At 40.5% G+C, this 60948-nt stretch overlaps 2 protein-coding genes across 4 annotated transcripts in view; one reads left to right on the top strand and one right to left on the bottom strand.

Annotated features, from left to right (window-relative positions):
* The window catches only part of HDDC2 (HD domain containing 2), a 9545-nt gene extending 5311 nt beyond the window's left edge, over positions 1-4234 (top strand). Inside the window, exons 5-6 of the mRNA XM_068410709.1 lie at positions 2733-2871; positions 4096-4234. Of these exons, the coding sequence (XP_068266810.1) occupies positions 2733-2871; positions 4096-4190 (234 nt within the window). The 3' untranslated portion in view covers positions 4191-4234. The remainder of the gene's footprint in view (positions 1-2732; positions 2872-4095) is intronic.
* Positions 4235-8163: 3929 nt separating this feature from the next.
* Positions 8164-46720, bottom strand: TPD52L1 (TPD52 like 1). Of its 3 annotated transcripts, XM_068409959.1 has the most exons (7): positions 46607-46720; positions 39043-39191; positions 24912-25013; positions 17880-17894; positions 15124-15162; positions 12459-12519; positions 8164-8295 (listed from the first exon to the last, which is right to left on the bottom strand). In XM_068409959.1, the coding sequence occupies exons 1-7, from the start codon at positions 46652-46654 to the stop codon at positions 8164-8166; spliced, it is 546 nt and encodes a 181-aa protein (XP_068266060.1). In that variant the 5' UTR covers positions 46655-46720. The 3 variants fall into 3 exon arrangements, with proteins under 3 accessions (XP_068266060.1, XP_068266068.1, XP_068266078.1); XM_068409967.1 differs by lacking the exon at positions 17880-17894; XM_068409977.1 differs by lacking the exons at positions 15124-15162; positions 17880-17894.
* Positions 46721-60948: the final 14228 nt, after the last annotated feature.

Raw genomic sequence — 60948 nt, forward strand, 5'->3', positions numbered from 1 at the left:
TTTTCACTTGGACTGTATTTAAATTCTTCATATTTGGAGCCAATTTCTGGCTTTTGTTACAGCACCCTGTTTGTCTGGGGCTTTTTTCCTGCTGTAGTTGTGTGGTGAAACTGGCAATGGGGATGGGTTTTTAGTGGTATAATTCAAGGTAAAGGGGGTAAACCAGCATAACTAGATCTGGGAAATACTGTGTGTGCATTTGTTTAGTGAGGACTGGTTCCTTCTCCCTTGGGATGCTGTTATAATTGAGGAAAAGGAGTTTTTGATAGGTAAGATTAGTTCTGTAGGACTTTTTTTTTGCATATATTTTTTTCTTTGCCTCAGTCTACTCTTATGATTGTGTAAGAGCTGGTTCAGTATGCAGTTAGTTCTTCAGCATGTTAGCCTTTTATCATTCTCATTAACCATGATTTAACATATGCACACTTTTGATCATTTGTTCTTTGTTTCTACCTTCAGGATAATTTGCTGGCATTGAGTCTCCAATGCAGCAGTATGAGTGTAACCCACATAGCAGCAAGTGTAACCTAAAAATCTAATATTTGCATGTAGTCCCTCTAGTCTTGTTTTAAGTGGAACAACTAGATGCTTCTTAAAAAGAAAAAAAAAGGGAAGAAAAAAAAAAAGGCAGAAAATAAGAAGCCTCTAATCACTTGGTATCACTCTGGATCACTCTGCTCTCAGCTAGCCAGAGGCATTTCTCTCTGATTTCTTTTTGTTAGTGAAGGAAGTTATGGCCCAGAGCTGAACAGTGGCTGGGACAAGATCTGTTGACACTCTTAGCAAGTCCTTCCTGTGCTGCTCTGCCCTCTACTCTGCCCCTCTTTCACTTTCAGGCTTATTGCTTTGGACTGTATTGGTGGGCACTCTGCAAGTGTAGTGTAAGGGAGAAAGGTAGCAGAAAGATGCCTCCGATATGTTTTCACTTTATAACTTAATCCAGAATATGTTTGGAGAAACATTAAAGTAGATTAGTTTCTTCACTTCAGCTCTGTCCTGCTTTTTTATTTTCAAGAGCAAAAGCATGAGAGTAATTTTTAAAAGCCAGACTGTGGTGTTTGAGAGACCAGTTACTGTTTTTCCAAAGTATACTGTTATTTCTCACTCTTAAACACCTGCGGGGGTGAAACAGTAAGTGTTTATTTCAGCACTGTGCACAGATGCACATAAAATAGCTGATGTTTCTTGAAGTTAATGTGAGCTGAGGTATGAATAAGATCTGGTGGGCTGTATGGCACAAAGATGTTGGTAACAGATTGATACTCCCAGTTAATTGCTGGAGGTGGGACAGACCTTTACAAGCAAGCAGCCATAGTTCTCCTTCTCCTGAAGTTCTCCTTTGTAGTGCTGCCAAGAGGTTCTCTTTGGTGGCCAAAGAAAAAGTAGAAATAAATAGATTTAAGAAAATAAGAAGTAGTATTTAAACAACATAAAGATGAGGCAAAGCTCAGACTGAAAGGAAGGTAAAAATGTTGAAATAAAATTGATTACTAAAATAATGATCAAAACGTAATTGAAAATGCAAAGCATCGTTCAGATCCAAATAAAGTAGTATATGAATCAATCATGGCTATCAAAATCTGGATTTCTGACTTTCAAGGGTAAAGCAATAAGCGTAAGAACAAACAGGCTCCTGTTCAGACAAGGAAATGTATGTCAGACAAGGAAATGACCATGACACTTACCTGAGCATCACTGTGCTGGAATTACAGCCCAGGATCTTGCCACTATGAATGACACCCACACCCATGGTTGTCTTCTTAAGATGCAGAAAGAGTTGCCATGTTCTTTGGTCAGCAGGAAGAATTCCTTAAGCCTCTGGTCTGATTATTGGTGATGTTGATGATGAATGGGGTCAGACCTGCCGAGGGTATCAAGGTGATGGTAACCTGCACAGAAAGAAGCCTTTTTCCACAGTTGGTTTTGGAAGTCAGGAGAAGACCAGCTGATGAAACATGAAATACAGTGCAGTAGATTTGGAAAAGATAAAATTAAATGGCAGACTCGTCTGCAGCCATCACTGGAAGCATATGACAGCAAAATTGTTCAAGTTGACTAGAAATGTGAATGACTCACAAGTATATACTGACAATGACTGGAGAGAGAGAAAAGATAGCTGAGAGATTAAAGGATTTAAAGTCTGAAGGGGAGGAAACCCCTTAACAACTCCCTCCTTATCTCCTAGGAGAGACATAAAGACAGAAGGAGCTCAGACAGATTAGACCAAAAAGATTAAGAAGGAGTGACAGGCGAAATGTAAAGAACAACTCCTTATAGAAACAGCAAGTGGTGAAGACAAGTGCAAAATAGGTCTTAAAAATAGGTAATGGTAATGCATAGGCACACACTGTCGTAATTCATAGCCTTAGCCAGGCCTGAAAAGATCTTTATACATAAAATGTTGTTAAATGGAACCTATTATTTAACTTGTATGTCATGTAGGGTTGTCTCCATATCATCCCTGATTCAGCCAAAACATTTGATATGTTTTTAACTTAGAGTATGCAAAAGAATTGTGTTCTTAAGTCCTATTACATTTAATAGAAATTTAGCACGTACTTATTTCAAGTGTTTTGTTGAATAGCAGTCTTAAAAAGAGTGAAAGATGTAATTGTTTTGCATATTTATGGAGTGGCTTGTACTAATGAAGAAAAATGTAGATACATAAAAACCTTCTAATACTCTGTTTCAGACCAACAAAATTTTTTTCTTATAACTGCAAATCTGTTCAGGAATATGAAAACCAGTGTACTGCAGAAGCCAAGTTTGTAAAACAGTTGGATCAGTGTGAGATGATACTGCAAGCATTTGAGTACGAAGAGTTGGAAAACACACCTGGCAGACTGCAGGATTTTTATGATTCAACTGCTGGTAAGACATTTGGGCTTTTTTTTCTTTCATAAATGAAATAAAATACATAAATTGCCTTTTTTTTTTTCCTGATAGACATTCAGAGCAAGTGAGAACTAGTTATTTTACTCATTGCTCAAGTACCCTAAATATTTTTGGGGGAAACTTACTGCAGTGTGAAAATACCTTACATTTATCTGTATGTATTGAACCTGAATTTCACTTATGCCAAGTTCCTTTTACATCACTTTTTACCTAGAGAGAGGCCCAGCTTTCATTACACTTCCGGGTGTTTAAGGATCTCCCTATACCATCAGAGGGCTATAAAAGAGGCTTCAGTCTTCACTGATGCTCTGTCAGCAGCTTTTTTCTACTTTGTTAGTGTTTCGTGAACCAGTAACTAAAATTTGTTACCCCTACATGATCTGTGCTCTTGTATGACCTGCCCAAGGTACATGTGAGAACCAGCTCAGTGAAATGTTTTAGGTGCCATTGCATTACTTTTTATTCTATCCAATGCTTTTCATCCTTTCCAAAATAAACTGACAGTGGAAAGGGAAAATAGGTAAAATAATAGTCTTTATTATTTTAGCAAGAGAGTTGAACACCAGAAGAGGAAGGAATGTGACTCCAAGTCATCCTATCCTGGGAAAAAACTAGGGACAGACAAACTCAGGGAGAGGACCAGCTACCACCAGACACAGACCCTGACAAGACCCATTTATACTTCAGTGACTCCTCAGGGAAATAATAAGCTCTCTGAAAAATGCAATAATTTGATTAGGGAAGAAGGGGAAAAAAAGGACATCATCAGCATAGCTGGAATACTTGATATTCTAATTGACATCTTTGCCCTCCTGCTAGAAGTCAGTAACTTGAGCTAAGCTGATGTCTCAGTAGAGCCTACAGCATATACCCTGCGTGCACCTGTAATTGGGGTGGTTTCCTGTAGCAGAACACATAGCATGGGATTGTCCTGGTCAGGGTGCATCCTTTTTTCAGCTCTTAAGTGTCTTAATAGAGCATCAAATATTTTTATAAGTTTGGGGGGGGGGAATAGCTGTAACTACTCTTACAGTTATTCCATAGTTGGAGTAAAATGAGAGTACTCTCTTGCTTAAAAGAATAATCTGGCATTTATTTTGAGCCTAAAGCAACATCACTGCTAACCTTTCACTGCCAACCTTTCACACATAGGAAAATGAGAGCATTTTTAATTAACCTTCCCTTTCTTTTGTTTTGCAGGAAAGTTTGTTCACCCAGAAATACTCCAGCTTGTGTCACTGATTAACACAGAAAGGAATAAAAAAAAAGCTGCTACATCTCATCAACATTCCTGAGGTGTTCCTAAACACTGTAGCTATAATAAATATTTTGATTTACATTCTGTGCATTATTTTTCCTCCCATAACATCACTAATTCTGCCAGCAGATTTGTTTCTGTGCATTCAGTGCTGAGAATCCCAGGACCACTTAGGATCAGGTAGAATAGTGACCTCCCATATCAGAGGTTGTGTCAAGGACCAAATATTTAGAATGGGTTTTTTCTTTTTTTTAATCAGCCTCTGATTGATGCAGTCTCAGTTACAAGTAGATTCTCCACTGGGGAAATTCAGGTAAGTTTAAAAATTAGATGATTGCAATCTAATCTGTTCATGTAATGCACTGACTGGGACAGGTAGCCTTATTCTGTGACTTCTAAGTATGTATGGATTTAAGTACCTTCTATATCAAATGGGTTAGTATCTTTTCAATGAGCATATTTGTCTAGAAGCTCTTGAAAGAGCCAGACTTACTTAGAGATGGGATTTCTTTGGAGTGCATAAGCCTTAAGAAGTGATGGTGGATAAGATTGGTAATCTCATAAGTTACATTTTTTCAGTATGTTTATTGTTTCATACAATTTTTCCACTGGTCATGTGTTGTATCAGGGAATGGTGCTGCCGTTTCCATAAGGCCAGTATTCTGGACTCCCCCTCACCCCAGATTGGCAATTTTACAGACTCTTGCACAGGTAATTGATCATCACAGAATAGCTGAGGCTGGGAGGGACCTCTGGAACTTGCGCAGTCTAATGCAAAAGCCCATGTAAAGCTGGCCATCCCTTGTTCATGCTATTACACGCTGGTACTGATTCTGCTGTAAGTGACAGTTTTTAGTGGAAGTAATAATGTAAAAGTACAGTATGGGTGTCAAGTAAAGCTGTAGGGGTGGTAAATGCCATAATGAGGCCAGTGTCTGCACGATTAAGTGTTGCATCATGTGTGCAGCTGGAGATCAGGGCGATGTCACAATTACCAGATAATGAAAGTTTGCCCGTGGAAAAATGAGATGGTAGAGACCTGGAGCTAGCTTCTCTGTCTGCAGCCTCATGTCAAATGAGGCAGCATAAAACTAAATCCAATTGTCATCCCCTTTAAAGATAGGTGATTTAGCTGAGCACACATCTTCAGGCACCACGACTCCTGGAAATGTCTCCTTTACGCAGACCTCTGGGGCCTGACCGAAGCTCGTGCTGCAGCTGGTGCCATGGTCAGAGGCACAGAGCACAGGGCAGAGCTGCTGGGAGCTTGTCTTAGCAGCCAGCAAGCTTGTCTTAGCGGCCAGCACAGTGCACAAAATGTGCCGAGCATACTGGTCCAGGTGAGATGCGGGGTGCCTGCCCTGCTCAGGGAACCATGGAAGGCAGCAGTGGTGCCCTATGGAGGAGACCTTGGAAGAACAAGCTGCATTTTACTGAGCAACAGGAAACTGATTAGTGGTTATGGGCAGCTGACTGTGATAGTGCAAGGGTGATGGAGTGGGGCCTGCTGAGCTTGCTTCAGCATTTTTATTCCACTGAGATACATACAAATCATAGTCTCTATTAGTTTGTGTTGAACACCAAGCGTGAAGGAGCTACAGATGCGCTGGAAGACAGACTGGAGAACATTCTTGACAAGAAAAGTGGCCTTAAAAGGATGTTTGACAGAAACAGCACCAAGCGCTACCCCAGCAGGAACAGGCGGTTCCTCCAACGCAGCAGGAGGCTGTACTGGCTGGTGACAGGCTCTTCTGCAGGGGATCCAAGGGATGGAGTGCTGGACCCCAGTCAGCAGTGCAATAGTGCCAGAAAGGTAAATATTATCCTGGGAAAGAGTCATGGTTTGAGTGTGTGTTGTGGGGGGTTTGGTTTTGCTGAAAGAAATCTAGCAGGAACACTATGTAAAATTACATCCCCGTCTACTCACTGCACGTGCAATCGTGTGTCAGCTTTGGGCACTGCATTTTAATAGAAATAGGAGTTGGTTGGAAAGAAACTAGAGAAGACGGCGTGATCAGAAAGCATGAACCGTGATGACAGGTTGACAGCTTAGCAAACAGCCTGGGGGCCTTCAGGCTTCCTAACGAAGTACTGGAGTGCATTGTCCACGTGTAGGAAGAGCGTGCTATGCCCTTGATGTGCGACCTGTAAGAGGAAGTTGCCTCCTCCCGTGTCTTTCTCCTGATCTCCGTATCAGCATTGAGCCTACACATAGTGGCAGCTGCTGTGATGACAATAACATGTAAGGACTTACGTGGCCATCCTGCCTCTACTAATGAATGGAATGGCAGATTATGTTCTTGCAGTTTACCTTGATACTCTGCAGTGACGTAGCAAGGCTTAGAGATGCACAGTAATAATAGTAAATACACAGAATTATAACAATGTGTAAAAGAGTAAGAGAGAAATTTATTTTTAATAAGAATATCAATAATTTCATTTACACAAACTAAGTTGACCGTTAATGTCGTCTTTATTTAAATAAATTCACATTTATGCACAAACCCCATGTAAAATAAGCTAGCAAACTGTCACAAGAAAACTGTACTAAAAAAACCTAATTAGATTTGCTTCCATGCTAAAAATCACACTAGAGAGGCATTTGATATAAATGTCCAAAGTTAATTTATGTCCAGTAGAACATTATGAAAGGACTTCCAACTTTGTAAAAACTGTAACAACAGCCACACAGGAAAAGAATCACTTAAAGCCCAGATTCCTCACAAGATTTTAAGCAGTCTGTAATGTCAAACTCACTAACACTGATTTGAAGCTTTGGCTTACACTCAAAAAATGCATCCATTTTGAAAAGAGCCAGACTGTTTTCCATCTTGTTTATAGTTGTGCTCATCTCAGTCACGTGCTCACTAGACAGCAAGAGAGTGTCCCATGTGTGCTGCTCTTTTCTTTTAACAATTTTTTTCTAAGGATGCAAGAAAACATGCTGAAGCAAAGCTGACAGATGACTGGCTCTTGGTGATTAAGCAGATGTGTCCTGGAGTGAAGCACAACAAAATTTGACACCAAAAGTGAAGCACCTACTCATCCTGCATACTATAAGATACAGCTAGCAGCTCTGACATGCGGACTGAAGGCAGGGGCTCTCTAACCTACGGCACAGCTTTAGCCACTTGTTGGTTTTGTATTCTTTAACTTAAGGCTGTATCTTGACTGAGGCTCATAAATATACCTTCCCTTATTTTTGAGGGGAAGATATGGAGGCAAAATTATTAGAGATTCCCTCCGCTCCACTTCCCTCTGTAATTAACTTCTACTGCCAAGTCTTACCAAACCACAGCGAGCAAGCAATGGAACATATTTTTAAACTGATTCTTTTCCAGTTACAATGATCATCTTAAATGAGCAGCTGTGATCAGTTCAGTTTCTATATTAATAACTGGGTGTCTCTTCTTGTGCTCCTTAACTCTGCTGACTAATGCGTGGAGGGCAGTGCCAGACTGTACCAGTGAAGGAGAAAAAACTTTGTGACAATAAGTGATTTAATTCCATTGGGAAACAGATCATGTACAGACACTCCTGAGTGAAGGGCACCTGATATGGCTGGTAGACAGCTGGTATAGGGACTATTGCTGGCAGTAGAAATCTTTGCACAGCTCTAGGTCCATCTGTCTGATGTGGCACTGAGAAGGGAGTTGGAAACCAGCAGATAGAAAACAGTAAACTAAAAGAAATGAGAAACTGAGACTGGGAGATTGTTGGAGGGAAGTTACATGAAAATGAAAACTATTTTGGTCACTTAACATAGAATTTAGAGCATTATAAGTCAATGACACCTGTGTGGTTTCTATGCTGTACAAAGTACGTGATAAAACGGCCCATCCAAAATACAAATAGAGAGCGGAAACGTTTCTCCACCACAAGGCCAGGGAGGCAATTTTCCAAAGCTGACAAAACCTTGTTGCACAAGTTGGGTGGCGAGGGAGGTCTAAAAATCATTGGCTGGGCAAGTCTCTGAAGAGGGGCACGTGAGGGTCAGGAGGGCCCGCGGTCTAACACTGAAGCTCTTCTTCGCTCTCAGGGAGGCGGATGCCAGCAAGAGAGCTCTGAGCGCTGGCGTGGGCTGTAGAGCTGAGAACTTCTTCAAAACTGCCCCCTGTGTGGCTTGTCCCACCAACCTTGGTCTGAAACAAGGCAAACAGAGAACAGCAAGTTCCTCTGCTCCCACTGTAGCAAGTCCCATTTGTGTTCCACCCCAGGGCGGTAGAGGGCTGGGAACTGTTCAAAGCAGTCAGAGAAATGCGGGGTTGGGTTTTCCTTGGAACAAAAGCTATAGAAACAGTCAAATAAAGCAACCTCTTTCCTCCCCCAATTTTTAAACTTCTAGGCTGCAATCATAAAATCTGCCAGTGGCATTTAGCATCTGCTTAAAGGAACCAGTCCCTAAGTACATCCCGGGCAGGATCCTAGATCCTTCTAGTAAACTTAGGGCGGTTTTTCACATGAGTAGCTCATGCCGGTTTCACTGTTTTTTCCAGTTCTACACAAGCTGTATAAGAGATGGATATTAAAATAAACCAGTTCATTTGCTAAGTAAAGCGGCCCATCCGCCAGCAATGGTAACACAGCTGCTCTCAATACATACACTGTACTGGGATTTTGGACAGTAGAAGGAATATAGTAACCAAAGAACAAAACCAGCAGCTTGCCTCCCTTCAGGTACTCATAGCTACCTCGATACTGATATATAAACCTGCCACCGCATTTTCCTGTGGGGAGGGGGGAGGAAGAGATATCAAATTCCATTAATGAAACATATAACAATGTACTCAAGGTCACCTACTTTCAAATGCTTGTTTGCTGAATTTGTAAATATGAGTATTAAAATCAAAACCCAATATGACTAAATCTCTGAAACAGAGTATTCCTAACAAAGACAGAGCTTTATCTAAAGATTTGGAAATGGTCAAGACTAAGTAACGAAGAGACAAAGCTGTTTTGACTGGGTTGTCTTGGTAAGCGAACATTGGCTTGTGGTTTGGCTTGCTGATATACCCACTCAAAGTTGATTCAAGCCTGAAAACAGGGCAAAACTTTTTACTCCATCATAGAACTGCATCAGGACTTAAAAGAGAAGCTGGCATTTTCCCAGCCTGTCAGCCACTGAATGCTTAGGAAGATTATTTTAATTAAATGAACTTTGTGTCCTCAGTTTCCAAAGGGTTAACCCTATGTAATCTTTTGTTTCATCAGCTAGCATGGGAGCTTGCCTAGCTTGTAAGTTCAATAAAATAAGGTAGTAGTAGGCTTGAGATTTGCTCTGACAGTTTGAGTCACAGTTACTAAAAGCTACTATCTCAAGAGGTAAAAAACTCTCCAGTCTAATGGGCTGTGCTGACTTTCTGAAAGTATCTGTCCATCACTGACTTTTGCAAACAGCAATACAAAATACATATATTGTTAAATGTTGGTAGGCCCAGAACTTGCAGTGAAAAGGCAGTCACTCTCTAGTAAAGCTACTAATTAAGTTTTTATGGCAACACTAATGAATTTTATTCGCCAATTAAAATTCTCAAAAGAACATTGATTCATACTGATCAGAGTGGGAAAGTAGACTATTCCTGCACTTTTTCAAATTATTTGGATAAGGTGCATCTGAATTTGGACACCTGAAAATCAGAAACATTAATGCAGTTTCATTTTCTATTTGCTTTTCTGCCTACTCTTCCATCTGAAAACAAGAACGATGTAAGTCGCTTTACTGAATGCCTCTGGCCAATACCCCGCTGTTTACAGCAAACATTTAATTCATCAGTGTTCTGCTTTTCAGAAAGCTAAAGAGAGTCAGGCACCCAGGTCCTGTTGATTTCCAGGGGATGCTGAACTAATACACTCTCCTAAGAAAGCTGCAAGTCCAAACTGAAGAGCAAATAACATCTAATTTGAAATTTGACTTCTAAATGTATGAAATCTGAACATCAGTTTTGGCTGACTGCAGAACACTGTAGGACCACTGAAGATCTGTAACTAATATGGGAAGGGGGCAGGGGAAGATGATAATACTACTGCTGTTCTTTTGTCAGAAACCTCTCAGGGAAGTTCTCCACTTTTTCAGATCGCAACAGGATCCTAGAATTGAAGGGACAGCCTATGATCATCCCCTTGTCCCAGTCTTTCTAATCTTGAGACATTCCCAGTTGTCCACAGCCTATGTTGGTGACACCCTAGTCCATGACTGCAGCTTCCTTTCTCCATTTACACAAATAAATGAAAGAAAGAGAATACAGACAGAAAGTATTTCAGAAAATGTCAGTGGGTTTGTCAATAAAGCTGGACAATGAAGGTTTCCTGGGACATGGAAGATGACTTTAGACTCAAGACTTTTTGTTTTGTCCTGCTTAACTAAAGATTCCTTAAAGGTCAATCGAAGAGCACCCTGAACACATGATAGGCTAAGAGCCGGCATGACAAATAGTCTCCTCTAGAAGAGTGCCTTTGCTTAATCAGCAAAATAAGAAAGATCAGGTTGGCCTAAGTGTAGGAGGAATGGATTTGTGGAGCCTAGAGTAGTCTAGAAGCAAAATCGGGAGCTAGAAGTACTACTGAAAGCCCTCAGAGTAGGTTTAGTGACTAAAGGGGTACACAAAGTACTGCAGTTCTCCAATGTAGTTTCTTCTAACTTGTAACTGGTGAAAAAAGCAAAACCTCAGGTGTTCCAGTCAATTGCATCCCTTATCTGAATGGGCAGAAGTAGAAGGAACATAAAGAGATAAGGAAGTGGTACGCTTGACTGCAACAGACAAGAATTCAGACCTTCCAAGCTGATGCACCCCACTGCATGAACGATTTCTCATACAGTGAGGCTGAGTATAAAAAGTATTTGCATCTAAGGTGAAAAGAATGAATAGGAAGGTGTATAGAGGCACTGAGCTGGCGCTCTGGAGGTCTGTGTTCTGTTCTAGCTCCTTGGGATGCTCCTAGTCTTCCCTGGGATGCAGCCTCCCACCTGTGAAACTGCGATGACATTTCCTTCTCTGACACGGTGCAGTGGAGATGACATTACACTATCATGTCAGAACAACCTATCACTAAATAAATGTGATCATTCAAAAGGTGAAAATGATAGAGCAACTTTGCATTCTTTGACGGACATGCTTATTTAGAAACATAAAAATAAATCAAGCTCTCTGCTGCTTACTTTCCTCAGATGCTGACTGGAAAATTTTATCTGCTGTATGATTTCACAGTGGCATGGAAAAGACAGACCTTCCCTGTGCACCTGCTGCTTCAGTTCTAGCTGTAATTTTCATTTTCTGTAATAAGGAATGTCCTTCTACCCCAAATGGAAGGCCATTTTCTTGCCTTTTTAATGCTTTACAAGTTGTAACGCCTTTTGACATTAATCTAGTATTTTCATTTCCCTCTAAAATGAGGGGTGATCAGTTTGGCCCTTGTCCACTAGTAGACTGTATTTGGAATATGTTGGACTCTTTCTATCGCAGCAAGTAAAATACCATTTTATGAGCACACTTGACTTTATCTGATGAATAAAAACCATTAGGAGACAAACCCTCTTGTTCCCCCCTTGGATGTGCCTTACCACGCAGCAAAGGTTAGCTCACTGCCAATTTGCCAGGCTCTATGTAAGAGCCTTAACAAGTGCTATTAGTGATAACAGGTAACTTTGCCATCAGATCTTCCTGTCCCACAGTAAGTATGTCAATATAGTTTTGAAATTTTAAATCCAGACAAAACATTGAAATTTGAGAGGAAACACACCTGCATTAAAGAAAGACTAGTTCCGTGCTAAGAGCTACATAGGTAGTGTGAATCACAGCTAAGTGATACAACAGCTCCCACCAGCTGAGTAAGGGGCACTTGGTGAGTACATCTCTAGTATTGAAAGGAGTGTAGCTCAGGGGTGGAAGCTCACTCTGCAAGGCACACGGCTGCGTCTGTCTGGCAGGGCACATCACAAAACTCATGAGGCCACACTGCTTTCAAAATCTGACCTTGCATCAGTGCACGGCTCTGCCTTGCACAGCACAATCAACCATGGTCACACCTTACAAGATGTCTCTGCTTACCATTTTACTATGGCCATATTTTTTGACATTTTTGAGACCATTTGTTTACTTTGGCAGACAACAGAAGTAATTTCTTAGTAACAAAGCAAAGAAAGACTATTTGTCTGCATATTGCCTTCATCTTCCATTACTGCTCTTGCAGTTCTACAAAATTCTTGATGGAACAGCAAATTCAATTTGTCTCCTGTACAAATGATAGGGACAACTAAACTGTCACACTTTAACATGCACGGCCATGTAACTCTCCCTCTAACCTTTACCTTAAGGCTTGTGACAGTGGTCTCAACCTTCTCCTCAAACGATTTGAAAGTTGGAGAATTCCTAGGAGAAAAAGAAAGTTGAAGGAAAGAAGAAGAGTCAGTTGCAAACGTAATGGGGTAACTCCACAATTTAACCAGTTTTTACCAGGCAACAGTGCTAGGACAGAACGAAAGCTGGCTGGCAGCACAGGGCTATAGACTGATGGGATATGAACAGTCATTTGTGTTCTGTCAGTCAAATCCAATTATGGTAATCGGATGTGTAATTTTTAGCTACAAATTTGCAAAAGCAGAACCTGCCTAGTAATTGAAACCAAACAGTAACTGGCCTGCCTACCCTCTGACTCACTTACCATGTTCTCAGAAGAACAACCAGAGAACGCTGGCTGTAGTGCCATTTCTATGGTTTTATCCATTTGTGTTGTTGCTGTTATGGAATTAACATTTTTTTCAGCTGATGAGCAAGTTCATAATTACATAATTAAAAAGACAATAGTTTAATGTCCTGAGGCTTAGATGAAGATTAGAACTACACAGGAAGTGGATCCCAAATGCCTTTGAGGAATCCTGAGCCCACTCCATGATTTTGTGACTGCAGGTGTATCCTGCTGCTTTCAAAGACGACGACTTTAGGGACACTTTTTCCAAGGGTGCCCCTCTGACAAAGCTAAGCTTTTCTTTGCCTTTCATTCCCTGCAGAACAGGACACAACACTGTTTTTGGGAAAACTGTGGGTTGAACATGTCTTAAAAGAATTAAAAAAAAAGGCAACAGCTGTGATTTCCTTCTTAAAGCAAATCACATACTTGGTTTGCTGGCTTGCCTGACAACCTTGCTCTTTCTTTCTTCAAAACTTGAAACATAGCTTCTCTTTCATTTTAAATGCATTCAATTTTTTTTACACTGCTTCCTGCAAAAAAAACATACTGACCACAACGAGTATCTGCCACATAATATTATGAATATAATGCATATGCTGTTTTAAAGTAAGAGTATGGATCCCCATTGAGATCTGTACTCAAGTTGCCCCTCAGTTGCTTAGACAGATGTCTCTTCTCCCCTTTTTGCAGCAGCTTCCCCACTGCTGATAATCCCTGTCCCACGTAGGAAAATGTGGTAGGAACATGCACGCAGGAGTGAGGACAAAAGCTTGTCTCCCCCTCCGGCAGTTCAGCCAAAACAAAGGACTTGGGCAAATCTACAGAGGGTAAAGGAGACCCTCTAGTTCTCTGCTCCTTGCCTGACAACTGAGAGCTCAATTATAGCATACTCTATGCTTTGTTATTAGTGAAGACTGCAGCTCAGAAACTGTTGTCCAGCACGCTTCCTCTTGTACTTTCTTTACCATAAGAAACAAAGAGGTGACAGGATCTCTCTAAGCCTAGTGCAGTATAATGAAGCAGTTACTTAATCGAGTGTTTAGGTCTTTAGCTTTTTTTTTTTCACCTATCTATTGTGGTATATCCAGAAAGACATTACAGAAACTAGTACTACTGAAAGTGCAGGGTACCTCCTAACAACACGGTCAACAGGATGTACTAAAACCACTACATCCATTTGTTTCCTACATGAAATAAAACATAACAGTGATTTTTAAACATAACGGAGGGTACCCTCACAGTGGAACAATGAGGCAGAACCACTTTACCCTGGCAGGTGCCCGTGCCTCTATGTCATCCACGGGGAAAGGCAAACACATGCAGGAGCCCTGTGCTTCATTTCGCAAAGAGATGAAGCCAACAGCTGCTAATACTTTAGTGTTCCAGTTAATCCTCTTTGTACATTCTGGGAGCATGATGATGGCCTCTATTTCTGCAAATACATTTACATCATACTCCTCATCAGGCTAAGTTAAACTGACCCTAATTTAAGGAAAGGGCAAAAGGAAACCAATTGGAAAAATAATGCAGGTTTACCTTTGGTTTCTGTTAAATAGGTGACAAACTTTTCATAGGGCAAGAAGGGTCAAAATGAGAGAGAAACTGAGTTTTATGACTTGCATTTGACCCATAGGTCACACTGGTGAATGCCTGCCTTAAACTATCCACCTCCTGAAGTTGAATGAATTATCATCTGTCATATAGTTAGGAGATTTGTTTTCCCCACATGCTTGGCAGGGAGTGGGGATATTCATATATTTAGAGGCTGAGGAGGTAAAAAGAAAGCTGGATCCTAATTTATTGAAAACAGTCAGAGCTTTACTTGAACAGACATAAATATTTGGCTGCAGTCAAGTAAACCATGATTATATCCATTAAAATATGAAAGCACTCATAAAATCCCTCCATAGGAGCATGAGCCAAAGCCTGCTGGAGTGGAAAGCATCTCTGCCGTTAATGGGTTTTGGATGATGTTCTAGAGACAGCAAAACAACTGAATTTCAGATTCAGTAATACAAACCTGATAACAATCAGCTACCCAAATACATGTCAGAACTGCTTCATTTACTCAAAGGCTTGTACAAGAGATTAAACAGTTAATACAATTAAAAGGAAAAAAAAACCAGAGATGGCCTGTCCTGCAGCCCTTATCTACATTAATAACCTTAATGGATTGAACTGGGGCTATTCATCCAACTAAAAACTGCAGGATCAGGATCAAAGTATGCAAATCCCTCCTCAGGACACTGTTGAACACAGCAAACAGAATATGGGTAGCATATTACCTCATCGCTGGCATGCTTATGGAATGGCGAATAGAATAACTGTGGGATGAAAGCAAAAGATAAGGAAAAAAAGCTGTAAAATCCAGTTTGCGACATGATTATAACATACAATTTTTGTTTTTTTAAATTAACTTAAAAATATATATATTTTCAAGAGTGCTGTTACTCTTCCTCTCCTGATGGCAACAGCTTGTCAAACTCACCTGTGAATTCCAGCTCACTTTCAGCACTGAAGATCTTACCAGCACATTCTCATGTCAACTGATCAGCAATTTAATAGGGCTCAAAAGAATGATGCAGAACAGCTCCTGGCAATATCCATTTAAATGACGCAGGCCCCTGCTATCTACAGAGACACGCAACGTGAGACAGAGGAACAGAGAGCTACCTCCGTGTTCTGCAGTGACAGACGATAAGCTCTGTGTTGGGTGAGTACAGTACGCCTTGGGTTTGTGAACATAAACAGAGCTGCTTCAAGGCAGTAGGTAAGTAGGCAATTGCCTGCCTGTGTTGCATGTACAATGTATACAGTCCAAATAGCCAGTACCGACCCCCAATTTATACAGGCTCCTGCACAACAGGCTACCTAAACAATAGGTTTCTTCAACCAGAGAAGCAGCCCTCTCAGCTGCAGCAGTTGCTGTCCTCATCTCTCTAGGTCGTTTCACCTCCTCCCTCACACCTCAACATCACCAAGGGCAGAAAGCTGTTTCCCACAGCTCTTGTCCAGCTCTCCTTGCCACACTTCCCTCCTCAGACTTCCCAGCAGCAAGGGTGTCAGAAGGTTGGCAAGCGGAGGATGGAGCCTCCGCATCACTCAAAGATCCCCAAATTGTCTTGCACACCTTTAACCCTGCAGATGGACGCCCACTCTAACTGCTTGACTTACATTAGCCACATTCTCCCGCCTGAGCCACCAAAGCCAACCCTGCTATCACAGCATCACCTACTCCCTACTGCTGGGAAGCATCAGGCCTGTTCTGAATATGAATCTTTATTTGAAATGTAAAAACTGTCCGTAAGTACATTTAGAACTGAACATTATAAGTAAATTGTGCACCGCAAGAGTATGTATTGTTTCAAAAATTAATGCATGGCTACTTTCAGTGGTGACTGACAGCTGGAGCCTGATCTGATTGAGAACAGTGAGAGCTTTACTTAACGGACACCAACATTTGGCTGCAATCAAGCAAAGCACGATTACAGCATTAAAAAATGAAAGCTCTCACATAAACAGCACATGTGTTTGTTCTAAACTAGACAAATTCAGAGCAGCGCTGTGTCCATGTACACACAAAAGATTTTGACATGGGGATTGGGGTGGGGGGAGGAAAGAGCTATTTGGCAAGCAGGTGGGACAGAGAGATTTTATACAAACTATTTGGTGTTGTATATTTTAAGGCTTCTGCTAAGCTCAGATAGACAAGAACTGACAGCAGACAATGCAAATGTTTCATGTTCAATTTTTCACGTAATTTTTAAGACGAAAGATTAGCCCCAACATTTCACAAGTGCAGCAAATCTTCAACAATCCCAGTTAAATTAAGCAAGCATGCTTGCCATTTTAGTCTTGTAACACATGACAAATAGGCAAAAATAAGAATTTGGAAGTATTTCAGCATAGGCTGCTCCTCTTCTAATAGCAAAACATTCCAAATACGAAGGTCTAAGTAAGAAGATTACATTGTGCCAAATTAAATTCGCACAGCTGAGAGATGGCATGTGACAGACAATCTGAATACTAAGTGCACATTTCACTGAGTTCATCTTTTAATTTCTTTAAAGAGGTAAGGATGCAAGTTATAGGAACAGTGACAACATCTTCTTTTACTAGAAGCCTAAAACATTAAGCTTTTTTAAAGACGCACATGTGTGTGACGGCGATCAGTGCAGAGGCAGAGATCCTTCCTGACAAAGGCCACTAAACGTTACATGTTGGTTTCATGTCAGAGTCAGATGGGAAGGTCAATCTATGCCCATTTTGAAGTTTTCTCAGTGAAGTAGGAGTCCATGCTAGGATTACTTAGCTGAATAGAAAAACTGGTCCTGAGCTGTCCTGTGCACTGGTGATGCTACACGGACGGAGGGACTGGGGGAGATTGGGGGCTGTTCAGCCCCTCTACTGGGTGAACTAGCGTAAAGCCAGACCACTTATAGAATCTTTCAGCACATATAAAATTCTTTTATAATTCATCATGTACTGAAGTGCTTTACAGCATCAAGAAATTCAAGCTCTAAATATAAAGAACCCTTTTAATCATGTTAAGAACTTGGCCTACTATTGGAAATTTCCCCAGGACTGAAGACTTATAAAGAATCACCATGTACACTTCGTGACTAACATACTTTCGCTTTATTGAAGAGAAGGTAATTAAATTCTTTATACAATCTTTATAAAACTCTGCAGGCTGAACAGAATTTTTACTGAACGTTTGTTGTTTATGTTCCAACCTCTGACAGAAAAAGATGGTTGAGAGAATGGGATTAAGTATAAATAGGTTTTCCCAAGAGCAACAAGTTTTGAATGTGTTCATTATTTGAATTGGAGACTAAAGACTCAAGAGCAAGGCAAACACTTAGTCCAGTCTTTTCCTCGCTATACTCACCATGCTGTAAAAATGAGGCATTACAGTTTAAGTAGCATATATTTTTATCGTAGATAAGGATGCTAAAAGGAAAGAGGTTACTGCATTACATTCTATAAAACAATCTTGTCAAATATAGAGGTAGCATTCAAGGAGAGTACTGTGTCTTACCCAATTGAATGCGATCTGTGGTGGATGCATGAGGAAAGAAAAGCAAGAGTTAAAAGTATTATGAAAATGTAACAAAAATATACTTATATATCTGTAGCATGTCAAACTGCCCGAGGAGAAAACTACAATCATTTGCATTCAAATATTGATATTGGAATTCACACTAGAATGTGGATCAGTTGAGATTCCTTCAAAGCAAAAATTTTCACACACTCCTTCACTGCGCAGTCACCTACTGTGCATGCAAAGAAGAATGCAAGTTTTGTCTGCTAAACTTTGTGTTCTCTTCATTAGATCAGATTTAAACAATGCTAACTGGTTTCCCTCCCCAAATCCTACCTTAACCTCATTACAGAGAAAGTATAGGCGAACTGGAATTGTACATGTACATCAGCAGCAAATGTCTTTTTTTTCCCTCTGGATTTCTTAATCATCTCTCAGTTGAGACGGATATAGAAAAAATAAGGGGCTTTTAATTCCTAAAATGACATTTTCTAAAATACTTCTTCCTTGTTAAAAACAATACTTCAAACACTTTGACACTGTTTTCCAGCTTACAAGAAACTTAATTAAGGCAGCCGAACTGGGAGAGGCACACTGATATACAATATTCAAAGGATGTCATTAAGGTTCCAAAGCCGAGAAATGATGAGGCAGACAGCCTCTCCTTCATCTGTGTGTTATTGATGTAGTCTTTAATTACAGATCACTTCAAGGGAACACCTGTCTCATGTAGTGAGCCAGATAGACGGTGCACACTTAATGAAAATCTCTTCAGTACTTATTTTTCACCTCTTTTTTCAATGTGTGGTGTGATGCATTATTTACTGCACAATATGCATACCTTGCTCTGAAGAAAAGCACTGATTTCTTCTGGGTTCTTTACAGGGCTCATCATCATGTATATTGGTGCTTCTCAAACATTCATGGATTTATCTTCACAACACATTTCTGCTTAGACCAACTTGAGTAATACTGTTGCCATACGTAGCCTGCTTTTCCTACCTGCTGACTCCCAGTAACAGCCACCCCTTCTCCATGCAAATACAGATACTTGTACAGCCATACGATAAGGAAATCTGTGTTACCGCAGAGCTCTAAAACCAGCACAAAGGAAGGGGCGAGTGTCAGTAGAAATGAGAGAAAACAACTGCTTCACCCATCAGCAAAAGAAATGCTCATGAAATCGCATTCTGAAGCAAGACAATATGACTATTTCCTTTATAGGGGTTATCAGAGACACAGAGGTTTATGAATGGTAGTTTTGGGTATGACAGCTACAGTATTTCAAGGAATTCATCTCCCAAGGAGTTCAGCAACAGTTTTAAGCGCCCAGAACATCCCTAGATCACAAAAATCCTAGAAATGCACAGCAAAAGGCTGTGCAAAAACTCCACCACCACCACAAAAATCCCCAAAAGGCACAACAATAAAGGCAGAGCAAAAATCAACTCCCACAGCACTAAAGCAGATTAATTATACCTGAGCCATCTCTAACATGTATTGGCCTAACCTGCTTTTAAAAACCTCAAATGAGAGAGATTTCACAGCCTTCAGAAATAACCTGTGCCCCTGTTCAGCTTCATAGCTGAATGTTTTTCCTGATCTCTCACATTAACTTACTATATCCTCCCTCTCCTTTCATTATTCAGCCACATTTGTCTAGCCTAAAAGCCAACTCGTTCAAATGCTCTCACTGGCTGTATTTTCTAAGCTGATTTTTAATTTTCTTTTTTTATTTTTCTTCCCATTTCTTCTAGTTATGTGCACACCCTTCCAAGGGCAGCACCCTTACACTGGCCCGAATGCTCCAGCTGAGTCCTTATCGGAGCTGAGCAGAGCAATTCTATCCCGAATCTTATAGACAACACTCCTGTGACACTTGCTGGAATTAAGTTTGTATTAGTAATGACAGCATTGACTCCTGCTGCATTTGTGAGCCATTAGCCTAGCACTTGCTAGGCCCTTTTCTGCAAAGCTGGCCGGTCAGTCCTCCCCATCTCTGCTTTTGAATTTTTTCCATCTGTCAATAAAGCACCTTACACTTTCCTACACTGAATTTTATTTTATCGTTTAAAATAATTTTGAATTCTAATCCTGCTGTTTAAAGTGCTTGCATTTCCTCCCGCTGCAGTTATCTGGGGATTTTAAGTGTACACATGACGCCATCATCTAAACCTGTAATGAAAATGCTGAAGAGTAACAGACTCAGGACAGATGCTTGCAAAATCCTGCATTATGGTGAGCTACTGAGACCTATTCTTTGAATACAATTTTCAACTCCCTGTGCCCTCTTCCTGCTAAGGGGGATAATACCTAAGCTGTACTTCTCTAGTTCACTTACAGGAGTGAAAACAGTATAGACAGCCTTATCAAAGTCAAGCTCTATCACATCTCCTGCCTCCTCTCCATCCTCTATGACAGGTGCTGTCAGTTCAAGATAATTGTTCTTGACAAACCCTTTTATGTTTTTGCCATCATGCTATCTTCTAGATGCTTGGAAAATAACAGGTTAATGCATTCCCCTAGTATCTGCTTTGTATTTCCCAGAACTGCCCTTGCCCCTTTCCAGAGGGATGAACTTTGCCTTCTTCCACCCCTCTTGGACCTCATGTGCCTTCTGTGCTGATTCCTGTAATCTCCGAGGGGCCCATTCAGCTGCTTCAATCATGCCCCCAAGTTCTTCCTCCCTGCAGTCTTTTGTCTCTTTCCACATGTGCCTTCCAACTCCTGGCAGGAATGAGGCATTGTATTCCCTTATTCATCTTTAGAGCTGGCTCATCCCAGGCACTGAATTTGAAAGGGGTCTGTGCGATCATGTAATTAAATAAAATGTACAAGACAGTTGAAAGAAGGATTTATAAGCAGTATAACTGCTGACATCCTAATTTGCATGCATGCCTTTGTTAGCTTAATCTTTAAATGCACTTACTCGCGTAGTAGTAACGTATGTGGTAGTGTGCATGTAGTAGTGTAGTGTATGTAGTTTCCTTTTTTTTTTTTAAAGCAAACAAAAAAATCAGAAAGTCTCCCACTTGCTATCACAATTTATTTCTAAAAAGGCCATCACCAGGGCTTAAACTCTTAGATCCACATAGACAGCTGCAGAGCAGTCCAGCAGTATTGCATGAAAAGATCCAAACTTTACCAGTATGCAAAGGAGCAAGAGATAAATACCCTCAACTTTGCATCACATCTGTGCTCTACATGGCAAGAGCCATGCTGAAATGTCAGTGTAACCTCCACTTCTGAGAGATGTGAGCCCATACTACTGACATTTGAGTGACCTGGGACTCCCCTCTTCCCCTTTGCCTTGCTTCTCCATGTCAGAAAATGTTAAAGGAGATAATACGAGCTGGGGGTGGAGGGGCAACAAAAAATCCTGATGGCATATCATTAATCACAAGAGCTATTCATGAAGAATCTATTATCTTAACTATATTACTAGTGCCTGGTTTGTATCCCAAAGCAAAAGTATGTGTATACTGGTTTTATATGCATTTCTGGTATTTCTAGTAACATGATAATATTAATCAGAATGCATTACAACTGCAAAGAGACCTTACAAACACTAATAATTAATACAAAATTTAAAAGATGTAAAATGATTATTCATGCACAAAACGTATTAGAGAGTTTGCAACACTGGGAAGCTGGGGTGAGGATGAAAGAGAAGCACAGCAGATGCATGAAAAGCACTTTGTCCCCAAGGGGTGGCTTCTCTGTTCTTTGGGATACACGGAATTTTGTAATTTTTCTTTCTTTCTTTCATCGTCTTGAATTCTAACACAGCAAAATAGCACATTCAGGGGAGTCTATCTGGCCTGTTGCTGATATATGATATTTTAGTAAGTATTTTTAGAGATAATACAAGGTGAAATATCTTTCAGGTTATTAAGACCCTGCATCTTCAGAACAAATATATGTGTTTCATGTGGTGCTCTGTACAGTTGACGTAGCAGGCAACCGGGAAACCAGAATTTTGTTTCACAAAGAAGGCAGGCTTCAACATTTAGAGTCAGGCTGACTACAAGCCCTTTCAAATTGAAATCACTATCACCACAGGCAAGGGGGTAAAGGCCAAATACACCAGACTGCTGAACATACTGGGAATTATGATGATCATCTGGATTTTAGAAATCAGTTTCAAGTGTCTGCTCTGAATGAAAGCGGAACAGGGATTTGGTGACTATCAGCCTTAATGCCTAAACAAGAGAATTAAGCCAGAGTCTGATATGTGTTTAAATCAGCATTGTGGGAGGGGGTGGTGATAATCCATATCCTAGATCACTGAAATAAAATGATTTGGATTAGCAAAAAACCAAGTAAACAATGAAACAAAGAATACATGTCTCCTTACAGCTTACTCCCCCTCAAACACGGCTGGCGTTGGAGTGGGAGAGGGGAAGACTTTTAAGTGATAAGGTTTACAGTGTGAACCACACAGAATTCCACCTGCCCAAGTTCAGCCAAGATCTTAGGCCAGCTTTGTTGCTGAGAGAAGCATACTGGACCATTACTCCAGATTTAGGATGTTCAGCAGATGCGGAAGGCCCAAGTCATGCCATGCTTTACGTCACCATGGGATACTGGCTCTACTGCTTGCTACTTCATCATGAAGTGTCAAGAAAACTCTCCTAATTGAGAACTTAACAGAAAACAGTAAGCAGCCACAAAAAATGGCAGTGCTGGTAGTTCCTATGTTCCTGAAAAATTCCCAACTAGTTCAAGGTAATAATTTCAATCAAACAAAGCTACTAGAAACAAGCTTCTCGATTAATCAAAATGCTTATGGACTTAGCCTTTGCTTTGAGCCCTTGGCTAAAGGGCTAATGGCATAAATACCACCCATCTGCTTTCCAAGCGCTAATCAAAAGCATGAACACCATGGGGGCGGGGGTGGGTACTGATAGGTAGGACAAAGGAATTTGGTAGCAGTCATTAATTAAAGGAAATATTAAAGGAAAAAACATGCTCTATTACAGTGAAGACATTTCTGCCTTTGCAGTTAATCTCACACCCTATGCAAAGCACAAGCAACAGGACCTGAGAAGTACTGAATTGTTAGAGTCATCCTTCCCTCTATGATCAAGAGCCAGCGTTCAAGGTATTTGTACACCAACACTTTGGTCACTGCTGTAGGATCCAGAGGATGAAAGCAGCAAAAGGACCTGTTCACTGAGCAGTGGGCTTGTCTTTGTTTCCAGAGGAAGTGTTAAAAAAGAACAGAAAATGAAACAGAGGATATGCTTGTGCCACAATACAGCACACGCAGCTCATCATGCATTTCTCAAAAATATACACTAAAACTATGAATGCAGGGCAGGCAGCAAGAATAAACAAAAGCAGAAAAAACGCTTGCAGAAGCAACTCATGCAACTGGAGCCTCAGCCTGGAAAAGAGGGAACTGAAGGGAAATATAATAAAACCACAGGAAATCATGAGTGACGTGAAGGACAGCAGAAGGACTACACTCACTGTTTCTCTTAATAGAAAAGCCAGAAGGCATCAAAGGAAAGATGAGGTAGACTCAGAATAGGGAATGAATGAACGAACAAATAAACCACACACTTTACCACATAACTATCTGTTCATCTGCACAGACATGAGGTGTTATGAATGTCAAAAGTTCATACAAGTTAAAACAAATTTTAAAAAAAAAGATAAATTCATGAACAAAAACCCTTCAAAGACTTTTAAATGAAAGCTCAAACCTCTGTTTTAGAAAGTTTTCAGCTCTCAGATTGCTGAATGCGAAAAAAATGTACTAGGAAAATGTAACTGCACGCCTCCTTATTCTTATATCCTTTTCTAGGTGTATACTACCTATGGATGTTTAACTGTATCGAATGAAACAATTCTTAGTTTATATTCATATCCTGGTTGCAAGTCACTTACTAGATTTCAATTTTAAACTGCAATGTAGAAAAAGACATTGTAAAGCAAATCATACAGTGATGAAGATTTTGCTTTTTCAGTTTTACCTAGAAAAAGAGTAGTATTTCTGTAGAGGGTTTATTAAGCTGTATGTAAAAGGCAGGTATGAAGGAGGGACTCTGAAGATTTCTTAAGATTCAGATTAAAGATAAAAAAAAGTGGAAAAAGTAAGGTTTAGCTGCCAAGAACAAATTCAGCAATTTGCAGAAAAAAAAAAATATATATTTGAAATACTGTGAAATGGATTCATACAGTTCTTATGATATGGTTACCTGAAACATTACAAAATGACCAAAAGAGTAAGTACCAATATCTCTAATAAATGAGACCCTAATTCTGCAGCTTAAACAATATATTGTAGAATTACTCTTGTCCATTTATTTCATTACAAAAAAATCAGCTCCCTAAAACACCTGAGAATTTCTGCAATCTTGCCATCAAGTTGAAAACTGAAGGGCTGGTTTACAGTGTACGATGTCTTCATTTATGCTCTCATTCTGAGGAACTTTAAGATCAACACTTTTAAAGATACATCAACATATAAAGCCTGACATTTACGTTGTACTTAAGTGGCAGTTCTCCCGGCCTCAACTCCTGTTATTTTCACTGTATCTTTTTTTTTTTAACAAATACAACTGCAGAATAAAACTTTGCCTTTGTACATCTTGAAAAAGCTGATAAAATAAAGCCTGAAATGTTTTTTTTTGATTCATCTTTCCACAAGCAGCTCCAAGGCAGGCTTGTTTTCTTCAGATGATGTTGGTCTCCAGGATCCATGTATGAATAAAATTGGCTTAATAAAGATCTAACAGAAATTTTTGTTCCATTTTACTTGCACATTTCCTTGAGCTTGCAAAGTTATTCCAAAAGGATTTCAGATTGAACTTTTTTTTTTAAAAAACAGGACTCAAATAAGAACTGTATCTTCATTCATCATTACCCCTTCTTTTTGGCTGAAACCACAGATGATGTAAAATACTCCAACTACAAACTACTTGAACCTTTAAAACACTAACGTAGAAGGAAACAAAGAGCTAACAGAGACTTATACTTTTTTCCTCAAAATACGACCAGAGAAGCACCAGATCCTTATACCTCATATCTCCGAACTTCTTGCTGATAGCAGTTCCTACATTGCTGATAGCTGCTGTTGCTTTTTGTCCTGCATGGCTCAGGGTCTCATGTGTTTTCTTGTAACTAGAGACAAAAAATAGAACAGAAATAATGATAAGTATTAAAAAAGAGAGTCTTCCTAAGTGCAGTTTAATCCTAATGTGAACAAAATGCTTTCCAGAACAATTCTTCACTGTGTCTCTCCCCCTTGCAGACAACATCCCTAGTGGGTCCGTGCAAGCTGTTTAAAAGTAGAATGCAGCGATTTGTTGAATACCTGTCTGATACAATTTCTGTACATTTACATCAAATAAGCATTCTTGCAGCAGACACTGACTTTGTAATAAATTTGCTGTCTAAAGGACAGAAAAGAATCAGGATATATATAACTCTGCTCTTCCATGCATATGCATATACATATTAGGTACATTTAAAAGATGCACTTCAAAATGATTCATTGGTATTTCAAATTAGACAAAATTGATCAAGTCTGTTTCCGTGTACTACAATTTTACTTTTTAAAAATTTATTTAAAGGAAGAATGTTTTCGGAGAGACAGAGAAAGATAGATGAAAAAATCTAGACAGTGAATGCATATTCTAAATAGCAGTGAATCCTTTTAGAAGTCACTCATTTCACGTATAGCATACACATTCAAACAGAATCATCTTAATTTACTGATCTAGAATATATGCTCTGACCCACAGAGACTCTTCAGAACAGTTAAGTTGCATTCTCAGATTAACCAATAAGCTTTTCTTGCACAGATGCTTTTTTGCTGAGTAAACTAACTCTGAGCATGTCAGAGGCTTCCTGCCGAGTAAATTAGCTGATACTCCCAGTGATGCAGACAAGCTCAGGATTAGAAGCACTGACCTAGTAACAAAAGGAGAGCACATTATAATCAATCTTGTATCCTGTGGTGTGCGTTGGCAGACAAGAACTGAAGAAATGATCGTGAAAAATTCAGAAATACAATTTCAGTGGTTCTAATTCTCCTTTCAATAAATTCTGTAAGATTGCAAACGTGTACCAAAATACATTGGAGATTAATAAAAATTCCTAATTCCTAATTAATTGCCTAATTCCTGGAACAGAGTATTTTCTTCTTACTCTTAGGTATATGAAAGCAATGTAACTTTGTGGAGGCAGGAGGGGAGATAAGAGAAGATTAACATTTGCAATATGGCACATGATACTTTATGTCAGGTCCATTTAGCCTTAGCAGTACCTATTGCTGAAAGTCCTCTGTTGAGGACTGTGTTTTAGAAACCACAGGTTAGAAGGCAGATGCCAAGTAATACTCTATTCTTTCAGACAATAGTCTATCAACAAATAATTTTCCCCAACACAAATATTTTGATTTTATGTCCCTAAGCCCCAAGTATCTTACAGACTACTGCCCTAACAAGTTCTAAAACTGCCAAGTGAAATTGCTCCTTCTGTGAAGGTGCTCCTTCTCTTTTCACTGACTAGAAAGGCAATCTGCAGGGAGAAGCTTAGGCCAGGGTACCAAATCTCTAGAAAACTAGAGTTATATAAGCTGAGTCAATCACATGCACAATGTTGAATGACAACAAGGTCTAAAATACTGCAACAGTGACAGAAGGAGCATAAATTGTAATTAGAAAGATAGGAGCACAGGTTATGCCTGGTTTATTTCTTCTGGAAGAAAAGATTGTTTTCACTGGGTCTCCTTTCTCCTCAGCCCTGCTGTCTGTTCCTGGACATAGCAAGATTGCAAAGCTCTGATTTCACTGAGGTCTCATTCTCTAGCTTAGCTAGTTTAATAGCTCTGTCATTCTCTTCCTGTCAGTGGACATACTCTCATGTAAACTAGAGTGGGATGAGACCCTAAAATTGACATTTATGATGCTTTAGTCAAGCTATAAACATGTAGCTTTTTGATAAGTGTTGCCTATGAAAAAAAAAAAATCAAATATTCTAATGCCTGTGGGTTTATACATATATATGGGCATTTCTTAAACCGCCTACATTATTGCATGCGACATTTTCCTAACAGAGAAGTTTCCTAAACCATTCAGCACAATTGGAATTTTGCTGATGACAAAATGAAGTCTGAGACTTGACTTATAGGTCTAAAAGGTCCTCGTTACCAGAACTTATTTATGTACGGGTTGACTGTACACAGCAAAATACTTTGCAGATATCCTTCTATGACAAAGTGACCCGCTTAGTAGATGAGGGCAGGGCTGTGGATGTAGTCTTTCTAGACTTGAGTAAGGCATTCGACACTGTCTCCCACAGCATCCTCCTAGACAAACTGGCTGCCCGGGGCTTGGATGGGTGGACTCTTCCATGGGTTAAAAACCGGCTGGATGGCTGAGCCCAGAGAGTGGTGGTGAGTGGTCCAACTGGCAGCCGGTCACTAGCGGTGTTCCCCAGGGCTCAGTTCTGGGGCCGGTGCTGTTCAAGATCTTTATAGATGATCTAGACATAGGGATTGAGTGCACCCTCAGCAAATTTGCAGATGACACCAAGCTGGGTGGGAGTGTCGATCTGCTGGAGGGCAGGAAGGCCCTACAGAGGGATCTGGACAGGTTAGATAGATGGGCCGAGAGCAATGGCATGAGGTTCAACAAGAACAAGTGCCGGGTCTTACACTTTGGCCACAACAACCCCATGCAGCACTACAGGCTGGGGGAAGAGTGGTTAGAAAGCGGCCTGGTGGAAAGAGACCTGGGGGTGCTGATCGACAGCTGGCTAAACATGAGCCAGCAGTGTGCCCAGGTGGCCAAGAAGGCCAATGGCATCCTGGCCTCCATTAGGAATAGTGTAGCCAGCCGGTCTAGGGAAGTGATCGTCCCTCTGTACTCGGCACTGGTGAGGCCGCACCTTGAATACTGTGTCCAGTTCTGGGCCCTGCACTTCAAGAAAGATGTTGAGGTGTTGGAACGAGTCCAGAGGAGGGCGACCAAGCTGGTGAAGGGCCTGGAGGGTCTGTCTTACGAGGAACGGCTGAGAGGGAGCTGGGGTTGTTTAGCCTGGAGAAGAGGAGGCTCAGAGGTGACCTTATTGCGGTCTACAACTACCTGAAGGGAGGTTGTAGCGGAGTGGGAGTCGGCCCCTTCTTCCAGGCAACTAGCGCTAGGACAAGAGAACACAGCCTCAAGCTTCACCAGGGGAGGTTCAGGTTGGACATTAGGAAGCATTTCTTTACAGAAAGGGTCATTAGACGTTGGAATGGGCTGCCCAGGGAGGTGGCGGAGTCACCATCTTTGGATGTGTTTAAGAAAAGACTGGACATGGCACTTAGTGCCATGGTCTAGTTGACATGGTGGTGTCAGGGCAATGGTTGGACTCGATGATCCCAGAGGTCTATTCCAACCTGATTGATTCTGTGATTCTGAACTAATTTTTTGAAAAAGTCACCTTGGAGTTCATATTATTCACAGGCATATTTAGCTTTATGAAAAAAACATCTTAATGTCTTACCTTTCTGCTGCAGGTTCTTCACACTGTGTAAAACTGTTAAGAGAATAGTCCCAAATACCCCATACAGAAGACGAACTCAACTTTAATTGAGAAACATTGAAGTCCCCTATGTATTTCTGAACATTACATTGGTCAGAACATACCTTCTGGGAACCGGCTGAAATGACACTGATTTTGGCATTCTAACTAATATTGTGTTTTCTCTGTCCATCCCATAAACCAAATATCCTCCCCAGTATTGCCACTAGCAAGGAAGACATGGAGACTGCATTTATGCTCCTAATGCTGTTGACGTTACATAACAGCGTAAATCCAGCGAAGACCGTTACACAACTTGTCTTTTTTTCAGTACCAGCTTCAGCAAAAATGACCTTTGACATAACCTCCCCTCCCTCTGGCAATGCTGAAGATCAGCTTTAAGGAACAAAAAAAAATAACAAAGGTAAAAATGCAGTGGAACATGCAATACCTGTCAGCAGAGTCAGGAAACAGTAACTTGCATCTTAGTAGAGCTCGCTGATAGTTAGCTTAAAAATCAAGCGCTCCCCATCTCTGCCTCTCCACCATTATGCATATCACTATGCCTTCTTCATAAATAAATTATCTTTCCACAGAGCACGTTGCCTTACTGTAGTTAGTTATGCTCTGCATTGATATACAGCACAGTATTTTGGCTCAGATATAGTTACGTTGTATTAACAGCATTCATTTGATACCTTGCCAAACACTCTGGTAACAATGATCTCTTCCATCTATTCTCTCTGACCTCTGGGAATCTCCTCAGCTGTATGTAGCATTAATAATCTGAGCCAGCAGTTTTCATATCCTCATGTAACACACATCAGTTTGCAGTTTTGTTTTAATGAACTGAACAGCTTACATAATTTTCAGAAACCTTTAAGAGTAGAATTAAAGTTAGCTATTCCAGTTAAGACCTACTAACATTTATTCCTTCAAAAAAGTGCTGTGCATATGGCTTAAGTCCTCCTAACACCACCAACTGCTCCAACACACTAAGTCATCTACAATACCTTGAGTAGCCATTGCTGGCAATTGCTAGGCAAGTACTGACCACCCAGCTCATCAGGACAGGTGACAGCATCTCAACAGGCAGTCACCCATTGGCTGAAATAAGGTCAGTGACCCTGAACCGTAAGGCAGAAATGCTCCAGCAGAAAAACTTGGAGAATTTAGGACACAAACATTCAAGAAATACCACTTTCCATCCAACCCACGGCATTCATTTTTACACAAATACATCATCAGGCTCTATACCTTTTTTACACTAATGCAAAGTCACCATAACCTCCCCGAATTTAACAGCATTATGCCAGATGCCCAGTAGCATTAGTAAAAGTAGAAACAGGCCACTCAATTTATGCAGTTAGAGTTGGAATGCCTGCTCTGCTTTTGTGGCATCTAAACATACTCCATAGCACAGAATTGCTGGTAGCGGCTAACAAGGATCACACTCCATGCTATTCACTTAGGACTTTTGACATAGTAAATATTTATAATGTAATTCATAGACAAGAAGGATTAAACAAATATGGTATGTGAATTGCTGTCACATTTGTAAATTTGTAAGTAACACTCACGTGTGTCATTTTGAACATCACCTTTTTATATTACATTCACCTAAGAATTTTGTCCATCATCTGATTATAATTTGTTTTTTAAAATAGTGTATTTCTTTAACAAAAGCAATTGTTTATAAAACTGATTATTAGAGGTTATAATAACATATGCTGATGTAGCAGTTACATTCTGATAATACACCTAATGCATTTAAAAGAAGCTTTAAAGATAATTCACATCTCCAGTAGTGTAACACACTAATAGGCAAAGCAGATTTGCAGCGTATATTGACTGCGTTTTCACCTGACAGTTTCATGTACTGCATTTAGGTTGTACTATCATAGGACAACCAGGTCAAACTAGCTGATTTTCACAGCCAGTGAAAGCAAATGAAAGAAGATACTGTTTCATAAAACACAACATGTGAAGGAAATAGTACTTCAAATAGAGTGTAGCCAGGCAGCAGACATATAGAGAGGTCAGAGAACTAGATGCTTAAATGACCAACATCATCTGCAGGATAAGACAGGATAATCATACTGCATGCTATTTGATCTCATCTCAACTCAGTACAGAATTGCCCTTCACATGGCAGAATTAAATCTAACCTTCCTTCATAGGTGCGATACATGGGCTGCTGACAGAAGCAGGCTACAAGTATAAGATTCATATTTTAGATGGCAAGCTGCACATTCGACCTACTACAGTAAATTATAAAGAATTTAAATTCAGCTTCTGTAAAATTAGTACCTCTGCTAATTAGTACATCATTCAGCATTGTGCCTCTCCATCAATGCTTGCTGGCAAAATGAATCCATTTGAGAAACCCTCTTCTGTGATAAAGCTTACATAAGATTCAACAAAATGTAAACAATTAACAACAAAACCATACAGTGGAGCAGAGCCTGGTAGCACAAGCCATGCCCTGTGGAGCTTGCTTCTTTTAAGTTTTCAAACCATTAGTCAGCTTAAGAATGACATTTCTGGAATCAGTGTAAAGCATCTGTATCTATGAGAAACTCTCACCTAGAAAACTATTTTTCTGATTATTTTTTGTGAAAAACAGGGCTCAGCATTAACTAAATTATGCTAATGCTCAAATGAAATAAATGCATGTATGAGTGGCAAATAACACGAAGATAAAACACTCTCTAAGGGCACTCCTATTGCCGTTTTGCCCACAAACGATCTCTAAGGTGTTGTGGGGTTGGTTTTTTTTTAGTACTCACCTGAAATTCATTCCAACTTCAAAACCAAATGATGACAGATGTACTTTTTTTAGACATTCTTCCCTTTTCCAGGTACGTTAAGAATTAATTGAAACTGTGCTGGCACTTAGATGGGTACATATGCCTAAATCAGTCTCAGGAAGTATGCCCCAGGTAGTTCCTCTCCCACAGAGAGAGGAAGGGCAGAGCTGAGGGAACCGAACCTCTGCAGGTCGCAGAGGATCTGCCTGCAGCCAGAAATCTGTGCGCAGCACACAGAATATGACTATTCAGTAGGCTGGAGAGAGACATGGGTCAGGAAAGGTGCCAGACAAAGGTGACAAATACTCTGTGTTGTCCTGCACTGTAATATTAAAAACCTCGGGAAAAATTGAGGATACAATTGTGTGAAAGGCACTATTTGTGCAGTGCAGCATAGAACAAGGGAAAAACAAGCAGTTGTCGTACAGTTGATCTCCAGGTAGAAAAGCCACAATACGTTGGCTTAAGCACAGATGAGCTTAAGATATTGCAGGCTGAAACTTCACAGTTCATCACACCTTAAACTATGCCAGTAACACTGCCTGTGGGCTCTGTACTGTACACTAGATCAACTAATTACACAGATTAAACATATCCCAGCCTCCCTTTTCCTTTCTCCCCTTTCCTGTCCTCTCCTTTCTTCCTCTTCATTCCTCTCTCTGTTTTCTTCTTTCCTTTTTCCTTCCCTTTCTTTTCCTTCCCTCCATCCATTTCCTTTTCTTTTCCTTCTTTCTCTACTTTTGCTTCATTTCCATTTTTCCTTCTCCTTCCACTCCTCTTCCTTTTCTTTTCCTTTTCTTTTCCTTCCCTCCCCTTTCCCCTTTCCACTTTCCACTGACTCCTTCCTGGATATTTTTAATCCTGGTCATTTCAGAGATTGCAATTTACACTCAGGCCTCCCCTCCCCTCCTTACAGTTAGATATACATACAGACAGATATCTATAATACATGTGTATATATTTTCTGGTGCACAGTCATAATTACAGTGGATTTTTCCCTGAGAAACTAACACTACGTTCACTGATCTGGAACAGATCACCTGGTGTTGCTGGGGAATTTCCATTAGCTGAAGCTTCTGGTGTAAACAAGTGGACATACATCTTTTAGCAAAGGGACAATTAGAATAGATTAACTTCTCAAAGTCCTTCCTCCAACCTTGTTTTCCATTACACCGCCCTTCCAAGTTCAAGGCCAGAGATGCACGTGGAAAAGCAGCAAAAAACACGGTCTTTGAAGAAGGCATGAACATTGCCTGGTCTGACTCAAAGGACACAAAGTCAGTGGAAGTGAGAGGCTCCCTTCCATACAGCACAGGCTCACAGGCAGGTAATGTGCTTGCTAAAACCAACATGCCTGTTTCCGCACTCACACAACTGCTACATTTACTTGCAAATTTACAGAAGAAAATGTCAAAAGGTGATTACACATTGCAATGAACAGAAACACCCATATTTCTTTTACTACTGCTCATAACAAGTACGTGTGTGGGAACATGGTACACTGAATTCCTAAAAATCACAGTAGGACTGCCATTGTCCACAAATTATATCTGACTTCCTGAGAAAATTCTGAACCTCTGGAACACGTTACTATGTATTTAAAGTTATACTAATGAAGACTGCAGGTACAGGAGATTGTAAGTCTAAAACACATGCAGCGCAAATAATACTTCCTATTTTCTCATCACTTGGTAGAAATTTGAACTACAAAACCTTAAGTTCCCACTATTTGTGGAAACCCATACAATTGCCCTCAGGTTCCCTATCAGCAGAACTAAGCATGCTCACATAATTTTCAACCAGCAGTCAACGAAGAGTTCTTTATTCTGTCTCTGGAGGGAAAGGCCAAGTCCATGTTGAATGTTCTTGTCCCAAATCTCAGGTAAGTATTACATGTAAGAGCAGAGCAATATTGAGACCTTCCTAAAAAGGTTTCAAAAGACAGTCACCACCTGTGAAAGGCCCAGGCACTGTCTAGGAGACATGCTGTTCGGAGCTGGCACTTGCAGTTCTCTTGATTCTGGCCACTAATTCATGAGATTTTCCGTTTCTACAACATGTTACAATTTTTGTCTGTGAGGGCAAAAGATGAAAAGTCATTCTGAAAATACAGCTTTGTGAGATTCCTATCCTAGATGGCACTCTTGCATGGGTCCACTTTCCATCACATCAAAGGCTTCCCAATCCCCTGGGTGGAATCAATAGGTATATGGGCTTTGAGACATTTCACTTCATTTCACTACTACTGCCCTCAAGGAGAGAATGGGTTTTCTTTAAGTTTAGCTGTTCTAATAATTTATTTGCCATGGCAGAACTGCTGCTTACAGTGGTCTGAATGTCTGGAGTATTGGTTTTTTGGGGCATTAGTAGCAAAACCAACCATTTTCATCTCCCTATAAGCTCTCTCTGCAGTTATATTACTGTTCCATCCATAGGCTAAAAGGTTATCCATTTAAAACAGAGGAGGCTTATGTCTTCTAACAGTTGCTAACATTTCAAGAAAGAATGACAAAGGAGCTTCTGGGAACTATTAGGCTGGAGTGAGGTTGTTCGTGGGTAATTTTACAGATAAAACTGCTCCTTAGAAACTCAGTAGTACAGAAATATCTCCTGAGAGGACAACACTATAATGCCCTACTGTTTTTTTCCCAGAGACGTACAGAAGAGTACCAGCTTCAAAGCTAAGGGACAAAGCTGAGGGACAGACAAAGCTGAGCATGGTTACAACATATATGCTTAGCAAAGGTCAAGGCATCTTGTGGATCTATGTTCTTAGTGCTTCCTTGTGAGGGATTGGTAAGGAGGATAAATTAACCGTTGTAACCTCCTCCATATATAATGCAATGCAATTCTGTAACTGCATGGAAGAATACTATTACTTGGGACCTTGACTGACTGAAAAAAATGGGGCGACAGGAGTCTCATGAAGTTTAACAAAGGGAAATGCAGAGTCCTGCAGCTTGGGATTAATAACCCCATGCACCAGTAGAGTCTGGTGATCAAGCAGCTGGAAAGCAGCCTTGCAGAAAAAGACCTAGGGTCCTGGTAGACAAGAAGTTGAACATGAGTCAGCAATGTGCCCTCACAGTAGAGGTGGCGAACAGTATCCTGGGCTGCATTAGGAAGAGTGATTACAGGTCAAGGGAGGTGACCCTTCCCCTCTACTCAGCCCTGGTTAAGGCCACTTCTGGAGTGCTGGGTCTTGTTCTGCGCTTCCCAGTACAAGGCAGACATGGACATACTGGAGAGAGTCCAACAAAGGGCCATAAAGATGTCTAAGGGATTGGAGCATCTCTCATATGAGGAAAGGCTGAGAAATCTGGGACTGTCAGCCTGGAGAAGAGAAAGCTTATGGGAAGATCTCATCAATGTGTATAAATAACCTAATGGAAGGGAGTGGAGAAGATGGAGGCAGACTCTTCTCAGTGGTATCCAGTGAAAGTGCAAGAGGCAATGGGCACAAACTGAATGCAAGAAATATTTAAACAAAAGAAAAAGGTTTTTCAGAGTAAGGGTAATGGAACACTGGAACAGGTTGCCCAGAGAGTCTGTAGAGTCTCCATCCTCGAAGATATTCAAAACCTGACTGGACATAGGCCAGAGCACCCTGCTCTAGCTGACCCTGCTCTGAGAGGGGGATTTGGACCAGACAGTCTCCTGACAGCGCTGCCAACCTGAACTATTCTGTGATTCTGTATAAAACTAGATCAATCTTTACAGAAGCTATCTCCTTACCTTAGTGCACTATGCAGTGAAAATCTGAAGTACAGGAGGCTAGAGAGCACTGAGGAAACTTTATTGAAGCAACACCAATCAAGCAGCTTTAACTAAGCAAACATAATGCATTCAGCTTACATAAAACCTTTACTTTGTAGCAAAATGTTAATTAGAAAAGCTCAATTATGGTCTTTGTAAATATCCCTGTAAAGGCGTTTTTAATGATTCCTTAAGCTAAAATAACTAACCTCAAAATCTGCCAACATTACCCTGCTTCTAGCATCTAAGAATGAATTATCTATGTTTAAAATATAAATAAAAACCCCTGCATTGCTAGAAGCTAACTGAATACCCACCCACCTCTATTCACTGGAAACCTTTAAAAAGGTGTGGAGGGGGGAAATCATTCCAGTTGAATGCCTTACCACCTTGAAAGCAAATTAAACCTGAGGCAATCATTTCCTCTCTAGTTACTGTTATCCTCTACAGTAGAACACCCTGCCTTCTTTAACAGATATACTAACATCAGTGCACTGAAATAGCAGAGGAAATTAACAAGGAACTTGAAAAATGCATTATGATTCTGGTCATCATAATAAGTGAATGACTTCCAGGTGTATTTCATACAAGGTTGAAAAAAGCAAACATTACAGGTTTTCTTTAGAGAAAAACAAAGCTGATTAAAAAAACTCGATTTGATACAAAAAAAGCTGCACATTACTGTTGCAAATGTAATATCTTACCAGAGGTAGTTAGAATTGCTTTTGCATAACTTAAAGCATGAATTAATGACAAGGAAACAGACTTTGTACAGAACTGTATGTTGAGCCTGACATAATCTTCAATCTATGGATCACATCAGCCCAGTGACCTCCAGCTCTAGCTTTCCTCAGTATGAAAACTATGGTTTTTTTTTCTTTTTAATCATAACAACCCTTTAATAACAATTTCTGACATGTACATGTCAAGCATACTCAGGCTAACTCCTAAGCTACCTGTGGCCAACCATTTAAAATGTAAATGCTTAAAAATAGTCAGAATCTCAAGTTTACATTTAGCCATTCCAGCTGGCATCCATCCTGTGAGTTAGGTCATGAGTCTTAACTAGTTCCTCAGACACAGTTTACAGAACTGTTTCCGAGAGAAGTCCACCCCTCTGTCTCTAAGTTCGCTTTAACCCTAATAATTCATTCCTAAATGGAGAGCTTAAAAAGATTATTAACAATAAGAGGACAAGAATTTGAGACTTAATCATTCTCTGTGGCTCTGAAAAGTTACCCATTATAAAAAAAAAAGTGGTTTTAATTTCCAGAAAAGCACAGCAGCTACAAAACCCAGTAAGACTGAGGGAAAGCAAAATTTGCCTCCTTAAAAACAGGTCTTTTTAAAATTTAAAATTACTAATTGTGGATTTAGAAGCCTAAAGTACAGGCATGTAAATATTTTGAACTTTTATTTTTTAAAACAGGCTTTTCATCCTTACTAAATCAGAGAATCTTGGTGAGTAATGCTATCCCATTGCTATTTTTGTGCAGCAACAATGAATCACCTCTATTAACTCATCCATTCTGAAGAATGCTGGATTGCCATGATTTGTACTGGTGTCAGTGTACTGGCATGGGTGTCAGCCAGAATTATAATGCAGTTGGACCATGGACATCAGGATTTTCAAGGGCACAAACGGACTCCTGGTGCTCAGTTCCACATAACTACTTGTGGATGCTTATCACCTAATGGCTTGCTGTTTTTGAAACTCATCTTAAATAAAAAGTAGCAGCTACCATACTGATAAAGTCTCCTAAATCTCTCTATCCTTGTGGAAAATGTCAACATTGTGAAGGGAAAACGAAAAGCTGCCTTGGAATTTGTTACCAAATTTCAAGTAAAAATGAACGGTTTTGTTTCAAAATTTTGCTAGTTTCTCCCAGTACCTGTAGTTCAGGTGTCTTGTGCCTTCCTCTCTTCTAAAGCTCAGTGTCTCTAGACTATTCTCTTCTAGCACATGCCAGACATCCTCACTGAGCCAGCATGGATGCCTCTGTTAACAACATGTCATAAGAAACAGGACCTAGCTGAGAAACTGTCCAAAAGTTAGAAATAGGAGACATACAAACTACCTTTTCTATTAAGGGGTTTATACCTTATTTGACTTCTCATTAAAACAGAAAGAATGATTATTTTAATGTCAAAATGTGCACTTTTACACATTTTTTCCAAGTCTCTGTCAGGGCCTTGAGTGCACCAAGAGGTACTGCAAACTCTTCTCCCCCTCTCCCATGGGTTTGGCCACCTGGGCTCAAGGCCAGCTCTGATACTGCACAACTGTGTAACCTTAGCTAAGACTGTGGTGACAGTGCTGTGTAAGAAAGAGTTGGGAGAAGCCTTGTTAGGCTCTTCCCCACTTTGTTTGGGAGCTACACTAAAGCTTAGACTGCCTTTAAGCCCTTGGTCCTTGCCTGAGATACGTTACTGGTGCCTGTATCTGGCCAGGTACCTCACTGATCTTGACCCACAGATATGAATTCCTGGCTTGACCTTGGACCTGGCTCATCACTACAGACTCACCTGGATATCTGAACTCTTGGCTTGACCCTGTTTACTGTCACTGGACCTGCTCTGCTCTCTTTGTTCAGGTACTGTGGGACTGCTCCTTTGTGGGTGATGTCACTGCCCTGCCTGCCTTGCTGTTGACTCCCAGCTCAGCTCTGTTGTGGAGCAGCTCACTGTTGCTTCTCCCTAAGAGTGTCAAATCCAGTTGTCAATTGGGAAAAAAAAAAAAAAAATCAAATAACTTTTCCGACAGCACTTGATGAAAGGTGGGTGGTTCTTTCTACCAATGTTGCTATTAATTCAGCCCAAAAAGTTTTAGAGGAATATAGTATGTTCATATGTGTAAGTATAAAGATCAGTATGAAGCTGAGATCAGCCCCTCAGTAATTATCATGGCCTTCCTATAGCTTTGGAATTCATAGTTTTATTCACCATCTCTCTCAGTGATGCTCCATCAGAGATACAGAGCAAAAAGTGTTTGAAGCTTACACGTAACACTACCTGTCCTGGGTTTGAACATTTTGTTGTGGCAGATTCAGGATAGGTCTTATCACTATGTCTATACGTATATTTTTAACTCCTTCCTTATGTGAGACAAAAGGCTTGCAGCAGTAGTTCTTGGCATCAAGCTGCAGCCCAAATAACCTCCCTCCTCTGCTTCCTCATCCAAGAACTGGTGCATTTTTAAAAGGCACCCTCCTGGAAGGCAGCAACTGACTTAAGACTACAGACTTCTGCAGTATAATTGGTCTGGGTCAAAAAAAACAAAATTCAAGTTAAAACCATTTCAACAACAGCAGTGGGGTAACAGTTCTTCACATTTATGCATTACCTTTCACCCTGGCAACTCAAAGCTGCTTACACATTACACGAGGTGAGTTTCACTGAACTCTTATGAGTTGCCACTAGTTACCCATTCTGCACAGTGGCAAACCAAGGCTGTGAGAGGTGCCTGAGAACACACTGCTGGAAAATAACAAAAAACTCAACAGACGTAGGACTTATGATAACCTCAAAGACAGTACAGTTACTCCAACAACTTTTTTTGTTTGTTTGTTTCTTTTGGACAACCAAAACCAGGAATCAAAGAGAGTCACACATCAACTGACCCTGTCAGTATTCTTTATAATTCAGATGATGGTACTATTTTTTTAAATAGTTGCTAATGTTTTGGTAATTTTTATTATTTTTTTTTTACATTGTCTCTCTTGGAGGTTGAAAAATATAATACATCGATATTAAAAAACATCATTTCTCTGCTCAGTAAGGACTCTGTAGGAATGTGTCATGGGACAGGAAGATAACCTTCTCAGTGCCACAACAGTTTTAGTTGCTGTGATTTTGCAAGAGTGAGGTGCGACACAGTAGCAAAGCATGTTGCTACTGTGGAAGGGTTTTTTTCATGTCCGCTTGCTCTGAGAAGATTGATATGTTTGTCCCTGCCATCTGCTCCGCTTGGCAGGTATTTCAATTGCTAACTTTCATAGCAGGGCTCATCAAGACAATACCCCAAACATGCTACACAACATACAAGAATGAATTTGTACAAGGTCTGTACTCACGCAGAAGTTGTCTGCATATCATGCCAGCTTTTGCTAAAGTTCTGCTTCAGTTCATTCATCAGACTTATGCCAAGCTTTTGTTTAATTTCAACCACGTGCTTTTCTTTGGCTGCTAGCACTTGCCGCAAAGTTGAAATTTCATCCTCTAGCTGAGAGACACAAAGAGGGAGGAGAAAGGAGAAAGGTGTTAGCTTGTTCCCACAGAACAATAAACACGTACTATGTCAAGAGATTAAATGACTCACATAAACTTGCATTTTTCGTAGGTGACTAGAGAGACAGAGAGATTCAAGTGCTTGTATAGATCACAAAGACAAGCCCAGAACAGAGCTGGCACTACATTAAATGAATGTCTCAAACTGTGTCACCTACGTGCACCATCATACATGTGCACCTGATAAGAGAGAAAATTCTCCAGTAAAGAAGTGACTATTGAGCAACTTTTTCAAGATCTGCCTTGGGGCATTAGGAGTCTCAAACATCAGCTTTCCATTCACTCGTAAAATGGGAATGGGCAGAACAAGAGAAGACTGGATGATTCAGGCAGATATCTCTCTTTGAATGCACAGGGTTTTAACTTCATATTTGCAGCTTTTCAGTCTTCCACTCATGAAAAAAACAGATGCAAATTCTTAGGAGCAGGTTAAAAAAAAAAGAATCGCATGATAACATATGACTTGAGAGTATCATAAAAAGTTACATCCTTGTCACGTGAGTTTTATCTATATTTTTTAGGCCCTACATATTTCAAAACAGTAAAATAAAAATATATAGCAGATGGACTGTTAACATGAGTGAACAGTCCTACCCAAAGCATAGAATCATTCAGAAGACACAGCAGATTAGTCTTTTCAGAGCTCCTAGTCATTAACCCAACTGTGCGAATTCAAGCTGTAAAGATGCCACTCAGCCCAAACAGAGGGATATAATTCTCCCTGCAATGGACATTATTTGAAACATTTAAATCAAGCCAGTGTTTTAGCAAGGCAAGGACCAGAACACTTGGCTGAGGAGGGACTGCTCAATCAGCCTGCCACTGGCTCAGGATCCCCCCCTTGGGCAGCACTCCTGCGAGCATGGGTTTGCGTTCCTCATCCAGAAGCCTCCCAAGCCAACTATACAAGCAGCACTCAGAGGTACGGAAGCTAACAAGGGCAAGTGACACCAGAGCAGCCACCTTTCACTTCAGGCTTAGAAGTTCCTTTACAAACTGTGTTCCTTCCTCCATATGTTAATAGGATAACATATGGTAATGTATCTGATTACCATATGTTATGTTCCCTGCAACCACAGTCTCCCTGTGATTTAACTCCTTAGGCTGCAAGGAATGAGGCAAGCACCAGCTGAATCAGTTGCTGGCCTCCGGAGCTATATTTAGGATGTCAACACCAGCTTTATTTTTATTTTACACACTCATGCATTCTACTTCCCTGTAAAACTGGCTGCAAGCTCATTGTTCTTGGAAAAGTCTCCCCCTTGAATCCGCCAGCTATCAGTTTCTCTGTTGTCACTACCTGCTGTCTAAATTATTCAAGCAGTTCAGGAATTAAGCAGCAAGACTGTGAACACAAAGCAAAATCATGACCTCAGTGAAGCAGACATCGGTATTCACCAACGCCTGTGATGCCAACGCTTCACCGGCAGAATACATAACAATCCAAAATTGCTTTATTCCTTCCCATATCCCTTGTGCTCCATTATATTCCTAACCTGCAAATGAAATGCTGTCAAAAGGCAGCATGAGTTTCTCTTCTGAGAGGACAACTGGTTAAATGCTTACAGAAAGAAGAAATCACAGATGTCAGCATTCCTCAGGTGGCAGTTCAGAGCTCCCTTTAGCTGTTTCCCACCCACAGCAAACCCCTTAGTGCACAAGTCTGCCTGAGTAACACGGCTAAAGAACTTAACTTAAACCAATACCAGTATGCTTACATGTACTTAAACAATAATGCTTTCCATATGGGCTAGCACTAGGCTGATCATTAGGTACCTGAATATGTAAACATTTGAGGGCTTCTATTAAAATTACTTTCCATCTGTTTCATTGAATGGACACCTAAACCTGTAAAGCCCTAAGCAAGCATTAACCATGTGCTCAATGGTGTAAGTATGAACAACATTTTTGACTCTGTTAAAAATAATAAATTAGTCTTCTCTAGAGATCAGAGTCTGGTTTTGATTTGACAAAATCCTCCTGAAGTTCCATAATTTTAAAATAATGGAAGATAGAAAGCCTCCCTCAAGTGCTCAGATAGCAGTGATTGAAGACTGAAGTAGGGAGAAAGGATTAGGGACTTATAGTGGGATCTTGTAAAGCATTTAAGCAGGTTACATACCTAACTCCTGTGGAAGTCAGGCATCACCTGCTTAGGCACTTTTAAAAGTCCACTGTTACACATGCAGACTCCATTATGAAACTAGGGCTTAAGTCAACAGAAAAATAAGCTTCTAGTCCTCATGTTTCCCTTCTAAGTGAAATGTAGTCGGAAGAATAGAGATGCATCATAGAGGGACAAAGTTCCCTTCTCCCTTTTTTTAGGGTTAGGAATCAGAGTTAATAGCTGTTTTTCCTTTCCTCTATTATTGTGTGGGCCGTGCAAAAGCAAGGAGAGGAGCTGACCATCTAAGATATTATGATTCCCATGATTAGCTGACATAAGTAACATGTAAATGACACAAAGGTGAGACCCCTGGAAAAAATTCACAATTACAGATAGATCTCTGAAATCTGCAACTGACTAATAACATGGAAGGACAATGAAGTCCAGCACATGAACACAAAAGTTTTTTCCCTTTTTTTCCTTTTTTGATTATTTTAGGGTAAATTGTATGTTTTAGGCAGTTGAACATCCTTTTAAGATGGTGGCGGCGTGCCTGAAAAAAAACACCCCAGTAATTCTCCAACATATAACCTTTCCCATTTTTTCCAGTAGACACTCACAAAACAGCTCATTAAAAAAAAAACAGAAAGTACTTATTCAGTAAAATGGAGCATTTTGGATAAACTACTATTAATAAAAAATTATGTCAGTTGGTATTATCTATATTCTGAGATACACATGGTACTATGTAAAATGCGTAGGCGGAAAGATTCAGCTATTGGTTGAAATAATACTGATGAATGGCTTGAATGGTAAGCTGAATAGTAAATTGAATATTTATTATGCTTGTTTTAAGGATCAAGGCAGTAAGTGATTAAAATATTAAGGGGCTCCAACAGAAAACAGAAGCCAGCATAGTTAAACATGTACTTCTAAGTTAGAGCATCCTTTTTCCCTACCACTACACCACCCAAATGTGCAGCGCCCTGGCCTGACTGTTTGCACAGCCCTCCTCACCAGGGGCAGCTGAACCAGTAAAAGTCATCACAGAAAAAAAAAGGGCTATTTTTAAGCCAGATCAGTTCCTAGATCCAGTGCAGAGAGGTGCGCACGTACCTGTGTGGGTACAGCATGGGGGGGCAGGAACAAGTATCTGGAGATGGAGACGAGAGGAAGGCAGTGATCAATTAAAGCAGCACATGCAGTACACCCATCGAGGTAGTGTACTGTGATATGTACCACAGGCATACACCACTAATGAAAGGAAGGCAAACATGGCTGTTTAGGAGTGAGAACTACGTGGGGGACAGGCTTTGTCAGGTACTATTTAAAGAAATAAAAAGCAAGTTACGCAACCAACACCAGCAGTGTGATAATATGCTGACAAAAACTTTAGAAGGAGCAAGTAACTACAGCAAAGCCAGCAGGGAAACCGAGGCCACAGTCCCCTGACAGGGAGGTCTTGGAGACAGTGCTGTCCCAAGAAATAGCCTGGATCCTCAGGGCAGGCTCACACACTTCACCACCGCAGGTACCACTGTGGCAGCCAGACTGCAACATGAACCTGCCCACCTGTGCTAGAACTGAACATCTCTGGATAGCTATATCCTGTGAGAAAACCTGGGAAACATGTAACAGACAAAAAATGTTATAAGGAAGGACCAGCTATATCACTGGTAGGAAGAGTAGCTATGAGGGGGTAACAGAAAGAAGTTCACTTTGTGAGGAAGAAAATAATCTTTTCCTTCATTTCATTTGCTTTTTAAAAAAAAACAAACTGCAAGACTGCATCTTCTCTATACCATTCTTTCACACAATCCTTTTTATGTTAGAAGACACAAAGAAAGTTCCAGCAAACATACAGAAAAACTGTCTCTCAATGAAGCCAATCCATGGGACCCTTAAATTTTGATTAGATGTTGTATTTAGTAAACTAGCGATTGATACTGAATTTTTACCCCTTTTCAAAATTGCTGAGTATTCCAACATGCATACTAAAAGGCATAAAATATCTGTGAGGAAATGTGAGCGCCTTACTATGGTAGCCTTTTAAAGAAAGTAGTTGTAACTGCGAAAGGAATAATATAGCACAAAAAATAACAGGCACTTCACCTCCACACCAAATCATATAGCTGAAATTTTATACCTCCAGGCTGAGTACCTGTTGATTTATAAGTTTTTCCTTGGGTGAACAGCACCCAGAGACATCAGGGACACTCATAAATAAAATTAGCCATAAGTTTGCAGAAAAAGGTACTCGCATCTTTCCTCAAACTGGGAATAAACATGAAGTAACATACATAGCGGAACGTAGAGCCTGCGCATCAGCTAGAAACCTTGCAGATCAAACCAGATGATAGCTGCTTTTGTGAAGGTATGGGAGGGGGAAGACAGCAAGGAGTACCTGACTGCTTTGATGAGCACAATGGAAGGACAACTGACAGCAGTGAGCGAGATAGCTCAAAATCTCAGCCCCCATCATGACTCAGGAGTCATTGTACCATGCTCCTCACACCGAGGGAGGAAGGGGTGGGAAATCTGTTCTGCTAACAAGCTTCTGGCCTTATGTAAAGTTTTCAGGCTACAATTTTCTGCTATTATTCCAAAGTGTCAGATTGACCTCTGTTAATTCAAATGACTGTTAGAAGTTTCTGTAGGAGTTACTGATTTTACTTGCATTGTAGAAATTTCAAGGCTCGATTAGAGTCAGAGCCCTGCTGTGTTAGCCAGACTACAAATGCAAGAACAGAGTTAGTCCACTCTCTGAAAAGCTTCCAGTTCAAAGAGACTACTAGCAGGGGAATAGGAAAAGAGTACACAAGAAATCCATCAGGAAAAAAAGCAGTGCTAGTTCCTCTCCTAATGTTGGGGAGGGAAGGAGGAAGAGGAAGAAGGCAGAGAATATATACAGCAGATACACAACACAGAGATAGGACGTATTTTTTCTGTTTAAATACATGCACAACAGGTGCTCGCAAAGCTCCCCATTATATCAACTATTAAGTGATTGCAGCAGTAAGGAAGATGTGAACCTTTCAGAACAATGAGAAGAAAGGTGCTTGTTCCTACAGGCTCAAACAGGTATTACCTTACACATGAAAGAAAACAAAACTACCACCGGTGGAGCAGAGGGGCCTTGAAAGTAAAGACAACAGCTTTTCGAAAGGAAATATTAGCCAATTCCCACAGAGGTTTCTTTCTGAAGGAGTCAAGGTCTTCTAAGAATCACAAGCCTCATTTAAGTTCAGACTCTGTTCACTCTAAATTCAAGTTTTCCAAGCCTTTCTTGGCATAATTAGTTTTATTTTGTTTTTAAGCATAAGCTGTATGCCAGTAAACTGCTGCGAGCAATACAGAAAATAATTTCTAGGTCAGCCAAGACCATAATATATGAAAGGCAATCTCTCACTTGTCTGTTGGTACATGAATTAAAGCATTTCTGCCATGAGCCACTGAGAACTCTCTGCTCCCACAGGAATCAGCAAGCAGGAAGGACGCCCAGAAACTCTTTGAGATTAATTCTCTTGAGAGGCATATCATTCTCAGATGGTTGCAGGAAGTTCTTTTTTTCCCCTCCTTGTTTCCATCTGCCTCTTAAGTCTTTTTCACCAGAAAAAAAAGAGAATCACAGAATGGCTGATGTTGGAAGGGACCTCTGGAGGTCATCTGGTCCAACCTCCCTGCCCAAGCAGGGCCATGTAGAGCCAGTTGACCAGGACTGTGCCCAGATAGCTTTTGAATATCTCCAAGGATGGAGACTCCACAACCTCTCTGGGCAACCCGCACCACTGCTCAGTCACACTCACAGTAAAAACGTGTTTCCTGATGTTCAGAGGGAACCCCCCATGTTTTGTAATGTGCCCATTGCCTCTAGTCCTGATGAAAAGCCAATAATGAACATCCCAACCTATGTCATCGCTATGTGATGAACTGAACATGTAAAGTTTCAACTTCCTGCTTATTATTTACAGATGTGACAGGATCAGCAAAGAAGTAAAAATTAACTAGCAACACAAGGCTTAATAAAACATTAAAGCGAAAAAGCAATCTTTTGGTTTGTGTTTCACCAGAAAAACCTAAATCAGCACTGAAGGTAAATGACTTGAGAGTCATTAAGAATGTCACTTCTTAGTGTATTTAATATTAAAACTTAATATTAACTTAAATATTCCTGTTGTACGAAATACAGGGATCAATCTCTGCAAAAGAACTGTCCTCTGGATGCGCCCATTCTGTGTGTAATAGCAGCAAATGCTTCACAGAGCACTACGGAACAATCATGAAGGAATGCTTTTTCCCCAGCCAGTTTACACTTTGAGGGTGTATGCTTCCAGTCTCAAACTTGGGGTTTCCTACTACTCAAATGGGTTGTTATTTTATTCTTGCTATGTGAAATTTCCAACTTGTTGTCTTAAAAATTCATTATTTGAATTAAGACAAAAACAACTCTCCCCCTTCATACAGCTGTGATTTCTGTTATTTGTCTCGTATATAAAACAAGTAAACCCTCATTTTTCCCATTCTCTCATTTTCCATTTTGGAATTTCACTTCTGTTTCTGCAGTATTCAGCAGCAGTAATTAAAACTGAATCCACCCTCCCATTGTAGACTGAATCTATACAATCTCTTTAATCTTTGTAACAAAAAGACCACATGGTTCACGTCTTATTCCTCCCATCTCCTTGTTACTAAGTATTATTTTTAAACCTCTTCATGGTGTCATGACATCTCCTGAAGTTCTTTAATTAAACAAACAACAAATGCAAGCCAAAAATACAACCCTCTTGAAACACATCAGTGCCAAAGGAAACAAAAATGTGGTGAAATTACTGTGCTCATCATCATCAGTCTCTTCTGTAACCATCATCATCAGCTTTTCCTCTGAACACCACACAAAGAATCTTTTCCATCAGGTGTCACAACCACTGCAACAACAATACCATAGATCTAGTAAGAACAACACCTTTCAGTCTTTACAAAGGAAGGTTTATAAATACAGACAGATGTGCTGACCAAAATGTTAAGGTATATTTAACTTTCTCTCTACAGTCTTCTACAAGTAGAAGATATATAATCTTTGAAAAACATCTAAGGAAAGTCATTGCTTCACGTTATTGTAGCCTAGAATACTTTAACTAAAAAGGAAAAGCATACCTTTATGATGTGTACTTCATCCTACAATTAATAACTTTCAGTTTAAGGAAGTAGAAACAGTAACACTCACAGAAATCCAAATGCATTACCTTGGCTAGCTCAATCTTTAACTCTTCTTTTTCTTCTTCAGAAATCATATTGGTGAAATCAACATCAGTGACCACATCTTCATCTGCTTCATGCAAAGACTGGGTTTCCAACAGGCCTTTAAGTAAAGAGTTAAAAGGTCAAGACAATAATTATCAATTATTTCAGCTTTGATATTGACCTCCCCTAAAATCTAAGAATTATATAATATTCACCCACCAGGAAAAAAACAAGGAAAACCAGACAACCTTTTCCTGCTAAAGGTCATTTGGATTCTGCTCCTCTTTGCTTTTGAAAAGCTATTGGAAGTATCAGATGGTAATGTCTGCACAGAAGCAATTTAGTATGTGAAAGCACCACTCATTCCCAGAAAGCAGTCACCTTGGACCCCACTAGTCCCTGATGAGGCATGTCCTTGCTTCTAACAATACAGAAGAAAAGGGGGGGGGGGGGGGAGTAGAAAGCTAAGCTTTTTCTTCAAAATAAGAAAGCTGGTTAATGTGGATCACTGATATGAATAGTTGCAATAGTACACTGAGCAATATAGGATCAAGTTTGCTTTAACAGTACCTCTGATTGCAGCAATTTGAGAACCTTACAAATGTACACAGTTTGCAGAAGAAAATGCCATACCTGCTGTTTGAATTTTCTAAACATTAGAGAGAAGCATACCTTGATCACTCAATCTAAACCTGTGAAGGGTGAACAATTATACTGGACCTCCAGTTATTTTCTTCTTCTGCATGTCCAAGACCAGGATCAGTATGTGTGATAACCAAGATAAGCATATACATAAATGTTTGCGAGACCTGGGCCTGCCTAGTATAATATATACAGAAGAAACAAAATATATCCTATCTCCCAATCGTTCTGTAAAGAGAAGAATAATTGCTGGGGTCCCAGCCATTAATGGCCTCTCATTTTTCATTGTCTGCAAAGAAAACAATGCAAAACATGAGATACAAGACATTCTTGCTCCTTTGGAACTTGTTTTAAAGTTCTCAATGTGTTTCTGTTGTGGAAGAAAATTCTCCTCCAGGCTACATCTGGGACAGCACGTTTCCCTGTATTTCAGTTCTTTAGCGGGGTAATCAGCCATCTCAGCTGACTCCTGACATCTGTATGCTGCTTAATACAGAAGAGAACAATTTCTTTACCAGGTCCACAGAGGCCTGTATACTCTATTACACAGAGATTAGAATTTAACTTTGTTAAGTTTTGGCAGTAGGGAATAGAGGTTACAAGCAGAAAGTCTGGAGTATTCAACAATTTGAAATTGAATACTTTATATTTTCACGCAGAAAGTAAAACTCCCTCCAGCTGTCTGTCATTTCTCCCACCCAGAGTCCCCCAGTGTACCTGGATTTCCTCCTATTTAACAGAACAGAACTGATTTGATTCATACCATCAACTTCACTGCAGAGCACCATGTGGTGAACTCAGCCTTGTTAATTACAACCTCCCCTGAGTGGGAAGAGCAGCAGCACAGGTGCCGAACCCCTGCTTGGCACCATATGCAAGAATAGAGCACCACCCTTAAGCACAAAACCTTTTAAAAAACATAAAAGCATACAGAAGTAATTGATACCTTAGCTATTACTCAAAAAGCAGCTTGCCAGGAAAACCTAGATTGCCGAAGTCACAACAAAAAAAAAGCACATTTATTCAGTAGGAATACTCCCAAATCACCTTTATTAACACCCCTTCATCTCTAAGCACAATTCTTGGTTGGTATTTGTTTGAGGATTAATAGAGTTGCTATGGGAATCAGGCTAAACTTAGCCCCCATGGTCTTGGAGGCAGTCTCTGTTTTTCATGGATGGAGGAGCAGCAGTACAGGGCAGCCTTTGGGAACGCTGTGAAGAATCTCAGGGGCAACAGGGTTAAGGCTGAAAATCCTTAAGGAAAGTCTTGGGGTAGATGTGAGGTGATTTTGGAGAAACTGATACTTGAGCTAAAAAGAAGGCAGATCTGTGCTCAAGGGACAGCATTAGTTTGGGATTGGCTAGGTAAAGAGGCCAGAACTGCTGGACAATGGTTAGATAGAGATGGAAGCCAACATGGGCCAGAATCACCAAAGACAACGGAGTAACACTTAACTTGACCCAATGGTCAAGTTCAAACTTCAAGACTAAACTGAAATTACAATCCATTCCAAAATAGCACATGCATGTCAATCTTCTGCATGATCCTCTGCAACCTCATCCAGTGCCAGTCCCAATTCTTACTTCTTGCTTGTCATCCAAGTCCTCTAAAATCTAGTCTGATCCTTCAGTCTCCACTTTCTTGCTCAAGCCATTACCAGAGTCCTCTCTAATGGTCACTGTCCCTCCGCAAAGGTTTTGCTTCAGTGACCTCACAGTTCCAGTCTGAAGAACTCTCCACCATACCATGGGTCACAGTCTTCTTTCAGCCAGTCTCAGTTCTGAAACTTCCTCACATGAGCCCTATCACGAGCAACCTCCTCTCTCATTCTTGCCTTGCTGTTCTCAGTCTCTGTCTTTCCTTCACAATCCTTGTTTTTTTTCCAGCCACACCTAGTAGCTCTCAGTCCTGGACTTCACCTTCTGCTACCATTCTGCTCTGTTGAAGAGAGCTTCACTGGTATCCTCTCACCAATTATGACTGACCACTTCAGTCCTGGGCCAGGTCTGTCAGCATAGGTAGAATGCTCCAGTTCTACTGCTAGGTCATCTGAACTTCTCAGTCTCTTTTCCCCGCTTGAGCAACAGAAACTCATTTCTTGAATCTGACCTGAAAAAGTCTCTTCACCAGTGTCTGGGGCAGAAGAGATCTCAACTCTTTCCATCTATTGAGATTATAAACACAAAACTCTGTCCCTGTGATTTATATCCTAGAGAATTTAGCATCCGCAATTTCAAGCAATTGCACAGCAAAGTGTACATGCAAGGTTCCCAAGACTTTGTTCTTCTTAGTCTTTTTTTTTAAATTTATGTGCCAGTCCCTATTTCATCTCTAAAACCCACTGAGTTCTGTATTAGATTTCAAACAGAGTTAGAGGTCTCTTAAAACAAGTTTAATGAAAACAGTCAGTTGGTAGAGATCTAAAGTGATTTCACAGACAGAGAGAATGCTGGTTAGATGAGCTCATCCTTACATGAGGTATCAGAGAAACTAAATGGGGAAGAAGGGTCATTCATAAAATCTGTTTTACAACAGAAAAAGATGTCCAAGTTTGTACTTCTGAGCACCACAGCATCCATTCTACCAAAGCACACCTTCTGTGAGGTTCCTACAGCACTTTATCCAGGAGGAGTTCAGCACAGCCTCAGGAGGAACTATAATATTAACTTGATTCAAGGAAGCCAGCCAACCTCAAGACACAAAACCATAGGAAAGTAGGCTATCCACATTTTCCTACTTACAAGACAACTTGTTAGTTTTGCAGTCTCCAAGGAGAACAGAAACCTGCAGCAAAATTCACACCAGTATATATAAGAATTGGTAATGATTTTGGTAGCAAAACAGCTCCTATTGCTGACCTCAAAATATTCTCCCACCTTCTACTCTGTGCAGGAAGCACAGCCTCCTCTCAACCTTCCCCCTAAGGTCCTTTCCACTAGGCAGCCTGAGAAATACACCCTTCAGACATTGGTTATAGAAGCACCAAGTACAGAAGCATAACAGAATACAAGAGCTCAGCGGGATTGCTGATATGTCTTGAATTAACCACATGAGTAATTCTTTAAGAATCAAGGAGCATGGCAGGATCCTATTTAGTGTGTTTAATCTAGCTACACATTTTGTTAAACACACTTAATCTAACAATTCATGAAAACACACACAAGGATGAGTTGACTCAGACAAACGGTTAGAACCAAGTCCTAGAATCTAAGTATTTTTCTACATGATATAGAAGAGTGCCAGATTTAGGCATCTAAAAGGCAGAATTTTAAGATAGCACTGCATTTTTATACGTCACCGTGTACATTCAATTCCAACAATTATGTACTTCACCCAGGAATAAAGAAATGTGCACTTTAGCAATGCAGACATTCATCTGTGTCCATCTACGGACATTCAGTTTATACAGACAGTTCCTGCAGTTGAGCACCTCACACAGCTCTTCTCGTTAGTGTTACACTTCTTCCTTTGGGGGAAGAAGGAACCTAACTGGTTTACAATTCACCTAGAATTAAATATATCTACATAGTACATATCTATATAGATAACTACGTACCTACACATAGTCATAATGTATCTATAGTTATATAAATAATCTGTAACTTCTCACAGGAACTAAAATACAGAATGGCATTTTGTTCAGATGTCCAAGGCAAATCCTTCCTGCAGCACTGGAATATGATAGCTTTTACACTGCACCTCTGGGCAAAACCCATCTTTTCCTTTAAATTTAGACTACCTTAAGTAATAGCATTCAAATGATCATTAGCTGCTTATTAAAATAAGCTTGTTGGGAGTTGTGAATCTGGTCAGGTTACATTTCAAGACTCTATTCTCCCAATAACTTACTGAAAGTATGGGGAAGCTGTAAAATTATTTAAATCATTCTTCCTCCTAACTTACGGGATTAGGGAAAATATTTATTACTTACTAACTCTCAGTTAAGGCTCCTTCTGACAAAATATAGGGAGCATAAAATTTCAAAGCAAAACATTTCCCAATGGCTAAATTAGTTTTCCATATAAAGTGACAAATATATGCCTTGTCAGAATCATTACTGCCAAATTACCAACTGGTTTTACGTGCAGGGAACTAAAGCAGTTTTACCTGCATGCTCACAAAAGACACTAAAAGAACCTACTCTGCCAGGGTTCCAACCCCTGGTTATTGAATTTAACTGACTTCACTGCACTGAGACTCACAGTAATACAATTAGGACCTTACTACACTTGAAATGGAGCACAATATAGGTCAGTATCCACCAGCTCAAACTCAGACTACAAGCTGCATCAGCACAAGCTCGTGCCCTGCTAGTTAGCCGTGTCAAGTCACACACCTCATCAGCTCAGGCACGCTGATAACACAACATACTGCTCTGGAGCCTTGAGCCAGGACCTCTGCTTTGGATCGCAGGTCTCCCAGTTGCTCAGAGCTTGTGGGTGTCTGCACTGTGCTACACTGCAAAGACAGCAGAACATTTCTTGCAGTTACTGCTTTCTCTCTCTAGATACTGTCATCTCACACACTTACAACTAGAGTTTCCAGACCGAGGGGACTACTGAGTCCCTGACCATAACAGAGCAGTCCTTTAAGGGCAGGTTTCCAAGGAGCAGCCTAGCACCCTCCAGTGCGCTTTAAGGGATGTCATATAAGCCCACCTACAAGTACTGCTCTCATACAGTCTCAAAATCCTGGGCAGGCATTTTCCTCTCCTGCCCAGCTACATAACCTGACAACACACAGGTCATTGGTCTGGGAGAGACAGTACTTTTGCCTAAAGATGCATAGGTATTAGTTATGAGCCATGGAAAGTTTGGTCACTCTGGGAAGGGAGTTGTACAAGTAGCTGAGATGTTTTCAAGATTAACATAAAATCCTTGGTAACAGAAAAAAGAAAAAAAAAAAAAGGAAAAGGTTGGTCTGAGGTTTCCAATGCTCCACCTTTTCCTGACTAGCACGTATGTGCTTCTTCACGGAGAAGTCACATTCAAGCTGCATTCCCTGCTCCCCTTCCCCACTCTTTCCAGAAACACTGAAGATCATGCCTTGTTTCCAGCTGTGGCCAAAACTGGAAAAACTGGAGTTGTGATGGTTATTAAAATTGTTCAGATGTACAGCTGCTATGATTTCAGAATTACACCAATAATATCCAGGTGTGGAATCAGGAACTAACTTTCTAGCTATTTAGAATAGCAATTTAGTTGTTGGGTGGGTGAACACCTTCTGCTTCACTTTGTAGTATAGGTGTTGCAAGCTTCCCAGAATGAATTAGAAGCTTTATCCTATAGATTACCAGCCATTACAGAATCCATTGCATTGGTGATGTCCTGTATCTCTTATGTCCTTCACTAACAGCACAATATTTTAGGCATTGACCTCCATGTATTTGTCTAAAGTAGAGGTTTTCCAAGTTTCATTCAAGCAGGCCACTAACAGATAGGACATGAGGATATAGCCCACACACCATCACTTAGTAGCATCTATTTTTTTCTCTGTCTTGTCCAGATCAAGCCAATCCTGCTTCTCCTGAATTTAATTTCAGTTGCTGTGCCTGGTGCCCAGAAAATCTCTTCCACAGAAAAATCACACAAGAGGCATCAATGGAGCAGAAGCCACCTTGGAACCTATTCCATGAACTAGCCACCCCTCATTCTCCAAGGTCAGCTGAGGAGTCCTCATTGCCTATTCCCTTCTCTCCACCTCTTCCAGTCGCAATCAAGCTCAATCCAGAAGCTCAACCAAGACTTAGCTCTGGGATGTGCCAGCACAGGACTGTACCCAGAGACAGATGCAAGATCCAGCCTACCTCCCTCATTAGCTCTTCCAGTCAGCCCCTCTTCTTGTGGCCTAAGATTGCTAAGGACAAGATCTGAAGGTCTCTATGGTCTCATCCAACCTTATATTCCTACAACAAATTACACTAAGAATAAATTCATGTGTAACTCATTTATCATCCACAAACAGGCAGACTAGTGATTGTCTGGACATATGTTACTTCAAAAGGGAAAAACCAAAGCCCCCATAAAGTATGGGAAAGCATACAGTAGGTATAAATCAGTGCTGTTTGGCTTTTACTTTAAAGAAAGTTTTAGTACTTAGTGTCACATATAATTAGATAAAATATGCAGGGAATATGAAAAGTATGGGATTCTCAGTAATTAGGAACTGCAAGTCATACAGAAGGATCCAACTCAAAACAATTGAGCGAACAACCCTTTGTATTAGGATATTTATACAGAAAAAGTAGGGGGTGGATAGCTGGGAGAACACATTTAATGTGATCTTCTGAAAGATTCATACAACAAGATAATACAACAACCATACAAGGAGTTATGGTATGCTGAAACAATTCACGGGCATTTTTGAGTTTTCTCCCAAAAGTACATGGAACTGAGACTAGTAACTAGTTTTACAGTCTCCTGTTAAACCCGATTTAATTCAAGGAACTGTTTCAACATCGTTCTGTACCTGTGCATATGTTTGCTACTACAATTGTGGACATGACAATTAAATAAGGCACTTATAATCTACAGGATCTGTAACTATTCCACAAAATTTAAATTAACCAAAGAATACAATGATAAATTCCAAGACAGATTTTTAGACTCATTCAGGTATCTGAAGATTAACTGGATGAAGGTGTTTTAATTAGTGCTTTTCATGTATTTTCTCCATCTTCATCTCAGGCTCATGTTCTAGAGTATTACATATCAGGCTATTTTTTGTACGTTGACCTTGTTAAAAAAACAAAACAAAACCACCCCCACACTATTGGGGGTGATGTCTGTTGAATTAACCATAATGACAGCAAGATTAAATGCAAGAACACCAAATTTTTGCTCATGTACGTTCTCTGATATTCATTTCAGGGAAATATATAGATGATCCATTATTCTAACAAAACTGTTAAGAATTTAAGCCCTTTTACTGCTCTGTTTTTTTTGTTTCTCAACCAGTTATAAACAGCATACCTACCTTGTTATCTAATATGCATATCAAATAGTGAGAAAACATCTTCTAATTGTATAACCCTTCTAGTAAACAAAATGACGTTATAGCTTCTTTTGCCATGTCGCTATGTTGTAGCTAACAGCATAGCAGAAGAGCAGAAGAGCAGAAGAACTGTTTCTTATTTAAAATTAGAAAACACTTGTTTACAAATTTCAATTGCAATTCAGTCTTCAAAGGGATGAAATGGTAAGTAGAACAAAGGAAATGTCCAGACATTGCATTAGTGTTTTTGATCTTCTTTATAATGTAGTCTTAATACCAGATCTAGAGATTAAGGGGGAAAAAGGGGGACTAGAAGCATGTACAGTAAATAACTAAATTGATCAGAAAAACTATTAAAAATTGTAAGGATTTCCAGTAACATTTTTTCCACTCTGAAGTTACTATGGGTGGCACTCTGAAGTTACTATGGGTGGATCCACCTAGAAAAAACAACTGCTTGAAGGAAGATCTTCCCTTCTGTGTTTGGTTCTGACTGTGGACAAGCCTGAACTGCTTGAGCCTAGAAATTACCATACAGTCTCCCTTTCTCCTAGAGGACTTAGAATAGAAGGAAGGTTGATTTTGAAGCTATGATTGGAAAATAAAACTAGAGGCTGAGTTCATCTTCGTTCAGAGAGGGAAGAACTCAAGACACACAAGTCATGTAGATCAAAAGTGGAAACATAAACAAAATTGTAGATTTTACTTCCTGTGGCTATGGGGGCTCAATCTTCCTTTTTCTCTGAGTATGCTCCTTGGAAGAGAGATATGGATGGGCAAGTGTCATAATTTCCTCTCTCCACTGGGCTTCGGTTTGGTGGTGGTGTCAAGGAGAGGGAGGGAGTACAGCTTTTGGGTGTTCAAGAGCTCTAGGATGCAGTCTACTATCTCAGAATAAGTGTCCTCAGTTGTCCTGGAGCAGCTCATTACAGGCTTTAATAAGGCTTTCTATTCCATCTTTTAACCCCTGCAAAACCAGGCATTAATAACAAATCTATCCATAGCTATGAGATAGATCAGCAGGTTTCCAAACAAAGGAACACTTTTATTCGAAGCTCCTGGCTAAACAGCTAGTTGTAGTGTGCTAATTCTTTCCTCTGTCTTACTAAAATAAAAATAAATTACAGAATCACAGAATCAACCAGGTTGGAAGAGACCTCTGGGATCATCGAGTCCAACCATTGCCCTGACACCACCATGTCAACTAGACCATGGCACTAAGTGCCATGTCCAGTCTTTTCTTAAACACATCCAAAGATGGTGACTCCACCACCTCCCTGGGCAGCCCATTCCAATGTCTAATAACCCTTTCTGTAAAGAAATTCTTCCTGATGTCCAACCTGAACCTCCCCTGGTGAAGCTTGAGGCTGTGTCCTCTTGTCCTAGCGCTAGTTGCCCAGGAGAAGAGGCCGACTCCCACTTCACTACAACCTCCCTTCAGGTAGTTGTAGACTGCAATAAGGTCACCTCGGAGCCTCCTCTTCTCCAGCCCAAACAACCCCAGCTCCGTCAGCCATTCCTCGTAGGTCAGACCCTCCAGACCCTTCACCAGCTTGGTCGCCCTCCTCTGGACTCGCTCCAACACCTCAACACCTTTCTTGAAGTGCGGGGCCCAGAACTGGACATAATATTCAAGGTGCGGCCTTACCAGTGCCGAGTACAGAGGGACGATCACTTCCCTAGACCGGCTGGCTACACTATTCCTAATGGAGGCCAGGATGCCATTGGCCTTCTTGGCCACCTGGGCACACTGCTGGCTCATGTTTAGCCGGCTGTCGATCAGCACCCCCAGGTCTCTTTCCACCAGGCCGCTTTCTAACCACTCTTCCCCCAGCCTGTAGCGCTGCATGGGGTTGTTGTGGCCAAAGTGTAAGACCCGGCACTTGTTCTTGTTGAACCTCATGCCGTTGGTCTCAGCCTGTCTATCTAACCTGTCCAGATCCCTCTGTAGGGCCTTCCTACCCTCCAGCAGATCGACACTCCCACACAGCTTGGTGTCATCTGCAAATTTGCTGAGGGTGCACTCAATCTCTACGTCTAGATCATCTATAAAGATATTGAACAGCACCGGCCCCAGAACTGAGCCCTGGGGAACACCGCTAGTGATGGGCCGCCAGTTGGACTTTGCCCCATTCACCACCACTCTCTGGGCTCGGCCATCCAGCCAGTTTTTAACCCATTGAAGAGTCCACCCATCCAAGCCCCGGGCAGCCAGTTTGTCTAGGAGGATGCTGTGGGAGACAGTGTCGAATGCCTTACTGAAGTCTAGATAGACTACATCCACAGCCCTGCCCTCATCTGCTAAGCGGGTCACTTGGTCGTAGAAGGAGACCAGGTTGGTCGAGCAGGACCTGCCTTTCATGAATCCATGTTGGCTGGCCCTGATGACCCGATTGTCCTGCATGTGCCATGTAATGGCACTCAGGAATATCTGTTCCATCACCTTGCCTGGCACCGAGGTCAGGCTGACAGGCCTATAGTTCCCTTGATCATCCTTCCGGCCCTTAATTAATATATTAATCATATACTGAGGATCTTGCTATGTTATTTTTCCTCCAGAAGCCATTAATACAGCTGCCAATCTATGCCAGTGAAGAAAGACAATCTATACACAAATAACTGCACCAACCACTGCACCGACAAGCTATATAAATTGGTAAGGACTTTGATAATCATCTCAAAGACAGGAGTGCAATGGATAAAAGTGAGAATAGCAATCATGGTAAAAACATATATATCACTTACTAAAAGTAGGTACCAACCTTCAACTGAAGAACAGATCTTCCAAACAAAATAATTATCTGAAACGCCCAGAAATGCAAGGCATAATCTTGTGCATTTTATCCAATAGCCAACTCTCTTTGTATAAAATAATAATCCTGCCTGCCTGGGGAAGACAAGGGCGACATTGCTTTCTAAGCTGTAGCTATGGAAATACAAAGCAATTGTTGTGAAATGTAACAGTTTAAAGACAGCAGATGCTTCTTTCTGTTATGTCAATACCGAAGTAATGACAGTATTGTACCACTTACTGTACATTCTATTGATCATTCTGCACAACTTTCCGTGAGGTCAAGGGTAAGAAAAAGATGCCACAAGTGGAAGGGTTATCATCTCTTTTTCTTTCTTTAGGCAGAACAGAAAAGAAAGAAAAAAGATGATGTCACGATGGAATAATAGGGAATGAGAAAGTGGATGACACTGAGTCACAAAAGAGACTTGTTCTCTACAAATAAGGTACTCTAGAATCTGTAACAGACTGCATAAAATAGATGAAGGAATAAAGCATATATAATCAGACTAGAGAAAAAGTAATGTAGGGGAAGATAAGAGCTATGACATGGAAATACTGGCAGTCAGAGGTGCAAGTTGTCAGTCACGTTTCTTAAACCCACCCTTTCACACTAAAAATACATGAAGGTACATTTTTCTCATCTCAGAACAGACAGGCACCTTGGGTCCCATCCTTAGCTAGCAGAAGTGACGTGATCACATCAATTGTATAATTAAGCTCACACATCTGCTTCACTGAATCAAAATCACAGAAACTTAATGGCAGGATTTAACAACCTTTCTCTCCTAAGAAAGGATCAATTTATTGTACTTTTCTAAAGCCAGGTGCAAAAGAATGTCACCAGATAGCAATCTAACTGCAGTATAATTAAACTCACAAGCTTCCTCAATTAACTTCCAACAAAGTATCTGTGCTGCAAGAAGTGGAAAAATTATATTTTTTAATTAAAAAATAAATTCCTCAAGTAGCTATAATTTGTATCCTTTAGATTACAAAACACACAACTAACAAGATCTTTATAAGTCTAATTTAAAAATGAGCAAAATCTTGCTACAGCCAGCAGGTTGCTTGCTTTTCCCACACCCCCATCCAGCTACCTCAACATGCAAGGCGGATGTGCCACTTTTGATCCTGTAAACTTAATAGGGAAAATACATAGGAAACAACTATAACTGGGTACATGACAGATTCTTTATTCTCTTCAGGCTCAAAATCATTATTCCCATTGCTTTAATACAGATTATATGTCTCTGCAGTGTTACATATACTAAAATACACATTTAGGAATGCTGAGAGAGACGGGACAAATTATTCACCCCTGTACCTGCTCAATCTCTCACATTGGGAGAGTAAAGATTACAGTTTTTAAGGACCAGGACTGTCTTTTTGCATACTGCTTGGCACAAAAGGTCCATGATCTGTGACGATGCTTTGTAGGCAGTATCATAATTACAAATTAACAACAATAAATCATTCACTAATTTGGGATAAGGGCACAGCTCCTGTCCCTAGAGTTTTTGTTAGACTATGTAAGAGCTCATGGCCACCAAGAAGAGGCAGTGAATCAATATGCTCCTCAGAGTAGGCATGTCTTGTGCCCTTCCCCCTCCTCCCCATTTTCTAAGCATCACCTGCTCCACTTTGCAATACCCCTTAACCCCTTCGTAATCAAGACTAGCTACTTTGCACCAGTGCACTTTTGACTTCCTAAGGGGGGGTCATCTGACAGTGTAGACTTCCTCCAGGTTTCCCTAAACAAACTTGACCTACTCTTGGATGCGTCTACCTGCAAAACAATTGCATTCCCATTTAAAACCAATAAAAATAGAGCTCATTTATATGAATATTATTTGAAAACAATCCATTTTACCAGAGACAAAAGCCATGTATTCCCTTGCACAAGCCCTCTGTTTAAGATAAAATAAATTTTTATTTGTTAAACACACACTCCAAATACATTGAAAAGCAGCTTTGATTTGTGCCACCTTGTTTGTTGCAAATGTGCTGCCCTGCAGCGAGGCAGCCATTGCTGAGGCAGGTTGCTCTGATAAACCTGGAATTTGGAGTCAGTGTAACACTAATGCTCTGGACACAGGTCACACAAAATACCTCTCAGTCAGAATACCACCATCTAGCCGGGCCTGTTCATCTCAAGGTTTCATTTGTTTCTCCTCTAGGTTTTTTTTTTTGCCAGCACCCTGAACTGTGAAATGAGGTTTTATTATTCTGCTCTTAATGCTAAGCTCCACGTTAAGGCCTTCAGAGTTTTTGGCATCATTAATTCTGTGGCTTTGCCCACTCAGTGTTTTGTAGCATGCCATTACAAAGAAATGTGTTTGCTTAGTGAGGCTGTGGGTGGAGACATCTGGGGTTTAAGGCCCTGGATATCTGTGAAGTTCACATAGAAACAGGTTTCTCGGCCTTTTCTTCTGTGGGGTAGGGGTTGAAGACAGGAGGCATGCCTCTGCAGTTGGCCCAAGTTGCACAAATGACCACACTGCAGGAGGGGAGGCTATTTAGACCAGGAGATAGAGACTGGCACTTCTAGCCAGACTGTACGGTCTCAATCTTTGAGGTCCCCATTTACCCTCAAATATCAGTCAAAGTGGCAGCCATCACAGACAGTGTGGGTTTTTTCCTCCTTGAAGATGAACAGAGAAGATAAGCCCTGAATCAAAGAGGGTCAGCTTCTCTGACACTGCTCTGGACACAAGTAATGGCAGGCCAACTGGTAAGAAAAGGAAGGGGTTTAGCTAAGCACATGGCGTGAGTTGCTACCCCTCGAGGTTGCATTAGATCACACTCAGACCTCTACCCTGCTCCGTACAGCTCACCCAGTCTGTTATCATGCCCATTACAACTTCAGTACCTTAAGAAGGTCTAGAAAGAGAACACAAGACAGTCCTTGTCTTCTCTTCGCTCTTCTACTATCTTACATAAGGAGACTTTTCTAAGGATATGGTTGCAGGCTGGACATAATACAATGTACTTTTCCAAAATAAACCAGTAAACCAATGCTTGCATCTGCTAATAACTTCCATTCACAACTTTATCCCTATTCAACTTAATTGTTACAATCTTCTTATCTCTTACCTTTCCCCTGTCTTTGATTCCCCTGTGCAGCACGTATGACTAGAATACTGCGGCTCCCTTTTCAGGACATGTTCATGCTCCGTCTTTCTGTGTAGACCTGGATACAGCTGAGCAGCCTTCTAATTCTGGATCTAGGTCTAAATCTAGTTCCTATCTTTGAACCTCTCTCGAATGAGTACAAACTATTATCATTACATACTCTTCTATATGCCTTGTGCTTAATGAAGACTTCATCTATGTTGCTCACTATCTATGTTTCTCTATTTTTTGAAGCAATTTAAAGCCACAAGGGGAGACTTTTTTTTCTTCTACCTGTAGTATTTGACTTCCAGTTTCCTGACAATATCTGTTATTTAACTCTGCAAAGACCTTATTTAAATCTTCAAAACCACATTGTGATTCAGTTTATATGAATGACGTTATTCAGCAGCTTTTCTTTTTTTAAAAATCAGTCAGGCTGTTCAAGTAATCGCTCCTTCTTCACCATCATCTTTTCTTTGCTATCAAAGCTTCTGCACCATCTGACCCACAACATGACTGAACAATTTACCCTTGCAAGACCACATGGCTTCATTGGTTCTTCATTATTCTCATACGCACGTAACAGTGTACAGCACTGGTTAGATAGTTTAATTACATGGCAAACATCATTCTCCCTGATTATGACTTTGATTCCTTCCTCCCACAATAATAAGTTAATAGCTGCCATCTGCCTATTAAAATACTTTGAGCAGAAGATAATCTTCTGTTCCTGGCATAATTGCCCCTCTAACTCTGTAATGTACCTACATTTTACTTGTCTCTAAGGAAAATCTGGTT

The sequence above is a fragment of the Nyctibius grandis genome, chromosome 1, assembly GCF_013368605.1.
Source record: "Nyctibius grandis isolate bNycGra1 chromosome 1, bNycGra1.pri, whole genome shotgun sequence".
Classification (NCBI taxonomy): domain Eukaryota; kingdom Metazoa; phylum Chordata; class Aves; order Nyctibiiformes; family Nyctibiidae; genus Nyctibius; species Nyctibius grandis.

Coding starts and splice junctions, on each gene's coding strand:
- TPD52L1 (XM_068409959.1), bottom strand. CDS start 46,654: ATGATTTCTGAAGAAGAAAAAGAAGAGTTAAAGATTGAGCTAGCCAAG. Junction 39,192..46,606: donor TAAAGATTGAGCTAGCCAAG/GTAATGCATTTG, acceptor TGTGTCTCTCAG/CTAGAGGATGAAATTTCAAC. Junction 25,014..39,042: donor GATATGCAGACAACTTCTGC/GTGAGTACAGAC, acceptor TTTTGTCTCTAG/TTACAAGAAAACACATGAGA.